At 39.2% G+C, this 66,810-nt stretch overlaps 2 protein-coding genes, 1 long non-coding RNA gene and 1 pseudogene across 3 annotated transcripts; 2 read left to right on the top strand and 2 right to left on the bottom strand.

The window, feature by feature from the left end:
• The first annotated feature begins 18,132 nt into the window (after positions 1–18,132).
• Positions 18,133–24,513, top strand: LOC127623109 (la-related protein 6-like). The gene is made up of 3 exons (XM_052097363.1): positions 18,133–18,734; positions 21,046–21,244; positions 22,662–24,513. The coding sequence occupies exons 1-3, from the start codon at positions 18,133–18,135 to the stop codon at positions 23,760–23,762; spliced, it is 1,902 nt and encodes a 633-aa protein (XP_051953323.1). The 3' UTR covers positions 23,763–24,513.
• A 3,346-nt stretch (positions 24,514–27,859) lies between these two features.
• On the bottom strand, positions 27,860–34,981 carry LOC127623177 (TM2 domain-containing protein 3-like). The gene is made up of 6 exons (XM_052097491.1): positions 34,705–34,981; positions 34,065–34,160; positions 31,141–31,301; positions 30,615–30,789; positions 30,392–30,467; positions 27,860–28,764 (listed from the first exon to the last, which is right to left on the bottom strand). The coding sequence occupies exons 1-6, from the start codon at positions 34,811–34,813 to the stop codon at positions 28,599–28,601; spliced, it is 783 nt and encodes a 260-aa protein (XP_051953451.1). The 5' UTR covers positions 34,814–34,981; the 3' UTR covers positions 27,860–28,598.
• Positions 34,982–36,371: 1,390 nt separating this feature from the next.
• Positions 36,372–45,814, bottom strand: LOC127622998 (threonine--tRNA ligase 1, cytoplasmic-like; annotated as a pseudogene).
• Positions 45,815–46,685: 871 nt separating this feature from the next.
• On the top strand, positions 46,686–47,613 carry LOC127623419 (uncharacterized). The gene is made up of 4 exons (XR_007968055.1): positions 46,686–46,718; positions 46,819–46,924; positions 47,097–47,158; positions 47,411–47,613. It is a non-coding gene; the product is annotated as an uncharacterized LOC127623419 (long non-coding RNA).
• Positions 47,614–66,810: the final 19,197 nt, after the last annotated feature.

Genomic DNA, 66,810 nt, shown 5'->3' with positions numbered 1-66,810 from the left:
ACTTTAGATCTGGCCATGATGAAGGCAAGCTGGACTTGACCTCTATCATTTTCTGTGCGCAGATACGAGACAGACCCATAAGCCTGCTCAGAGGCATCACAAAAGATGCGTATCTGTCTGGTAACCTGGAACTGGTCAGTGTCTAAAGATACAAAACAACGAGGCAGGGAAATGCTGGCTATGGTAGGAAGTTCTTCTTCCCAGTCATTCCAGGATTTCAAAAGGTCACCAGGTAGGTTGGGATCATCCCATTCCCTCTGCTTGTCCCACAACCTTTGTACCAAAACTTTAGCTCTTGTGGTAAATGGGATGACGAAACCAAGTGGGTCGTACTGAGCTGCGAGCACTCTGTAGATGTAACGAAGGGTACGTGGTCCAGGCTTCACTGGTCGGGGTTTATACCCAAGGGTGTCCAATTGGCAGTACCACTTTAAACCTAGTGTAGATTCCTGTATGTCAGTCCAATCTTGTGACAGCCACAATTCTGTACTGTTGGATCGTGCGTCTGCTGGCAGGTGCTCAACCACACTTGGAACATTACTTGCCCACTGACGAAGATCAAAACCACCACTGGCCAGGATTTGGCGGAGTTTATCCACCAGTTGTTTTGCTTCCTCAGGTGACTGTAGGCTCTGCAAGCAGTTGTCTACATAGAAATTTTTCTCTACCGTGACTCTGACATCATCATTGGGCTTGCTGTGGTCCATGATGTGCTGTTGAAGGGCGTAAATGGTACAGCACGGGCTACAAGTGGTGCCAAAGGGTAACACCTGCCACTCGTAGACATCAGGAGGTTTGGTTCCATCAAGGTCCCGCCACACAAAGCGGAGGAGATGTTTATCTTCTGGAAGAAGGCAGACCTGATGGAACATCCCTTTGATGTCACCACTTATTGCCACTCTGTGCTCACGAAAGCGTAACAGGACGCCCAATAAGGAGGGGCCTAACGCTGGTCCAGGCAGTAAGTAGTCATTCAAGCTGTAGCCTCTAAACTGGAAGGAACAGTTGAAAACCACACGATTCTTTCCATTATGATGAACCATATGGTGAGGTATGAACCATGACTCACCATCAGTGTTGACTTCTTCAGGAGGAAGTTTGCGTGCATAGCCAGAGACTTCCAGCTTCCTTATCTCTTCCTTATATGCAGCAGCTTTAATGGTGTCCCTTTCCAGACGCTTCTCTATGCTGCTTAGGTTTGGTAGTACAGCCTCTTTAGAAGCTTGAAGAAGAGCCATGTCTTTCTTGCGAAGGAGTGGGGTAGCATATCGGCTAACTCCATCAACCAGTACTCTCCTGGTCTGAGTCTGTAGAAGGGTAAGAGCTTCTTGATCTTGTTTTGACCTTGTGAGCAGCCCTTCGGATCTAATGGGGAGGACATCGGCCTGCCAGAGTCTTTCGACATTCTGGAAAAGCGCCACCATTGAAGGTTTAATGGTGATATGCAGACACTGCTGTGACTTCAATTTCTCTTCAAGAACTCGTGCTGGACCTTGCAGAGTCCAACCCAGATGTGTCTTAATGGCTGCTGGACCACCTGGTGGACCAAGGCGGACTAGTTCTATAGGGGTTATTAGGTGAGGATGGTCTGCTCCGATCAACAGCATTGGGCTGGCTTTGTGAATGGGCTGAAGTGGTAGACCTCTCAAGTGGCTGTATTTCTGCTGAAGGGCTGCAACCGGATAGGAATGTTCTGCTAGGCTCAAGGGTTCCGCTGTAAAGGCTCTCTTGATGAGATAGCTCTTATTCGGTTGAGAGGGTGTTGAGATCCTGAAGGAAACTGCTGTGCCATGGAGTGTTGTTATGTCCTGCCTTATAGTCCTCAAGGCTAAGTCCTCTGACTTCCCTGTGAGACCTAGTCTTTGAGCTGCAGATGACAGAAGGATTGTGCGCTCTGAACCGTCGTCAAGCACGGCATATGTGTCTAAGCTCTGACCCTTGTGTTGCAAGATAACTCTAATGACCTTAAGAAGGACTCGATTAGACCCTTCAGGCCTGTCCATGTACAGCGGTGTATTAGTAGAGCTCACAAGGCAGGTGCCTTCCTTCATTGGCTTAACATTCACATCATGGAGGATTTGCAAGTGCCTTCCATTGCACTTCTTCAGAGTGCAATGCGCAGCTCGATGGGAGCATCCACACTTCCAACATCTATTATTCGATTTTATCCAGTCAGTCACTTGGTCTTTGGAAAGTGCTTGGAAAGACGTACACTGGCTCAGGTAATGGTTTTTCCATCACAGTAAGGGCAGAAAGCGTTTGTGCTCTTAGCTGACTGCGGCAACACCGGTAATAATGATTGATCTGTACCATGGAGTATTGCGGTTGCTTGATATTTCACCTTGGAATCCCTACGGAAGTCTGTTCTTTGTCTGACTCTGTGAGCTTTGTCTCCATCAATGCTTTCGTGGTCTTGACACCATGACTCGAACTTGAGCCACTTAGCAAAGTCAATAAGTGTGTACACAGTACCTGGTTCGTAACTCATGTGCCTTCTAAAGGATGACCGCAACTCTGGAGGTAGTTTAGTGAGGAGTCGAGCAACATGAGATCCACATCATAATTCAACTTCTCCTTCTGCACCCAGTGTCTTCAGGAGACCTACCAGTGCCTGGATTTGTAGAGCAAAGCGTTCAAAGCCTGCAGTATCTCCAGACTGGACATCCTGGGAGCCCATAACAGTAGCTATTCTATTTAGAGCGAGTTGGTGAGGTCACCCAAACCTCTCAGTGAGTGCTGCCATAGTGTCTGAGTAGGGAGTAAAAGAATTCAAGAATGAGTCTGCTATCAGGCGGGCTTCCATTAACTTCAAGTGGTCAACTAGAACCTGGTACTTAAAGAGTTCAGTTGCGTCCTCTGGCAACAAATTATTCAAGGCTAACTTTAGGCGGGCAAATTCACCTGGGTCTCGATGGGAAAAATCAGGTATAGTTGGCTGAGGACCTCTGTAGGTTGTCTCCTGTCTATTCACATTCATCTGCCACCTCGGTGGGTTTGACGGTAACCAGTAGGACTGCATGGAATAATGCGCATCGGGCATTGAGGGAGTAGGGGCTGATCTATCCATCTCTGGCTGTTGTTGACTCAGGTAATGTCTGTAGAGGTCAGGCATACTGGAGGTAACCTGGGCTGCTACTCTACCAGTAGAAAGGGTGTCATCGTTCTGATGTTGAACTGGAGGAGTAATATGATGGACATTACTGTCTGTACTGTAAGGGTTTGTACTATTTGGAGTAGGAATTCTACGTGGTGCTAGTATTGGATGAGCACGGGTTGATGGTTTATGCACAGGTGTTTCTGACTCCCTGTAAATAGTTCTAGGTGAGGGCACTGGATTTGTTTGGGATAGATACTGTTGTTTAGCAGTGTGAGATGACCTCTGACTTGACTGGTTCCTCGTTAACATGTCTTGCATAATTTCTGTCAGTAGTCTGATCTCCTCCTTCATTGATAATTGAGATTGACGAATGACCTTTTCAATGTCATGCACTGTCTTGTGAAGATCCAGAGGTAAATAACGGGTGTGGTCGTCTTGTGCACTCCACTGGTCTCTACTGAGAAACCATGACTCTCTTTGTGGACCTGTTACCTCTAAAGAATCAGGTGATCCACTTTCGGCTCCCTCTTCTGAGCTGTAATCTCGGGTAGTTTGCAGACGAGCAATGGAGGTATTGTCCCACTGTTTATCTTCTCGCCCATGTGTCTGCTGTGCTATCTGTATGAAAGGTACCGTAACTTGAGCGTTCGGTGGATACTGAACCTCGAAGTCTTGGAGGTATGCTGGCTGACGAACTGAACGTCTAGGCCGTGCACCTTGGATCTGATATTCTATATTCTGGGGGTTTGACATCCTTAGTCTAGTGTAAACACTCTATCCGGCTCGAAGGACCAATGTAAAAAGGGCATTATACTATCATGTGCACTAGTTCAGGTGGGTGCGTGTTCGCACTAGTGTGTCGGTCAGGACATCTGAATCAGGATTCAGTTTACAGACTTGAATGGAATTATTCAAAGATGACAGCACAGTCAGACCACAGGGCATTTATTGTTCAACAGTCTCATATAGTGGACATTTATGTAGAAGTGGTGTAATTTCAATGACTCACTAAAGGGAATGTCCACTTTATGGAAAAGGTTTGCTAATGTTTCAGCCTCAGGAAACTTTTTTTTTTTTGAACTTTTCTTTTATTTTGTATTATCAAGTGCAGTCATACAGTATGTCACGAATGAACATTTGATGGTACAATAATGATGGTACAGTAAAGTGTCATGGGCAAGTCTACAAATAGAACAACAGTCCATAGATATCTTCCATCCCAACAGGAATATAGGTGAGGGGAAAGATCCTTATCTCTGCAGTACCACATATACATTTGGTAGATAGTACAGAATTTATTACAATACATATGACCATTGGTAGATAAATGATAAATAAATGAAATAGAAGAAAAATATAGTCTGCATAATAGTCATATCAAATGAAAATGTTGGGCAATTGAAGACCATTTATTTAGAAAAACCTCTGCTTTCAGTTGTAATAATGCCGTTGTATGCTCCATGTTATAAACATCCTGGATTCTTTCCCTCCATTGTGCAACCGTTGGAGGGTGTGGCTTCAGCCAGGAGGCTGTGATTACCTTATTCGCTATTAAAAGAAGGATTCTCAGCAAACATGTTTGGTTATTCTCTTCAAGGTCAGCTGGCAGTATCCCTAGCACAAAGTATGATGGTTCAAGAGGTAAATCTATACAAAGACTTTTTTTATTTCTTTTTGTACTTTTTGCCAATATTCTGATATCCTTGGGCAGTCCCAAAATATATGGGTGTGATCTCCCACCAAGCCACAACCTCTCCAACAGCCGTCTGAATTATTGCTCCATTTTGATGCTATGAATGGAGTTCTAAAATATCTCATTTTAATTTTCCATCCAAATTCCTTCCAATTAGGGCTACTGGTTACCCTGTGTCCTTGACTGCATGAAGTCTCCCACTGCTTGTCTGTAATTATTGTGTTCATTTCTAATTCCCATTTTTCTTTAATATCTAAATTGTTTCCTTTAAATTCTTCTTGTAATATTTTGTAAATATGTGAAATGAATTTTAACTTTACTTTCCTTCTGTTATTGATATGAAGAAGCGCTCTATTTTTGTTGGTAGGGAGCAGAGCTTTTCCCATTCTTGATGATTTTGGAGGTAATGTCTAATTTGTAAATACCTAAAGAAATCTTGGTTTGGTAAATCATATTTCTCTTTGAGTTGTTCAAATGATTTCAAGGCTGCTCCGTCAAACAGTTGGTCCAAAACCACTAGACCCCTTTCTGTCCATTTCAGAAAACTCTTGTCCAGCCTAGCTGGGGAAAACTCACAATTATTTGCTATCCTTATAGCTCTGGAAATAGTCATGGGGAGTTGTAGTTCCTTCCTCACAATTGACCATATTTTTAAGGTGTTTTTACTCCATACATTAGTAATCTTCTTTTTCCCCCATATGTCTTGGTTTAGGAATGGAGTTGAATCTAATGGGAAATTTGGGCATTCACTCTGCTCCATTCCGACCCAAACAGTGTCAGTATCTTGGGACATCCACGCAACCATTGATCTCAGTTGGGCTACACAATAATATGTTTTAAGGCTAGTCAAGTCCAGCCTCAGGAAACTTAATGCTCATCTCTCTTCAGCGGGCACACACTGGCTGCATGGCTGACGTCACGCAGTGGAGAGTACGCTTATTGGCTGTGTCTTCTTAACAAAAACTGTTACTGGTCTAGAAGCATTTGCTGAGTGTGTGTACAATAATTTGTTAACAATCAATTATGTATTTGCAAAAAATCATATAAATCAAATGTATGTGATGTTGTGTGTGTGTGTGTGGGCAGGATTTAGTGATTTACTCTGACTTTTTTTTAGGTTACAAACTGGTAATTACAAGGGTATTATGCTATAAATGTGGTTCATGAGGACATTTCTAGAATCCCCATAATTCAAATCACTTAAAAAACATTAAACAATGTTTTATTGAAAATGTAAAAATGCAGAAAGTTTTCTGTGAGGGATAGATTTAGGATTAAGGTTAGGGTATAGAATCTATAGTTTGTACAGTATAAAAATCCTTATGTCTATGGAGAGTCATCATAATGATAGGTAGACCAACAGTTTAGTGTGTGTGTGTGTGTGTGTGTGTGTGTGTGTGTGTGTGTGTGTGTCAGGAGAAGTCTTTAAAGGCACCCCCAAAAGGAGGAAGAAACCAGAAAAAACAGAAGTTGTGATCCCAAATCAGGTGTTTTTTTTTAAATATCTTTAATATCTGAACTAAAAGACTATTAATTGGTCAGTTAGCAGGTGAATGGTGAGCAACAGGCAAACAATTAAAACAAATTTCCAATCCAAACACATTATATTATAGAAAAATTATCATCTGGTGAGTTATAAATACTGGTAAGTAAGGAAGTGGAAGGCTGATCTGGTGACGATGATGGTAGGAAAGCTCAGTGGTAAGCGGAGATGGCCAGGTGGAGAATTGCAATCTATCTGAAAGGACATTACAATTAGAGTACTAAATATTAGTAAGAATTAAAAACAAATAACAAACACATAAAAATATCTAAGTAATAAACTGTATTTTCTGTATATACAGAAAGCACCAATCAAGAATATCAGGAGAAGACAATCCAAAATCCAGGGGCCAATCAGGAACAAGTCAAGCCCATCAGAAATAAATGCTCCTAAAAGACTATCCAGACCAACAAAAATGCATACAATGGAACAAATCCTTCACCAGGATACTGGTTGACCAGTGATACCATCGACCTGGCCAGCTACTTCATGGCAAAGGACAATATGCACATTGACGGGTTTCAGTCAGTTCTGCCATTTAGTGCTATTGCACATGGAGGGATTTTGCTATTGCTGTTGCACATGGAGGGATTGGGAGAACTCCACAAAAAAAGTTTGTTCAGATACTGAACATTTGGCAAAGCCACTGGATCACAGTTAGCAATGTCTTTAGTGATGAAAATCAGCTCTCTGTGTATGACAGCAAAAGTGCCCCTCTGGACCCAAGAACCCTTCAGACACAGTCCTGGCTGGTAAGGCCACAGTCATACCATTTTAATGTTCTGCAACCAGCTTTGCAGCAGCAAACAAATCTCAGTAATTGTGGGGTGTTTTCCAAAGCATTTGCATATACGCAAGGGTCATTCACCAGAGCTATGCATATTTAATGAAAGCAGACTAAGGGCACAACTGTACATCACTAACAAAAAACAGCATTATATTTGGAATGAAGACCCGAGAGAGTGAAGCTGAGGCGAACGTGACCAAAACTGCAATACAAGTCTACTGTATTTGCAGAACAACTCATTACAATGAGCTCATGGTCCAGTGCTCTAAATGCCAAGAGTGGTATCATCCTACATGTGTAAAAATACCCAGAAGTGTGATTGGTAACGATCAGGTCTGGCAATGTTTCAAATGCCAGTGAAGACGTAATGGATACTAGATGAGGTAGCTCAGTGTGCAATAATGTAGAAGAAAGCATGTTATTTTAGTATTATTTGATATTAGTGAAATGAGCAAACCTAAAAAAGAAAGCTTTTTATGAGTGTTTGAATATGATGAAATCATCCAAGTATGCACTTAGAATATTGGGGTGATTTTGCCTTTAATTTTCTAAACAAAACTATGCAGTTTTAATTGACCTACAGGATTTATAATTCAAAGTTTATTACAAGGTACATAACGGCAATGAGAGATCCTTGGCAGAAAAGTAAAAATTATGATATATAATATGTAAATGTGATGTTATGTTAATTCAGTTAAATTTGGTTATACATTATTTACCTGCCCTAGCCAAGAGTCTTCTAAATCTGTCATCTTTCACATAGGCTAAATTAAACATATTAATAAACACCAGCAAAACACAAACACTTAATAAATGCTTTTTCGTCAATAGAGTAAGACTCGCTATCTTCTGCACTCAACAGGAGTCAGAAAGCACATCTTTCTGTTCTTACCGCAAAGTAGGCTACCGTTTTTACTGCAATATGCGCGCACACAGATTTAAATCGCGACTAGCTTGACCGCAGTCAACAAAATAAGCAGAACGCAAGTGTCTCGAAGTGCATAGATATTAAAGCTCATTTGAACTTGACACGGTGTCTAAAATCCGTCTGTCCTGCGCGAGACTCGAAAGAAACAGCAAGTCAAAGACGTTCGTCTAGCGCGTATATGGTATATAGGCCTACTGTAAATATGCTTATTCAATACACAATGCCAGCACTATAATATGGTATACTTTTAGTAAGGGAAATACTACATGATATATCATGCATATTTGGCCTATATTCACAGCTTCTATTTAAAGTAAACTATGTATTTTTTATTTGTTGGTTGGTAGGTTACAGTTAATGTTAAACATTTAAAACATTTAAAATCAATGTTTGCCTCTGGTAAAATAATCTATAAAAAAAAATTAAGATAAAATAAATTGTTATCAGAAAAACGTGAACAATCCAGCATGAAATCCATTCCATGTATGGATCGGACGTGTGAACAGCGAGCTCTGCGAACTTTGCTATATATATAAACTGGTGAGATTCGATACTCTCTGTTTCATAACTGTTCTAGGAGGACATTGTGTCAAAGAATTCAAAATTCTCAGGCTCTGGGGACATTAAAATACACTTACATGCTCAAGCTGATACAGCTGAAAGGGCTGCGAGCCAGTGAGATGATTTGTTTGGAGAAATGCGGCGAGAGTTGCTGGGCATGTCTGCAATGCTGACGAAGGTTGTTGCTGACTTGGAGGATCTGGCTGTGATACGTCGATTGATCACCGCCATGGAGGCCAAGTTCTCTGAGATGGTTATAAGAGTGGGGGATGTCGAGAAACGGATCGAATACCTGGAGTTATCGGAGAGGGAATTATCTGCTAATCCTCTAGCAACCAAGGTGGATTTGGAGCATGTCTGGAAGAAGATGGAAGACATGGGGAACCATAGCTGGCGGAATAACATCCATATTGTCAGGATTCCTGTGGCTGCAGAGAGTTGGGATGTGGTGAAAGGCTTTCTTGGAAAAACCACAGAATTTTCTTGTTCCCACACTTTGCGAATTCGTCAAGAACAACGTGATCGATTCAAGTATTGCAAGAATCTCTTACGTCAACAGAAGGTCGCTTTTGCACTGATATTCCCGGCCAAATTGTGAATAGATGCTAAGGATGGCCGCAAAGCATTTACATGTCCCCCAGCAAGCACTGTCCTTCATAAAGTCAATGGACTGAGTAAGTCATTGTGTGATTCTCACGTTGCTACTGAGTGGGGCTGACTCACTGAACATTCACTTGTCCGTCCGAGGAAACTTGGTGCCTTTTTTGTTTCTTTCTGTGCTGGTTCCGCATAGTGGCTGGAGTTTGTTTTGTGTAGTAACACTCCTTCAAGAAACTCTTACATTAACGGAAGGTCGCTTTTGCTTTGATGTTCCCAGCCAAATTGAGAATAAATGTTAAAGATGGCCGCAAAGTATTTACAGGTCCCCAAAAATTGATGTCCGTCATAAAGTCAATGGGCCGAGTAATTCATTGTGTGATTCTCACGTTTCAGCCGAGTGGGCCTGACTGAACATTCAATTGACCGTCCGAGGAAACAGGGCACCTTTTTTATTTCTTTTTGTGCTGGTTCCGCCCTGCGGCTGGAGTTTGTTTTGTGTTTTAACACTCCTTCGGGGCAGTGTTGTGGATGAACTCTACTTGTCTTTCCAGCCCAACGACACCACAGTGACTGCTCGAATCGCTGCCTGCCTGGCAGACATCTCGGCCTGGATGAAGGAACACCACCTGCAACTCAACCCAGCCAAGACTGAACTCCTTGTCTTTCCAGCCAACCCTGCTGTTAAACACAACATCACTGTGCAGCTGGGTACAACTACGGTATCGCCTTCCAAAACGGTCAGAAATCTAGGGGTAACCATTGATAACAAGCTAAATTTCACAGACCACATCTCAAAGACTGCATCATGTAGATTTACACTCTACAATATCAGGAAGATAAGACCCTTCCTCTCTGAACATGCCACACAACTGCTTGTTCAGTCACTTGTCATAACTAGACTGGACTACTGTAACTCTCTTATTGCAGGCCTCCTGTATGTGCAATTAGACCTCTGCAAATGATCCAGAATGCAGCCGCACGTCTGGTCTTTAATGAACCAAAGAGAGCGCATGTTACACCTCTCTTTTTCTCTCTCCACTGGCTGCCTATTGATGCACGTTTTAAATTACATTTTTCACATTTTTGTGCTGGTTCTGCTAGCGGCTGAAGCTTGTTTTGTGGAGGAACACACCTTCGGGACAGTTATGTGAATGAATCTACACATTATTTGTGTTTATCCCACCTATTGGCTGGAGTTTGTTTAATAGATTTTCTTCTGTTATGCAATTCTGTCTCATAAAATTTGTATAGAAACACCAGACTTCAGCAACCCAATGGCAAATTTGTTGTGGGGGTTCTCGTAGACGTACGAGGACTGTTTGAGTTTAGAGAGATGGATGCCAGTTGGCACTGTCGTGCGAGGGGTTAGTGCACACGTTTTTCTTTTTTCTGTTTGTTTGGTTCTGGGGGAAGTTCGGGGTTTGATTGTAGCACTAATGTTGGAATGTGGTCTTTATAATTTTGTTTTTGACCCACAATCTATTTTTTCTAATATGTCAACATGTCAAATGTTAATATGAGTGGATTTTCACTCTCCACATGGAATGTGAATAGGTTGGGGCACCCCATAAAAAGAAGGAAGGTTATTTATCTTCTTAAATGTAAGAAATATGATATAGTGTTTATTCAGGAAATTAATTTGTGTAAAAATCTTTTGAACCCATCTGGTAGGGACTAGACATTCTTTTTATCAGTCCATAAGATTTATTCAAGAATAGATTCTTAGATTCTTATCCAAGTCCCTCATTTCATCTGTTGTTGATTGCTCAATTGAAAACATCTTAGTCTCAGGTCACGCCCTGGAGAGTTAAGAGATGTTGTAACATACGAAGAAAAATAAATCAAATAGTAAGCGCTTTAATGTATACCTTTTGCAAAATCCTGAGTTCCAACAAATGTTAAAGGCTGAAATCAATGTTTTTTTATGGAGACCAACTGGTCCACAGTATCCTCTGAGGGTGTGGCTTGGAAGGCACTGAAGGCAGTTCTTAGGGGTCAGATCATACAGTTCGCCTCATTCATTAAAAAATCCAAAGCACAAAACTGGTGGAGTTGGAAGGGAATATTAAAAGTGCAGAGGCAGAGCTGAAGTGCCGAATGTTGTCTGATGGCCTCAGAGAATTGACCCGATTGAAATACAGATATAATACTATTATGTTGCGGTAGGTGGAGTCATACTTTGAGTCGGGGGATAAAGCAGGGAAGCTTTTGTCTAGATATATAAAGCAGAGAGTCTTTTTCTACATTACTTGCTGGTGGGGAAATTTTTACTTTGGCCATTGACATTAATATTGCTTTTAAATAATTTTATCGTGATCTTTATAATTCCACATCTTCGCCTACTGATATACGGAAAAATGTTTCCCTTTTTCTCCCAATTTGGCATGCCCAATTCCCAAAGTGCTTTTAAGTCCTCATGGTCATGTAGTGATTTGCCTCAATCCGGGTGGTGGAAGACGAATCCCAGCTGCCTCCGCATCTGAGATTGTCAACCTGCACATCTTATCACATGGCTTGTTGAGTGCATTGCCATGGAGACATAGCATGTGTGGAGGCTTCACGCCACCCATCGCGGCATCCACGCTCAACTCGCCACGTGCCCCACCAAGAACAAACCACATTATAGCGACCATGAGGAGGTTACGTGTGACTCTACCCTCCCTAGCAACAAAATTTGTTTGCTTAGGAGACTTGGTTGGAGTCACTCAGCACACCCAGGGATTTGAACTAGCAAACTAGAGAATTCCAGGGGTGGTAGCCAGCATCTTTACCACTGAGCTACCCAGGCCCCCATTTATATGGAATCATTAAAGAATGGAAAGTTTCCTCCAACCATGACACAAGCCCGGATCAGTTTGATTCTTATAAAGGACTAAGATCCAAGCGAGTGTAAGAGTTACCATCTAATTTCCCTGATCCAGCTAGACGTTAAAATATTGACATTTTTAAATTCAATGAACATTTTGGCTAACTGATTAAGTAAAGTAATGACATCTCTTATACATATAGATCAGGTGGGATTTATTTGGGGCCATAGCTCTTCTTATAACATTAGGCGTTTCATCAATAGTGATTGTCAGTGGTGAATGATCAGACTCAGGTCGCTGCCATCGCACTTGTCGACGAAAGAACTTGTGGGTAGAATTTGATTATTTTTTTTAGATTTTGGAAATATATGGGTTCGAGAATACTTTTATTGGATGGATAAGTTACTTTATAGACACCCGGTAGCAGCGGTACAATCAAATGGATTAATTTCAGATTATTTTACTCTGGATGGGGGCACTCAGCAGGGTTGCCATCTTTCCCCATTATTGTTCTGTCTTGCCCTGGATCCTTTTGCAGCCGCTGCTTCCATCTGAGAGAGCTCCTCCCTGGTTTTGTATTGAACAGGATGTTCTTGCCCCTATTTCGCCATTGCAAACCCTTTCTATCAAACTAATCGGAGAAGTTAAGTTACACCCCATTATCTTGCATTTGCACACGGGATGGATAATAGTGTCCAGATTGTTTAATTCAGACATTTAAATGTAGCCTCGGGCATATGGCTGAAACCAAAACGATCTATTAATAAGTACTCTTTCTGCTGGACAGAGTATATTCAGAGGGAGGTTAATACGCAATGAGATTGGACTGCTGAGATCCTATGAAAATATTGTTCAACATTTTGGGATTCAGTTCTTTGGGTATTTACAGCTGTGCCACCTACTCTGAGTTATTTTTGGGATTAGCATATACCCCCCTAAAGTGGCAGATTATGGGATTGGTGATTACTGCTTTTGAAAAAGGTCATGAGGCATCAGTGTATTACTCCCTGCTAATTCAGAGTCTGGGGGACGGAGCTTCAACTTCTCTCAAGGGATTATGGGAGATAGATTTAAACTTGGTATTGGAGGAGGGAGTGTGGGCTAGGATTCTAAAAACAATGTCAAGTCTACATCTAGAGATGCAAGGGTGTGCCATATGCAATTTAAGATTTTACATAAATTCTATTGGACCCCCCTCTAGATTGTATAGGCTTGGTCTGAAAGACACACCCTTCTGCTGGCAATGCCAATCAGAAGATGGGGACACAACACATGTTTTTTGGTAGTGTGTTAGAATCCAAGAATTTTGATTGAGGGTTCAGAGTTTTAAGTTTGACGTATTTTATTTTGCCCCAGGCTCTGTATTTTAGGCGATGGTGTGGTCATAAATATAGGGGATAAACACATAAAACCTTTGGTCCTAGCCAGTGTTAAGATTGGCAGACAGATTGTTCTAAGGGGATGGAAATCGTCTGGAGCATCCTCATTTCAAGAGTGGTGCACAGATGGGGAGAGTGGCGGCATTCGAAGAAATATCATGTAGAAGGCTGGGAAATGGGACAGCTATTTGGCCTTCTTGGAGGGCTCTCGGGGAGGGGCGGTGTAGAGAGAAGTAGAGTTTTAAATACGTGTGATTTTATATATATACATATCAGTGGCGGCTGCTGGTCTTTCAAAGAGGGGAAGCTCATTTTCGGCCTAAATTATAAACTTATTTACCCTATTTTTTGCACTAAATCAATCTTAGGTGTTGATCTGCCCTGCTGTTTAATTCTAATTTTTTCCTCGTAAGGAAGACTTTCAAATGGTTTCAGCCAAAATCAGGTCGACAATATTAGCACCGTCTGCCATCATGCGCAGTTTCACCCGTCTGACGCTAACCTAGCCTACTGTATGAATGAATGAATGAGCGAACGAGCGAACGAGCGAAGCGAACGAACGCTCTAAAACAACATATATTAAACTTGGTAAAACTGAAACAAGGAATGTGGTGTATAATTGTGTGAAATGTATTATGCAAATTCACTAGCAATTTCTCCAAACAAATATAAAGAAATAGGTTGCAGCAGTTTGTCTTTCGACTACACTATATATATTTATATTTGTGTGTGTGTGTGTGTGTGTGTGTGTATACACATGTGTAAAAACTGGGATGTTTGTTGAGGGTCAGGGTGGGGTTGGGGATTGGAAGGAGGAGGGGTAATAGTGAGGGTTAAATGTTGATTTTGTGAATATATATTTTTCTTTTCTTTGTCAATTTTGTGAATCAATAAAATGTGTTAATCAGAAATCATCCGCAGTCCAGCCGTTAACACAGGGTTGTTCAGAATATGTTTAATAAATTCAACACCTGCTAGTCAACTATTTCCTTACAATCTGGTTTTGCCCACCATTTCAACTCTAAAAGGTTGACAAAAACTCTCAAATCTACACGCAACATTTCACTTCCTTAATCTTGTGAAATATTTCTCAGAAACCCACTATTTCAAAGCACCAAACTCATTCTATTTGTCCTAAATGTTTCTAAAACTTGTTTTAATTTTCATTATATATCATCATTATTATCCTTTCTAATTACCATTATTTTAATAATTTCATCTTAAATACAATTAATAAAATATTCATTCAAATTTGCAACCAAAGCAAATGTTGATGTTAGTCATCATTTTCAGCCTTTCTTCTGGGACCAATTAAAGTCTAAACGTGGGTTCACTATTAAATGTCTGTCTGTGCAACCCTCAACATTTCATTCAACATAACTTTGTCTCCAATTAATTAAAACATTATACATAACTAGACAGTGTATGGTCATGGTCCTGTCACTCTGTCAGTTTGGATTTTGGTCTGACGGGACCGTGGCATCATCTGCACATGTCTGTCTATATGTGAGTGCGTGCTCTTCTGTCTGTTGTTTTTCATGTCTGGAGTAAGGTGTCTGGGTCCTGACTTCCTGTCTAGCTTGGTTCGACATTCATACTCCTTGTCTGTCTTTGTGTCTGTCTCTCACGTCCATGGACATGCGTTGTGCCGCACACCCGGGTCACAAGCTGTCTTCATGTTTGTGCTGAGGTTCGGTCACTTCAGTAAGGTGTCGGGTTTGTGTGGCCAAACTCTCACACAAGTGTCTTCTCTCGTCTCATTTGTCGATTGGCATGAGTGTAGATCACCTGATTGACTTGGTGATGTGCGCTAATGTAAGTTGGATGTTTTGCCTTCTTGTGTGAACACACAGCTTTTTGATTGTTTCTGTATCACTGCATGCTTCTCTGTCTTATGTCACACCCTGCCTCCTTATTTGCTCATCGTATCATTAGTAACACCTGTCCTTTATTAACCTCCTTGATTTTTTCTCCCTATTTTAGTCTTCTTGTGTGTGTTGTCAAGTGCAAGTTGCTCTTGTTCTCTAGTTGGTCCTGTATTTGTTCTCTGTTTTCCAGTCGGTCCTGAATCCCTGTTCCCGTAGCCTGGTCCGGTTGGTCCTGGTTCCGTGTCTTCCTCTGATCCAGTTCCTGGAATACTTTTTCCCCTACGGGGTGGTTTATGTTTTTACCCCTCGTGGGAGTTTGTTTATTAAAGTATTTTTGGTTTTGAACTCTGTGCTTGGGCCACTTATCTTTGCATCGAACGTGACAGTGAATAACCAGTCGGTCGGTGGGTAGATTTCATGAGAGTTTTATGTGACAGAGATGTAGCATATGGGGTCAGCGTGAGTGTGATTTCCTCTGCATCTGTTTATCGTTGTGGGCGTGAGAGTTCTGAACCCTTTTCTGATGGTTTATTACCTTAAAAAAGCATCTCATGCAGCCAATATAATGCATTTAATCCAAACCATTATTAATTAAGGGTCATTATTGGCCGTTTCTGAAATAAATACACAAATAACATTTGCACCTTCCCTTGGTGCATTATGAAGAGTAATTGTATCCACGGACATAAAACACCGTTATGAATAATGACAAAAGCATTGCACATGATTTTTCTATCACTTAGGATGAATTTATGCTGGCCTGAGCAGGCAGTTCCCCAGGGTTTAGTATCTATAAATACTCTGGCTCAATAAGAATTGGGGGAAGGAGAGAAAATGCTGCGTTTTCCACCATCTACACCAATGCAGGGAGAATTCAGACACAATCACCTCTTAGCCACTGAACAGATCAGAAAAAAAAAAAAACCTGATTATGGACCATGGGTCATACAGACCAGAACCACATTCACTGCCAGACAAAAACAGCTGCATCTGTGCTTTTTGCATGAATGCAGTAAATACGTTACACACATGCCATAAATCTATGAATTAATGATCTTATGTGCCTGAACAGCTCCATTTAGACTTGGATATAGTGCTTTCCATAATGCACAGCTCATAGTTTAGCAATGAAAGTACTATAAAAATGAACAGAAAGATGTGAACTGTATCTTGATGCTAGTGCAGGCAAGACTGCAGTGTCAGTATTTGTGAATGGTGCTCTTATCATCGTCTGTATGTGGGTCACGGCTGTGACATCTCGAAGCAGCATTACATCACTCACCACAGAGCGCACTCTGCAGACGGAAGATCAATCACAGCGGCACTGAATTAGATAGAACACAATTGTGAAATGCTTTCACCTTAACACAACAACACTAGATACCTTAACACAAGAACTCAGTGAACTAAGTGAAGATAGATACACACACAAGGAGCTTGGTCATGGTGACAGACTTCCATGCTTCCAGTTCAAATGCAACTGTATATATATATATATATATATATATATATATATATATATATATATATATATATATACATACATACATACAAACATATACATTTAAACATATATATATAGTGACAAAAATAAGATATAACATATGAAAAAAAGATTAATATACAATAGAGCAATAATATTGTTTGAATATTTTATATACAGATATACAGTTATGTCCATGTGATGCAATGTATTGAAGAAGAGGTAGGATATCTTAAAGAATATAAATGAAATATGTATGTAGGAACGGATGGATTGAATATTGCACATGGTTGTATTGACAAAACAAAATTATTTACATTTACATTTATGAATTTGGCAGACGCTTTTATCCAAAGCAAATTACAGAGCCCTTATTACAGGGACAATCCCCCCTGAGCAACCTGGGGCTAAGTGCCTTGCTCAAGGACACAATGGTGGTGGATGTGGGGATCGAACTAACAACCTTCTGCTTTTGGGGGCAGTTTTAACTGTTCAGGAGGTAGATGGCCTGAGGGAAAACAAAAACTGTTCCTGTGCCTGACTGTTCTGGTGCTCAGTGCTCTGTAGCACAGGCCAGAGGGCAAAGGAAGTGTGAAAAGTAAGTGTGCGTGTTGAGTAGGGTCAAGAGTGATTTTACCAGCCCTTTTCCTTACTCTGGATTTGAACAGTTCTAGCAGGGTGGGTAGGGGAGCGCTAATAACCCTCTCAGCAGTCCGAAATATCATTTGAAGTATTCTGATGTCTGAATTGGTAGCTGAACCAAACCAGACAGTTATTGAAGTGCAGAGGACAGACTCAATGACTGCTGTGTAGAACTGTTTCAGCAGCACCTGTGGCAGGTTGAACTTCCTCAGCTGGCAAAGGAAGTACAAACTCTACTAGGTATTTTTCAAAATGGAGTCAATGTGGGTCTCCCACTTTAGGTCCTGTGAGATGGTAGTGCCCAGGAACCTGAATGACTCCACTGCTGCCACAGTGCTGTTTAGAATGGTGAGGGGGGACAATGATGGGGTGTTCCTCCTAAAGGCCACAATCATCTCCACAGTTTTGAGACAGACAGATAGATCAAAAAGACCGATAGATAGATAAGAGTGACAGACAGACACTCTACATTTTTATTAATACTAAATAAATAAAATAAGAAAACTATATTTGATCACAGAACGTTTCGTTCGTCCTTCCCAAACAGTAAATCCGCGCGTCTCTGCTGCTCTTAAGCCTATTATCCTCTTTACGCATCTAGAGTGCATCTCACGCCTTGGATTGATAGCCGCTTTGTTCTTTCATTAATTGCCCTCACGTGAAACGATTATTGTTTGCCCATATAAATGTAATGACGAAATGCTCCCGCTTCTCTAACGAGTCATGAGAAAGAGAAGCTTAGAAATGTCCGCCGTGCTGAACGCGTTCCTGCGGTGCGTCGCGTTCCTGCTACCGCCCTCTTGGCTTCAGTTTTGCTGGTGGGTTGGGGAGGCGTCATGGCCCAATCACCGAGCTCGATTCAAACACACAAAGCCTCTTACATATGAGGAAGTAGCAGCTGAAGAACGCAAACCCTTCCCCTCTTCCTTCTCTGACACTCCTACTACGCCGCCTGAACACTTTCCGTGGCGCCGATTCTGGACGTTCTGGTCCGCCGCGGAGGGCATCCTGACGGCTCCGTTTGCTCTTCACAAGCGCTTAGGAACTTTGTATCCGTCTTACAGCCTCGCACTCGGTTCCCCATCAAGCGCAGAGTCTAGCGGAGCCGCGGAAGAGGACTCGTTCACGGCGGAGATCATGAGCGCCACCGTCGAGCAGCAGCAGCGGCTGTCAGACGCGCCGGACTCGGACAAACACCTGCGGGAAATGAATGCTCCGGTGACCATCATTGTCGCGATCCAGGTGGCGGAAGACGAGGAACCAGACGAGGAGGCTTCATCCAACACAATCGAGCTCCACACGGGCAGCGGCAGTGAAGACGAGATCGGAAGACACGATAAATCCAGGTATAAAGACGAATTGTGATATTACCTCATTGAAATGTCAATAAGATTTGTTTAGTCACTAAACAAAATTGTCATTGATTCCCCTCCCCTACACACCCACACGTTCACACACACGCAACAGCACTTCCAGGGTTATAAATGGTTATGTTGACAATGCTTGACCCCTTCAAAGAACCTTTCTAATTGTGAATGAGATGTGATGTATGTATGGTGACGCCTGTCGCAGGTGGACGCGCAACTCCTGGAATGGAACCAGACCTGTTGCTCGACTAGTTCAACCAGGTTCATGGAGCAGTCCACTCTAGTGGTCGTTTGGGGTTCTGTGGGCTTTCTTAAATGGTTTTTCAATGGCCGATAACAATAATGATGCCAAATATAACAAATGTATTCAGTAGGTTACTGATATGGAATGGGAGACATTTTTACAGCTTATATTTTGCTTGTGTTTTAATTTAATATAAAAAAAAATGATTACAAATTATCAGCATACAAATTTGAGTGAAAAAGTTGACCCATGTTAAAGGATTGAAGTTAATAAATATTCCAGGTTCAATGCAAGTTGAGCTCAAAATCAACAGCATTTGTGGCATAATGTTGATTAGCACAAAAATACATTTGTACTCTTTCCTCTTTAAAAAAATAAATAAACATAATAATAAAAAAAATATATATATATCTATCTATCTATCTCTATCTCTGGGTAGCAGTGAAGCACTTGCAATAGAAGTGAATGGGGACAATTTTTGGAGGGTTGTGAGGCAGAAATGTGATTCTTATTTAATAAGAGCATTTACATGAATTGTTGAAATTTGTGTTTTTATTTTTTTAGCTGTAAAGATGTTGTATAATTTTACAGTTTTTTTTTTTTTTTTTTTTAGCGTTTATGGCAAAATGGCATGTTGTAAATTGGATTTAACTTTACACAAATGGTTAGCAAGTGATTTTGTCACACAAAGCATGTGAAAATGCACATTTACATGTAATTGTTAAAATGTGGTTTCAGAAGTATAGCAACAACAAGTGCCTCACTTTAACCCAGATATTTGCATTTTGTTTTTTTAATAAAATGAGTCAAATGTTGGTGATAATAAACATTATGCCACAGCTGCTGCTGATTGAGCTGCACTTGTATTGAACCCGGAGTATTTTAATTTGGTCACCGTCACCAATTTGCTCATTTAATTGGGGACCTAAAACATTTAGCAAAATCATTAGTTTATTCCCAGTTATATTTGGAATCCCAGATTTTCAATGTGGTGTCTGATCATATTAGCCTGTTGCGCTCACTGTCTGCAGCAAACGGTGACCAAGACTGTTCCTGAGCACCTTGGACTCTGCCCACTGGCTTATTTGCACTGTTGACAAACTGTAACATTTTCCCTAGATGACCTGTTGAACGGCATTCTCACTCGTGTCAGAATGCGCTACTGAGCATTATGGACTTCATTTGCATCTCTTTGAGTAGTTGTGAAGCTGCAGCCCATGGGCGTTTTTGCTTTAATTGTTCTAAAGCTCTAATATGTCTTGTTGATTCTGCCATTGTGCACCAGCTCTGGTGGGCGGATCATGACAGGCTTCTTTTTGTGCCTGATGGGGTTCCCTGCCTTGTTCAAATGTCTGTCTCTTTAGGAGTAGTACACATGCCCGAGTGGACACACATTTTTATAGGGTGGAGGAGGTTGGAAGGTGATGAGTCATCAATCTAATTTGATTTCTGAAGGTTATTTCCAACAGACCAGTAGGTACTGCAAGCAGCGAGATCTCATTGAAGCGTTGTCTATTTGGCTGGTACAGATTTTTTTTTCTTACAGAAGCATGGTTGCTTTTCCCTATTTTCTCTTTCTCTCGCTTTCTCTCTCTCGCTCTCTCTCGCTCTCTTTATGTGTAATGAGAGGTTTGCGATGTGAGTGGGGGGTTACATTTTTAATACATTTATCAAATGTTCATTCCTTAGTTGTGGTTGTCCCTCAGGAGATGGCTGGTTGCTACAAGTCTGTCTCTCTCTCTCTGGAGAACAGCAGGCAGCTGTAGCTCACCATGCATTCAGCCATCATTTGTGTTGGTCAGATGGAGAGGTCTTTGCTTCTGCTCTGCTCATGGAGAGGTGGCGTGTGTTGGTGTTGTGAGCTGTGATGCTCATGTTTTGCACAGGCTGTTGGATTATGGGGGAATCTGAGATTTTAGGGTGGATGAGGGGAAACAGACGGGCTCCCTGCTGCTTTAACATGCTGCCAAACACTTATTTTCCAACCTGATGCTGAATTGATTTTGAGTTGCAAATGTAGAAAGTCATGCGTGTGTTCTCTCTCAGTGGTGCTGGTACCAGCGGTGGAGAACTCGAGGAGGAGAGCTGGCAACCTCCTGATCCAGAGCTCATCCAGAAACTGGTAGCACAGATTGAATATTATCTGTCTGATGAGAACCTGGAGCACGATGCATTCCTGCTGAAACATGTTCGCCGCAATAAGCTTGGCTTCGTCAGCGTCAAGCTGCTCACATCCTTTAAAAAGGTAACAATCTCTGAAATCTACCATTTGTTGGAGACCCCATTAAATCTTAATTAGGGTTTTGTGGCTTTTAGTTCATGTTTGTTTCGATATGCTAGTGTTCTCCATAAAACTTTCAGCAGATGTAAACATTCTAATTGACTCTTAGTCTTTTACAGGAAAATGGACCTAAAATATTGATGACTCTAAAATGAGGATATCCCTCCCCCTAAATCAAAAATGCCTCCTGCCACAGACTAACAATAGCAAGTAGCAGACTACAGGCTGTCAATAAATTTTTTTGTACTCCTCCTCCTTACATGGGGAAAAACATTAAAATGCATTCAAAGCAATGCATGATAATTTAAAGCTCATTTAAACTTAATTTATCAAATATTTATAGTTCTAAACATTACATTTTCACACTGTCCTATTCGCTTTTAACTGAAATTGGTTAGTTGAAAATAAATAGTCTTGTCCTTCTCTGCCATTTCAGTACTTTTGTCGTTATCTTGATATCAAATTCATTTATGATTTAATGTCCAGTTTGAAATAACACTGGAACATGAAACATCTGTGACGATGTGGCATTTCAGCCTCTCTGACCATAACCAAATGCTGTTAAAGATATAGTTCATCCAAAAATGAAAATCATTCATGCTCATGTCTTTTCAAACCTATATGACTGTGGTACACAAGGAGATGTTTAATACTATGCATCATTCACTTTCATTGTATCGTTTTATTTGTAGCTGTTCAGGTAAAATGAGGTCTGAGGTTAAAGTCAACTGAAGAGACTTAATTTGTTGAACAAAACGTTAGAAAATTGCTTGAGATTTTTTTTCTTGTGTGAAATATACCTTTTTAAAAATGGTGACCAGCAGTGACATGGCTTTGCTTTTGACATAAAGTGGCTAGTCTTGTTTGAATTTGGAGTTTTTTTACATGACTAAGCCCACAAATACATTTGTTGTACTGTACTAAGTTTTAAAACTGTACTTGTAAGTCTTTAAGGTGTAGTTCACCCAAAAATAATTAATTTTCTCACCATGCCATCTCAAACTTGCATGGCTTTATTTTTTCTACGGAACGCAAATGGTTTCTAAAGCATCTCTGCTACTTTTGTCCATAAAATGTTAGTCAATGGGGTCTAAAACTTTCACGTTCAGATGAGGGCATAAAGGCAGCATAAAGTGATCCATGTAACTCAAGTGGTTTAATTCATATCTTATGTAGCAATAGAATAGCTTCAGGTGAAACAAAGCTAAAGTTCAGTCCTTAACCAAAAAATTATCTTGAGCTTGGTAGAAGTAACGCTTTATTGTTAATGAGGACTACATTTTTGGCAGAAAAGTTGTACTTTCATTCTCATATGAAAACATGTCTTGAGAGTTGATTGTCAAACCCAAAGAAGGTTAAATGGTTTCTGTCTCTCCCTCAGGTAAAGCATTTGACGCGGGACTGGAGAACCACTGCGTATGCCTTGCGGCACTCAAACCTGCTTGAACTGAATGATGAGGGCCGTAAAGTGCGTCGCAGGTCAACTGTACCAGTGTTTGCCAGCGAGTCTTTGCCAAGTCGCATGCTGCTGCTCAGTGAATTGAAGCGCTGGCCGGAGCTGGGCATGGCACTTGGCGGCGAGGGGAATGGAGGCAGTGGAGCTGGACCGACCCAGCAGGAGTGTCTAATGGAGCTTCTACTGAAGGCATTTGGAAACTATGGCCCAATATCCTCAGTGCGGGTTTTAAAACCTGGCAAAGACTTGCCAGCTGACCTGAAGAAACTTAGTGGCCGGTATTCGCAGCTGGGTACAGAGGAGTGTGCCATTGTTGAGTTTGAAGAGGTGGAGGCAGCCGTGAAGGCCCATGAGGCAGTTGGGGGAGAAGGAGACAGTAGAGGCCCGTTGGGTCTGAAAGCCGTTCTAATCGGCACCAAACCACCCAAGAAAAAGGTCTTGAAAGACAGACCGCGAGAGGACGGCGTCAGTGGCATGCGGAAGAGTCGCTCGCTGAACAGTCGTGTTCGGGAGTTGCAGTATCATGGTGATGACTCTGCCGCAAGCTCTTCAGAAACTGAGAGCAACCCCACATCCCCGCGGTTGGCCCGCAAGTCCCGTTCCTGCAACAAGCTCAGTCCCACTAGCGCAGGTCCCAACCACCTTAGTCCAGTGGTATCCCCGCGCTCAAGCCCCTGGAGCAGCCCGCGGGCCAGTCCCTGCACCCAACGCAAAACGCACCACTCTGGCAAATCTCTTTTGGTTAACGAGGGCAGGTTGAGCCCTGAACCAGGTCGGCGCTGGGCGGACTATTCCTCTGACAGCAGCCTGACGCCCTCAGGCAGCCCCTGGGTCCAGCGCAGGAAACAAGTGGCTAGTCAGGAGAGCAGCCCAGTAGGAAGTCCCATGCTCGGCAGAAAGATCCAGAATGCAGACGGTCTTCCCCCAGGTGTGGTGCGGCTCCCTAGGGGACCTGATGGCACACGCGGGTTTCACTTAGCTCCCTCTGGTGGTGACTGGGGCAAGACTGCATCCACCCAAACCTGACTTCAGCTCTAAACCACCCACCCCATCACTCGCCCTACTGTTGCCCATTGGACCCTCAAACTCTGTTGCACTGTTGGAATGATCATTTTTCACCATCTCTGTAGGACTGGCCTGTCTTTTGAAATACCTTTTCTATATGCAGTATTTTTGTTATCCTTTTATATATCTTAATTTGTCTAATTTCAGATTTGATAGTATTACAACAAGGGAAGCTGTTTTGAAAGTATTTAAGTTTTAAATCACCCTAATATATTTTCTGTTAATGTTGCTATAAGGAATGTGAAGGGATTATCCTGGTACCTTTTTGTGTCATTTATAACGTACGTGTCTGACTCCCATGTAAAATGTGGTAAATGTATTACTGGTGTGTGTGTGGGTCATAGTTTGGGCATTTGGTTTTCAGTAACCATCTACCTGTCTGATTAATTGAGCAAGTGTGGCCATAATCTCTGGAACCCCCTGCACTGGACCAAATGATGATCTCTGATGCAATATTTTCTTTTATTTGTCTCAAGCTCGTTTTTTCTTTTCTGAATTTAAATGTGCTTCTCATTTTAGTGATTACTTATTAGCTGGGATCTATATTTTGTCTATTCTTTGGGTCGAGTCCTCTTCTGCTTCCTCTGAGTGTAGCATACAGTGGACAAATGTTTGAGGTTTCTGTCCTAAGCACATATTGTCCCATGTTTGCCCTGAGTGGAGTTCAGGCACTGCACAGTCTGCTTCCTATTGTACAAATAAATCACTACAATCGCATTAATCTGGGGTATTGCTTATTTGTTTAGATCCAGTATCCTCTCCCCTTTTTAGCAGTTTTGTATTTTAATATGCTGTCAAATTTATACTTAATGTAAATCAAAGGTTCTAAACTAGTTTTGTTTCGGGACACAATGGACATCAATTGGCGACCCAACATGGTACCAAACGAAGTCTAGTACCAAAATAAATTAAATTTGTTACAAAATGTTCTTAAACTAAAACCTTGAAATGTATATTAGCATGGAGCTTGTGGGCCCAACAATACACAAGAATATTGACATGACAGGCTGACAATTTACAGATTCATACAGTAAATGCACAAATGACTGAAGTGTGATTTAACAAACATTAGGTCAAAAATAATTATATTAGCGAATTGTTGCATGGCACTGGAACTTTTTTCTTCCACTCATCTTGACCTGGAGAAATGCTGGAATACACTCAGTCTCCGACAGCGCTCACCCTTTCAGTCATTGTGCTCGTTCAAATAGGGAGCAGTACTTTCCTGAGGTAATGACAAAGGCAGCATTTCACACTAAGTAAAGACAAGCTTAAACATGATTTATTATAATGGGCTTGTTTAAATTCAGAGTTAATACATTGAATATCTGAAATCCTTGTTAATGAATAATCCCCTCATGAAAACTACCCATGGATTTAATGTAGTAATATTGTATTAACCATGACTAATAACCATTTTTTACAATAACCAAGGTTTTGATACAATTAACCATGGATTTGCTACATCATTACAGTTGTATACACATTGTAACTTGGTTTTAGTAATAGTAGCCATATAACAATATCTATGGTTAATTTGTGGTTTTATATGAGGCTTATACTTACTACTATTTAAAGGGTAAAAAAGCAGCCAAATACATTTCAGTTTAGGCATATAAATATATAAAGTAATTTAAGATAACAATTTTATCCAAAGAATTCATAAAAATTAAATTAGAGGTAGAGATATCGATATCGGCGATACTGGCCAAAAGTACTTGGTATCTAAGCCAAAAGAAAAAAGTGGTATCGCCCATCCCTACGGATTATATCTGAAGTGTTTTTTCTGTGGTAAAGGTGATCATATGGCTCCATTGCCACCAAGATGTTTTTTTTTTTTTTATGCACCGCATGATGTGGCAATGTTTCTTGGCAACTGTCCAATCTCTGCAGGAAAGTGCCAGTTACAGAGACCACTGAGAGCAAAAAAACCATTCAAGTTCAGAGGTGGGAAATTTTTACCTGAAAGGTACAATTGCACCACTACGGCCAAATTAGTTCAGTCCTGAGCTCAATTATATCAAAGCAGTCTTATCAAAATGCTTTTTGGTCTTGGATGGGGCTCAATTTGCATCTACGAAACTGACCTTCAGTCTAGCAGTAGTATTCAACAATAATTGGCTTTAATATTACTAAATGAGGGTGCTTTTATCTGAAGTTTCATCTGAATCACAGTAAGCTCAAGCAGTTTTTCAAACAATAATTTCAGTTCATTTTCTCATAGAAAGAGATACATCTGCATTTTCTTCCAATTATATTGCCAACGTCTTCCATTTGCCAGATTGCTCATGTAGCAGAAAACCTGATGAATCTGTCTCTTAGTTTCCGTCTCACAAATAAATCCAAGTCTGACTAATATGTCTCAATGGGAGTTCTGTATAATTTGAGTCTAGTTTCATTATTGCTTTCCCAATTATATGCTCTACATATGGTCATCAGGTTTATACAGAGATTAAGTTGATTTCAAATAATTCTCTGAATTCTGTGGGTCTTAACCAATACCAAATCTCAGATAGCACACCTACATCTCAGAGATGTGTGTTTTAGATCTTTTCATTTGAAAAGCAAAACATTCTAATTAACTAGTGAATAGGCATCTAAAGTCAGATTGTCAGATTCATCAGACAATCAGATTGATTTATTTGTTCTTGGTGGGTGTGATCTTTAGGATATGTCCCGGTCCAGGACTTCTAGCTGGCCTTGAGTGATGCAATCACGCTTTAAGTGATGTAATTAGAAAGCGAAGAGCGCGAGATCTTGCTGACGTGTGGGCTGTCATCACTGCTGGTATTGCCGTTGAGAAAGAGATCCACCAAGAACAAATAAATCAATCTGACTTTAGATTCCTATTCACTACAGTGTTGACGGATTCTGTGGAAATTCTAAAGGCCTGACTTTAGAAGAGCTACTTCGGGCATGTGATTTGTGAAACAGTTGTCATACTTTGCTTGTAAGCATCAAGGAATAAATTCTGATCGGATACTTTTTTTTTTTTTGCTATTTAAAATATTTATTAGGCATGTTATGCCAGCAGAGGCTTTGCTGGGCCTGAGGAATCGCCACTGTTCTGAACATAACCAAAGGCTGTGCTGTATTTAAAGATAACACATCAACTCTGTGAACAAACAGAAGAAAAATACTTGAGTGTTGAAAATTTAACACACAGAACAGTTTTCAAAATAGTTATGAAATTTAAAGTGATGTCATGCCAAACACATTTTGGGGAAGACATCCAATTCTGCTAGCATTTTGTTTCTTTATTAAAATGTGTGAAATTGATTATTTTAATCTGTAGGGAATATTTAAATTTCACATTTTCATATTACCATACTGTACATTACCTCTTCTTCTGTATAATATCAGTATAGCAAGAGCTGTGACAGGATCGAGTGCACTCGGCCATCTTGAACTCCAGGAAGTGCAACTCTGGGTGAGATGTAATCGACGTATACTGATTTGCAATGAATGCCAAAGCATGACTATCAGTGTGTGGGTGCTGGAGGAGTAGGAGTGCGTTTGTGTGGCTGAAGATGAAACTAACAATACAATGATTCTGTGCTACAGCACTGCCCAAACTGGAGGCCATCAAACAGATCATTACCAGAGACCTAAGCCCTTCTCTTGTTCCAGGATTACCTTTTACATTTGCCAATGTGCAGTATACAGCATAGCACCCCCCACAATACTTTCCAGTCTGGTTATATGAATAGTGATTTTGAAACATCAGCTTTTTTAAAACTCATTTGTCAGACTGACAAATGTTAAGATATTTTTACACAAAATAGAATAAAATCCTTACAATGCAAAGTGATGAGGTCATGTGACAACAATGTAGCATACTACAGTTTCTGCATAATACACACTTTCACATGCTACTTAAAAAAATGTTGGCTGAATAGAAGTAGTACACATATAGTAGTAGTATTCCAGTATTTGCACTTCAAAAAGAGGAACTTGAAAATAGGAACAGTGTGTACTGTTATGTGGTCAGGATGTACCTACTGCATGTACCTTGATGTGAAGACACACGTGTGTGAAAATACCAAACACACAGAATGGCAGAGACGCACGGACCTTTATTCTGTTCCAGACACAGTGGCAGTGACTGGGAGCTTCAAATACACAAACTGCTCCTGGAACCATTGAGCACAAGTAACATTTGTACAGGCTAGAACACAAATGTGCCTGATAGAGATTGTTCTGTGCTCTATGAACTTTTTAGATATTTAAATTGTATCTCCTGAATTTAGCTTCTCTTTAAAAAAATATTTTTCTTCAATTGATTTTATAAAACAAATGTTTTCAACTTAAGTGCAATAGTGAAACGGTACTTGAGAATGATCCACTCAACAAAAACAGTTTTAATTAAAAAGACAAAATCAAAAAATGGCATTGTCGAGAACACATTTAGCACAGCTCATCACTATTATATATACACATTTAAAACAAACACTTATATACACACACACACACGCACACACACGCACACACAATTCTTCAGATACATATTGTACAAATTTGCCTCTTTAGACTCCCACCTACTTCTGACGAAACCCTGATGGAAATAAAACCTGCTGTCTTCTATCATCATCTTCCTCAAACCAGAGTATGAGCATGTGTGCATGTGTGAGAGAGAAGCTTTAGGTGGAAGATGATGCTGTGTTTCTCAGGCATGCTGTTGAAGGCATGAGCTCACATTCAAGGCAGATGGGAATCTGCTGTAGTGGGAGTTTGGACGGCAACACGTACTAATGGGGTTTGAAATCTGGAATGAGAGTAACTGGCCCGCTACAACCCTCAGATATACAGAGATCCATCAGCAGGCCCCACGTAGCCCACCGCGATCAGAAGAACATCGATGAGGGTCCAGATCCCCAGACCACCGAAGCTGAAGAGCTTCCCCAAACCTTCTCTCCACTGACCCAAATAGAATCGATCTGCTCCAAACCCACCCAGAGTGATGCTGTGAAAATACAGAGATAGAAACAACACATGACAATAAAACAACAGACATCTGTGCAAAGTACACAGTGATAGAGTAATCAATCGGCTGACATTTGCCCATATTGAGATTATCAGCCAATAACTGTGCCCGTTTGTTGATCTGTTGATGAACAGATCTATCGCCGACAGCCATGGCAAAATATAATGCACAATACTGTTTTTAAATATTAATATACTGTAAATATTCTCAATACAAACATTTTAATATTGCCAGATTGAGATTGTTGGCATTAGCTAATAACTGGGCAACCTTTGCTGATCATTTCATTGTTACTTATTTAAAAGAGTTTTCCAAACAGATTATTAGTTTTCACATATTTGAGGAAACATCATATACAATTCTTTTCATTTAATTACAGGAATTGTATGTATTTTTCATTTGCATTCATTATATTAAATTTCAGGCTGTCGAGTTAACATGTTAATTTATTGTGATTTAAAAACAAAAAAGAAAAAAAAAAAAGCATAAAACATTTAAAGGGTAACTAAACCCTAAACCAACTTTTTTTAGTTAATGATCTGTAAGAATGGTGCTTTATTAGTACTGGTCATTGATTCAAGTAATTTGTTTGACATTTGTGTATAAAGTGTTTTAGTTCTACAATATATGGTGTAAAAACGTCTGAGTGCTTCCCTCTTCAGGTTGAACGGTGGCTACTGCAGTTGAATTTTCCTATTGGCTGTTGCGGTACTTCGTGACGTAAGCAGGTTCCAGCTCACCACGCCAGATTCATGTACATGTCGTCTTGCGACCGTGTGAGGAATAATAATAACAGAGTCTGACAGCAGCTGTCAATTAATCCGTCACTACGAGTCTCAGGTGCACCCCCCGCTCAGCTCCCCACTCGGTTCGTTCTCTCTATCCCCGCCGGGGTCTGCCCACTTTTCCTGCATTTTCAAATATTTTTAGTGGGTGGAGTCAGACTCTGAGCAGGTGTTTAGTTACTCCCCCTGACTGTATGTAAATTCTGTAATAAGCCGGCAGGGGGCAGTCAGTAAACTCCAGCTGTACAGGCAATAAACCGACAGCTGTTCAAAGACAGCGGGACAAAGCACAGTACAGGGTTGTTGTTTTGTTTTAAGTTTCAAACTATATTTCACTTCACAGAGGGCCCTGTGGTTAGAGACGTTGAAAACCAGAAAAATGTGACAGAACCACAATGAAATGCTCCAAAAGCATCTGTCTGATGCATGTGTACACTTTTTGTATTGTCTAATCAATGCTTTACTAATCTGCCACAATAATGAAATATATTTATATTATATATACAATTGTTTTGATTATTACATACTGAATTATCTTTATTTGGCCTATTTTGGCAAATATTGATATATACGATTGATTTGAATAATGATTCTGTATATGATTAAATGAATTCAATAAAAAATAAATTATTGGTCTACAGCCTTTGTATTTTATAAATATATACTGTATGCATGCGTTTTATATCAGCATTTTTTCAGCCGCTCTTCTTTCCAAACAACAGAACTGGCCAAACTCATATTGGTCAACCATACAACTGACACTACTCTCATTTAAGATAACTTCCTTTTTAGTTTACACAAACAAGTCTAAAACGAGTCACCTTAGAGCAAGAGCTGTGGACCATTTATATCCTCCTGTCCAGTTACAAAACAGACGCTTCTGGAACTTTCTTTTACCTGTGGAGACAACAGCACAGAGAACACGCCTCTCATAATAATCATACAATTCACACACGGTATCAGAAATTACACTGTTGCAAAAAGGATCTTCTAGGCAGTTAAAACATTAAAAGTTATGGAGCATCAGGCAAATGTAGCACATACCCAGACAGTGCACATGCTCCAGTACTTCACAGGTGGCATTATAGCGTTTGCGAGGACACGATACTGTCATACAGCTGTTAAAATTTGAGCAGCGATATTGAGATGGATCCATCTGCCAACAGAACCGACAGTCCACCGTCAGGGTGAAATTCTGCTGTGGCTGATCCAATGCATTCTAAACAGGAGAAACGGGATGGAGAGTATTACAGAAGCCTCAAGAGGAATGAGGTAAAGAAACCAAATGATTTAGATTTTTTTGACTACTGCAAAATTTACATTTCAGGTCTTTATTTTTATTGTGAATATATTCTAACATTAAGCAACATAAAATTGAAAAATAATTTTCCAATAATTTACTTGGAAATAAAACAATTAACTAAAATGAAAAGTAGGACATGTGAGGACCGAAACAGGTCTGTACTTTATAAATGCAGGGTGCGCGCACATAAATAACATGTGAAAAGTAAAACTCGGCACGTTATAATTATCTCAACCCACATAATAAATGTCTCAACTGAACCCTCACCACACAGTGAACAGCTGCTCTGGTTCTGCAGGTTAGATTTGCTGGTTGGCCATAGCTACAGTTGTGGTGATACGTGCAGCTGATGCATTCTGCAGGAAGTTTGGTGCAGAGCCCGCCACTCGGACACTTTGACGTGTAGTTATTGGTGACCACTGATGAAGCTAAACAGACAAACAGCACACATTGTCATGCAAAAAAAATTATATTAAAAAACCTAACCATAAACAGACTAATCTTCTAATGCTGATGTTGACTAGATTCAGATGCATTGAATTGCGAGAATACTCCATATAACACCCTGACTTTGTATTTGACAAAGTCAAATAGGTTCTCCTGAAGTCCACTATCATCTCCACTATTTGGAGCATGTTGTTATAACCGCACCAGACAGCCAGCTGTTCAACGTCCCGTCTGTAGGCAGACTCATCACCTTTGTGGATCAGGCAGATGACCATGGTGTCATCTGCAAACTTCACGAGTTTGACAGTGGAGTCCTTTGCAATGCAGTCATTGGTGTACAGGGAGAAGAGCAGTGGAGAGAGAAAGCATCACTGAGGAGCACCAGTGCTAATAGTGAGGGTTCCGGATGTGAGTTTCCCCAGTCTCAGTCAGTTAGCTGCAGCCTATCTGTCAGAAAGCTGGTGATCCATTGACAGATTGGGGTGGCATGGAGAGCTGGGTCAGTTTGGTTGAGAAAAGATCAGGCATGAGGGTATTGAAGGCTGAACTGAAGTCCACAAATAGGATCCTTATATAAGTCCCAGGTCTGTCGAGGTGTTGCAGGATATAATGCAGTCCCATTTTGTCAGCATCATCCACAGACCAGTGTGCTCAGGAAGCACACTGAAGAGGGTCTAGCAGGGGTCCAGTGATGTACTTCAGGTAGGCCAAAACCAGTCTCTCAAAAGACTTCATGACCATAGACATGAGAACGACAGGTCTATAGTCATTAAGTGCTGTGATTTTTTTTAATGATGGTGGAGCGTTTAAGGCAGCAGGGAAATTCACACTACTCCAGTGATCTATTGAAGATCTGTGTGAAGATGGAGGCCAGTTTGTCAGTTCAGACTTTCAGATAGGCAGGTGAAACACCATCTGGGCCTGAAGCTTTCCTAGTCTTCTGTTTCTTGAATACCCGGCACACATCCTCCTCACAGACCATAAGTGTAGGTTGAGTAGAAGGAGGAGGAGTTGTAAGTGGGTGTGTGAAGTGAAGATCAGAGCAGGGGAGGGGTGTGAGAGTGGGCTTTTCAAACCTGCAGTAAAACACATTCAGGTTATCAGCCATTTGTTGATTCTCTACAGAGTGAGGGGGTGGTGTCTTGTACTTAGTGATGTCCTTCAGGCCTCTCCACACTGTTGCAGGATTGTTGGATGACATTTTTTTTTTCAGCTGTTCAGCATAGCTTTTTTTAGCCACTCTAATGTGAGTGTGTTTCTGGCCTAGTTTTTAGGGCTGCTTGATTATGGCAAAAATTAAAATCATGATTATTTTGGTCAATACTGAGGCTCCATTGCCACCATTTACAGCAGGAGTGCTCACACATCGATGGAATGAAATCTACTTTTCCATCATGTTATTGCAGCAAGATCTACCATTTACAACTAAGGCATTACAACATCATCACAATACCAAAATTTCAGTAGTCAGTAGTGAAATTTGTTGATTCTCAATACCAGCTTCAAAACCACTAACAATAATTACAATAACTAATTTGTTAACTACGGAAGAATGGTTTCAAGTTCTTGAGTAATTATTCAAGACTAGTAAACAGACAGTAATAAAATATCAAAAATAGCAATGAATAGAAAAAGATAATAATCGAACATAATAGAACACAAAATAGGCTGAATATGCAGAAAATGCATTTTTTTTAACCACTTTAAAAGTTTTTAACAGCAGTAGGATATCAAGTATTCAAGTAAACATTCAGAATGAAATGCAACAAAACTACTACTGGGGTTCACTGTTTGATTATAATACATTAATACTTTTTAAAGCTACCAAAGTTACTGCCAAGAACAGTGAGTGTTTTCTAATTTTCTTATTATGATTGTTTGATTATTATAATGACAGACAGTAGCAGGTCTATTAACTTCTATTTCCACATACAAGTCTGCTATTTTAATACAAATCTGCTTTTTTCTCTGCTGTTTACATTTACTTTAGAAACAACTCATCGTGTTTACATGAATACTTCACAGAGACAGGCCTTTTGGCGGAAATTTGAAACATATTTGACCGTTCAGGTGCGCATTAGTGCAAGCATTATCGGAACACACGCACATATTCGATCCATCTTTAACTCACAACATACAAACGTTCTCTTCTTAATAGAGCTGTGCATCACCAATTTTCTTCATGATAAGATACACACAATGAACATAACACATATATTATGATTCAATACGTCGCGGGCCATCACGTTATAATCTAGCTGCAGCAAAAGCGCGAGAGATGAGTATCCCCACACCAGAGTGTGCATCAGCTGGGAAACGATTCAATCTCTTCCCCAGTCACTTCATGCAACTCACAGACGTGACGCTGACTGCACAGAGAAATGCCAGTTTCAGAGTTTATTTTCTTAACACACTTCCTTATTATCTGAATTTGAATAAAGGATGCTTTAAAGATATAACACCGGGGTGTTTCATTGCAAAACGAAATGTGGCACAATAATAGTTTTATCTCGATTATCTTGTTTTAATAATTTTTGGAAGCCAAAATCATATTTGAAATTAAATTTGATTAATCACCCAGCCCTACTGGTTGTACAATATTTTATCCCCACTTCTGTAAGCATCCTCTTTGTCCTAGTTGGTGAGAGTGTGAAATAATGTTTAAATGAGACTTTATTTTTAAATCCAAAGTGCTAAAAGTGCCCAAAGTTGAAGAAACACCCATATGAGGGTTTGAGTGTCACCTGATGCTGCTGTCAGGGCTATTGGACTGCTCATCACAGGGTTCTGCTGGGCTGTGTACATTGGTTCCTCACCCACATGGGGAGAACTCATATATCCTGAGAAAAAGAGAATCTTTAGATTGTTTAATTGATCTTTAAGTGAAGTCTTACTGTATCATACATTCAAAAGCTGTTTGATGTACTGGTGTGGTGGTACCAGTGTACAGTGATGATACTAGACGTCAATTGTGTTTTATGATATCATGGTACTAAGTGTTACAATACTTACAAAAGGTACCACGTAAATACCATGGGATTAGCATCTGGTACCATTAATGTTCTATGATAACACCACAGTAATTCTTTGAAGAGGTATTCACACTGGTACATTACAGGGTAATATAGAATTTTTGATAGTGTCTGTGGTCATATAGAGAAGATTTTGGTTGCATTACTGAGTCTCAGTTTAAAATTAAATAACATATACAGCAATACTGAATGACTACCATATTAATTTATCATTGTATATTTATATTCTACTTCAAATAAAACGACTTAGGCACCAACAAACATGGACAAATATAAATGTACGTGTGCAAAAAAACATGTTTTTACTATAGTACAAGCATCACGACATGAGAAGTGAGTCTGCAAGTCTTACCGATCACACATTTAAAGTAAATATCCAACAGCAGCAGAACTGTGAAGAGACACGAGCTCATGATGTTCCGACCGCGTTCAAAACCCCATTTCAATCCGCTCGCCACCATCCCGAACAACCGAACCAAATCTCTGAACCTCCAAACACTGATTCCGAATACAATGCTGATAGCCTGAACCGTTTACGTAAAAGTCAGTTTTTCAAAGTAAAAGTCTGACACTTCAGTAGAGCTGAGACGGTACAATTCACCAAGGGTGTCTAGCAAGTCAGTCCACTGTCGGCCATCTTTGGAACGCTCTCAGGAGACTATTTCGTCATGCCAGTGCAGCTCCTATCTACTTGAATGAAGAAATACCAAAATCTCAAAAACGGTTGGTCAAGATTAATATCAAAGAACATATTTCAAATCAGCAATAAAATGTGACAATACTGGAAGCATGAATTGTTATTCTTTTAGCATATTACGCAAAAAACTAAATTTTCCCGGCTTGCGTAGCTAGCGCGCATGCGCATTCTAGAGTTGATTGACAGGTGATGTCTGCATCTATAAGGTGATTGGCTCTTTTAACTGTAAGGCGGGACTTTCTTTCTATAGCGCTTCCTGGTTGAGCGTTCCAATTTCTCACATTAATTTTAATAGAAGTGACCCATCTCTGCTAAATAATCTCTGAATTCACTCTTCACACGAATTCACCATGACAACCGGTTTTCGAAAAATACCAGAATGTTTCTATGGGACTACTGTGGTAAGATTATTGTTGAGCAACAGAGAACAAAAACAAAAACAAAACAAAAAACAAAAAACTGAACACAACAAAAAAAGTACCATTATATGACGCTTTTTTTTAAAACACGGTACAAAGGTAGTACCATGATATTCTTTAAAATACCTTGTAGTAAATGAATGTGCTTTGAATAATTTAATAGTATGGCAGGAACAGTAGCATGGTACTGACCACTTAGGATTGTCAAAGAGGGCCAGGCCTGGGTAATTGATACTGGTTCACTAAAATTATCTCCTAAAAACGTTCTACTATGACCCAACTTGGTATTACGTTAACAAAACGGGTTCTACTCTGTTTTATTTGGCCATGGTAGCCATGGGTATCACGGTAAATGAAGGGTACTGTCTAATAAATCTCATCAGCCAAATAACAGGACACTGCATATAGACTGCATATATCAGCTGTCAATTCAGCATGGACTTCAAAGACAATTTATCTTACAGTTCAATCAATATACTTTAGTTTTAAACATTGCCCATCAACATCTACTCAGTTTACTCAAATAATACAGGACTTACACATAGATAACTAATATTGTTATATTCATGCTGTTTAGCCAGAGGGCCTGGTTTTCCCATAGTATATTTTCTCTCCATTAACTAGTATCTTATAAAGTTTTTGGGTTCATTGACAGAGTCACCTTTGGCTTGCTCACTGGGGGCCTAAAGACTAATTTTTAAGGCATACATTTTCAACAAAATTTTTCATTCAGACTGCTCAATGAGGACTTTAAGACGTTACAACATAATTTTCAGGTAAAACTGCTTTGAAACAATGTGTGTTGTAAAAAGCGCTATACAAATAAAATTACTTGACTAATGAGAGTCAAAAGTTTCTATGATAAAGGGAAAAATAAAAGACAGTAGCTAAAACATTCAGGCGATTCAATGTCTTTATTGCAAACAGTCAGTACATACAGTCAACAAGATACTATTGCTTTCTTAAACATAAAAACATCCCATAATTTAACAGCCATTTCAAAAAGCCTTTCTATTACGGAACATTCTCAAACATCACTACTTCTCAGTATTTCTCCTTCCTATTATACTTTATGCTTAATATCACATCTTCAACTTATTAAACTTCATCTAATTTTCTCTCAGAACAATAAAGACTCTCTGTCGGTGGTTCAGAACATCTCTGCATTCTTGCACCTGGATTGTTTCAGGAGGGTCAGTCTGGCCATCACATCATGCACTGTCAGCTCTCCGTGAACCTTGTTGTCTCATGTGCGCACATTCACACTGTTTGTCAATCGCTCCTTCTCACCCACCACTGCAAACCAAAACAGAGACAAACACATTTGACTGGATGAGACAAACAGCAGCTGCTCCATCAGCAAATTACAGAGCAGTGTCAGTAAACTCAATAACTCATTGTGAACACTGATCATTTTCCAGCAGTAACTCTCAACTGGTTTTGCTTCAGGACCCAGATTTTACACTGGACATTGTGTGACAAACCAACACAGTACAAAACATGTTACCCATTTTGTTGATAGTTTTGAGGGCATGTAACAACCTGTACATCTGTCTGATTTTGGCTACCTTCTACCATGTAGCAGATTAATTTGTGCAAAGTGCCTTAGAGTTTGATTCTATTTATTTTGACATCCTAAATATGCATGATTATTGAGTGATGATACTTTATTGTGGCTATATGGTTCATTGCATTTTATTATTTGCATTTAGCATTGTTTTTGTCCCTGCTCTCCGCAACCCTATCAAAACAGTCATTTTTGGGTTACGATGCTCCAGTTGAGAACCCCTGACACCATCTTACCCAAGATAAAGTTGTACTGCGTCAGCTGCGCATTACGAATTTACTCGTTCAGAAGGCAACCAGAATCCAGATCAGCATCGGCCATAAAGCCAGCTTCAACAAACCGCTTTCACACCTGCCGGAGGAAAACAAAAACCATCTTACCCTTCTCTTTGATAACTGATGATACAGTGGACCACAGTACTGTATGCTGTACCTGTCTGGTGTATTATTCTAGAGATGGATTCACAGGCACCAACATCACCTGGCGTGGAGATAACCACAGCGGCCTGAGAAGATATATAGAAACAGACTCAGTTTCCATTATTCCATATATTTAAAGTTCGATTTCAGTCGGTCTAAAACAATAATTAGTCTTTTTAAAATGTCAAGTAAACGCTTTAGTCCTGATACAGGAAGCTAATCACATTAAAAGGATAGTTCACCCAAAGATTATAATTTACTCACCCTCATACCATCCCAGATGTGTATTTCTTTCTTTTCCACAACACAAACAAATGTTTTTAGAAGAATATCTCAGCTCTGTAGATCCTCACAATGCAAGTGAATGGTGACCAAGACTTTGAAGCTCAGAATCCACATAAAGGCAGCATTACAGTAATCCATAAGAATCCAGTGTTTAATCCATGTCCTCAGAAGCAATCCAATCGGTTTTGGGAGAGAACACACCAAAACTCTTTTCAGCATAAATCTTGACACCAGCAGTCTCCTTGGCTATCATGATTTCAAGCTCGATTACACTTTATATTGCACCATCTAGTGTTCTGCGCATGCATGATGTGTAATCAAGCTTGAAATAATGATCGTGCTTAGAGACTGCAATGGCAAGATGTACAGTGAAAAAGGAGTTAATTCTGGTCTTTCATTGATTAAACCACTGGATTCATATGGATTGCATTTATGCGGCATTAATGTGCTTTTTGGAGCTTAAGTTTTGGTCATCATTCACTTGCAATGTATGAGCCTACAGAGCTGAAATATCCTTCTAAAAATCTTTGTGTTCTGCAGAAGAAAATCAGTCATACACATCTGGGATGGCATGAGGGAGAGTAAATGATGAGAGAATTTGATCCCTTTAAACAGGTAACCAATCACATAGTCTCTCTTAGTGTTGAGTGCATCAATAACTTCGGAAAGAGAGACTTTGGCATCTCATTCACACCATTTCCCACCATAGTTCTCCATGAGGATTGCGATCATTCTCTCCACCGATCCTAGAATAGCACGATGAATGATCACCGGTCTGGCTTTATCATCGGCATCTTTCCTGCAATAGATATAACAGTTGAAAAACCGAAAGCAAAACAGTCTCTTCGGTTGCACAGTTATCTAAGCTGAACTCACCCCACGTATGTGAGATTGAAACAGATGGGCAGCTGGAAGTCCAGCTGAATAGTGGCACACTGGTGATATTGACCAATAGCATCTTTAATCTTAATGTCAATCTAAGATGGAAGAATTCAGAGAGAAGACATAGACAAGAAAATGTTTTGTTCTTTTAACTGGAAATGTAACAAATGGAAAACAGTTTTCCATGTCAACAATCTAATGGAGGTCTCGCCTTTGGTCCATAAAAAGCCCTGTCACCTAGATTGAGCTTCCATGGCTCTCCAAACTCATTCAGACTGTTTTCAAGTTGCTATGGAACCCAAAAGAAATACAAATACTGTTAATGCTGTACACGGCATAAACCAGACACCACTGCCATTTCAAACACAGCAGGAGTGTGATACAAACCTTCTCAGCCTGGTTCCACACTGTAATATCTCCAAGGAACTTCTCTGGGCATGTGGACAGATGCAACTGGAAGGAGAATCCAAACACATCCTAGATGCAGTGCAAGAAATACAGACAGCCCTTCATCTCTGATTCGATCTGAGATAAAGTGAGAGAATAATAAGGTTTTGACTTTTAAATAACGCCTCTATCTGGTTAGTCGTTAATCAATATATACTTTAAATCCAAAGCCAATCACTGTGAACTCTCTCAAAAACGTTTCTACAAATTACAGGCAAAAAACTCAGAAGACATTTGCTGTGAGGTAAAGACAAGCAAAGGCTGCAACATATATTTATTTACATTTATGCATTTGGCAGACACTTTTATCCAAAGTGACTTACAGAGCCCTTATTACAGGGACAATTCCCCCGGAGCAACCTGGAGTTAAGTGCCTTGCTCAAGGACGCAATGGTGGTGGCTGTGAGGATCGAACCAACGACCTTCTGATTACCAGTTTACCAGTGGTTTAGACCACTACACCACCACCATGGCAGGCCATACAGCCAAAGTACAGCCCAAAGGTTTTGCACTAGTAGACGCATACTGTAACGCACCAGTGCCAAGATTTGAGCCATCAAACTTTGGATTACAAGCCCTGATTCTTCACCACATCAAGCATGTTTTCATCACAAGAAGGATGTAATGTTTTCCAGATCACCTGATCCATAGTGCAGAATATATTAGCATCATCCTGCTGAAAGCGGCGTACTCTAGTGAGACCCGTCAGCATTCCCGACAGCTCGTTACGACACAGAACGCCAAAGTCAGCCAGTCTGAGAGGAAGTTCACACCAGGAGCGTGGTCGAAGACAGAACATCAGACTAATGGAGAAACAGAAGATAAGTAAATAATGACAGAATTCCAATGTTTGGGTAAACCACCCTAATATGTGTCACATGTGTGCATTTACCAGCGTCCAGGGCATTTCATGGGTTTCAAAGCAAACACATCCTGCTCTACAGGGAAGGAGATCATGTTTTCTCTGTAGTGCTGCCAGTGACCTGATGTCTCCCACAGTTTACTGTTATAGATATTTGGAGAAGCAACTTCCTGAAAGCCACGTCTGCAGTATTCCTCCTGTACAGCAATACACACATATAAACATTGCTGTGTGAATCTCACATAAACATGCCCAGGTCACATTTCCCCTCAGTAATCATAAGAAAAACCTATTTTGCATAAAGAAAATGGAGCCTATAAAAGACTATTAATATTTTTTGCATTATTTCATGACAATTTTCATTATTGTAAAAAAAAAATAAAAAAAATACATTGATTTTCAAATTAAATATAAACCAGAGGTTTTCTTGACAGGTTTTATGAGATTCACTCTATTATTGTGTTTAGTCTTGAATATTAGCGTGAGCTCATGTTTTGACATTACCCTGATGAACTCTGTCAGGGTGTTGTAGATGTACTCTCCTCGTGGTAGAAAGAAGCAACTTCCTGGACAGAGATGGTGAAAGAAGAACAGTTCTTGATCCTTGAAATCACACCGTCACACAGACAGACAGACAGAGAGAGAGAGAGCGAGAGAGAGAGAAAGTGATATATGTCACTCCACAGGGAGGTGATGTGACACATAATCTGATACACTGCCCACTTCAGAAGTGTAGCAGGAGTATACAAAAAATCATATGGTACAGCCATTATATTCAGTACAGAGCTTTTTAATGAGGTAAGAGCATCAAAGTAACAAGGGTTAAAATCCTTAGTTTCATGTCTAATTAGGTGGTTTCAGCCGCATATCCTACTGAGACGGAACAGAATGGGACAGCCGCCACCAACTGCTCCTTACAGGAGCGAGAGAAAGATCAGTTCACTGTCATTAAAGCTGTGTTACACTGCAGATACAGTCACAGGAATAATTTACATATTATATTATAACATATTATAAATTAAGCCAATTATAAAATCAGTTGAATTATTGAAAAAAACCTATTGCAACCTATTTTAGTTGATAAACAGCACAAATCAGCATAATTGTACTGTATTGCGGTCAACAATCCTGAAAATCCTGGAACAACTTCATAGCCATGCAGAAATTCCAAAATGATGTGTTTTTTTACAGTAATGACTTTGATGCTCTCAATAGTTTCTATTAAGTGAATTGTGCAGCAGTTGAGATCCTGTCCGTTCATCTGACAACAATAAGCCAGCTTGAATAACATCACCCAGCATTGACTCTTTCAAGTACCTTCCCAATTTTTTGGCCTCCTCTTGGAAGCGCTCCCACTCCATCATTTACTGTCCAGAAAAGAGATTCCATAGATCTGCTGGAGAGTTTCCATGTCAGAACGACCTTCCCAGTATGTAGATGAATTCTGAAAAACAACCAGACAATTTCTCTTAAAATTAATGGAATCATATTTCTTTCCCCTTGAGGTTAATTTATAATGTTAGTAATTCAGTTTTCTATGACCATTTTCCAACATTTGTCTTCTTACAATTAAACAAATAAGAATGAAAGATTATCCATCCTAGTTTCTCTTTATTACCTCACCATGACTAGATGGGTCAAGTATCTGAACAAAAACTTCATAAAGCAAGTTTTGAATTTGTAGTATTACGGTATGTTTTCATAGTATAATGCAGTTTTTTTCAAACTGATGCCTTGCACCCCCAAATATAGTGCTCCCTATTTTGTAATAAGTTTATAGTGTTTTTCCCCTCTGTTGTTACTGCTCTGTCTTATTTTCACTATTAATGTTTGTACTGTATATGAATACAATATATATTCCAAAGCTGTTTTACTCAGAATATGACCTCACAACACCTAGTGACAGATAAAGGTTCAAAAAAAGTTTTTATAACAAATCTATATGCAGATTTTTTATTATTATTTCTTACTAGGGATGTAAATAGTATAAAATAATCATGATTAATCTCATGTTTTCCAAACAGTCTTTAGAAAGCAGATCAAAACAGTAATTGTTTGGTTCAGATTATCAATTTATTTTTTACACCAACCAATCGATTTGCTTCAGAAACATTAATTGATTGACTGGAGTTGTGTGGATTACTTTTATGCTGCCTAAAAATGCCTTTTGGACCGTCAAACAGCCAGCAGAATAATGGCACTCGTTTACTTGCATTGTATAGACATACAGAAGAAGGAAATTCATAAACATCCATAATGGCTTGAAGGTAAGTAAATCATGAGAGGATTTTCAGTTTTGGGTAAACCAAATCTATAAGCCATGAATATTTTCCATAAAGCACAGAATGTTTTTAATATTTTATAGTGATATAAGAAGAACCAGTGCTTCGGTTAAATTGACACAAAGTGCTTAATACTGGGAGCAGGAATATGTTCTGGTTACCTTATAGATCAATCAAATCAAATCAAATCACTTTATTGTCACAGGTTAACTTATAGTGTGTCCTACATGTGGCCCTCGGCAGAGGTCAATCAATGGGCCACACCTACCAGAGGAAGAGTGGATTCATGAGGAAAGAAGTTTAACAGCAGCTGCTTCAGCTTTATCTGCATCCCAGTGTGCTACCTGTACATAGTAGTGGTGGCCGTGGAAACCTTCTCATTCAGGATGCGACACTTGAACTTGTTGTACTACAATAAACAAAAGCAATGAAATGATGTTTAACTATAACTGTCCTTACTAAAGGGTAAAGTCATATCAGATATAATGCAATGGTAAACTGATATATACCATGGTAATGTAAGACACACCATAGTCCTGAATGGTACAACCATGGTACATGTCTAAAATAACCACCATGGTACTTCATGATATATACAATATGCATTTGTTTGTTTTTTTGTGAACCAAAGGATGAACTAACTGTTAAGATAAATTACATCATTTAAATCTCTGGATGGACGATTTATCACCTTAAACATCTCCAGCAGAGTTTCTTTACTGATCTCTAGTCTCTCAAAATGGCTGTTTGTCCTTCATGATTCCTTTATCCTTTCCAGATCAGTAAACTCAGCGCTCGACACTCCTCTGTGAAGAAAAACACAGGCACACCACTGAACAATATATTATATTATTTATTTTATTTATATTATTTTGAAGGAACCATGTACAATATTAAACAAAACATAAGTGTTTCCATTTGATGCATTGTACCAGATTTAGCCCAAGGCTAAATTTCATCTACAGTACCCATCTTCTTAACTTCAACTTACTTCTGTCCATCCAGGAACATGTCGTAGTAAAAGCCGTTTTCGATGGATGGCCCGTAGCAGAGGCATCTGCCATAGAAATGCTCCATAGCCTCTCCCAGTACATGAGCGCTGGAATGCCAGTACACCTGAGAAGGATAATAAGATCTGTTCAGACTGATCCATCCATCTCCAAATGTATTTGTCCATCCATCTGACAGACATCACTCTATGTGTGGATGCAGCATCAGATGTCATTCTATACTACATATACTACATTCACAGGTGTTTTTGATAGGTGGAAATCTCGGGGATTCCCCCCCCCCCCATCTGAGGGTTGTCCCCCACTAAAATATCATTAAAATATGTGTATTGTAAATAATATAATGATATATTCTTAAAATAATTGTTTAAGAAATAAAATAATACACATGCAAACAGGGCAACAACAAAAACACCCTTTGTTGTCCCCTTCAAAAATTGCTCTTGAGAATTGTTATGTTTATTGTCCCCCCCAACATTTTTGATGAAATTTTCACCCCTGTTTGTCACCCATGATTCATTTATTCCACACCTAAAAGAATACCTATATGTACAATATAAAAGCTTTGGAGTGTCTCTCATTATTATAAACTGATTTGACAAAAAAAAAAAAAAAAAATCTCTTTAGATGTAAGACTTTAAAGATTTACTGCCCCTTTAAAAGCTAAAACTTACGGCCTGTGCATCCTCATAATCGAATCGCACAGCAGCAGTTCACATAAATGACAATATCCATATAAAACTGTTCATGTTTTACACTTGCTATAGTTTACTTCCACATTGCTTCTTCATCAAATGTAAGTCAAGTCAATCACTGGAACAACAGTGCCACCTTAAGTAAGAAATAGGTATAACATGTATGTATACATGTATATGAGTGATTTACTGATAAATTACCACTGTCAAACAGAAAATCAACTTGATATAGTAGTCATTTGTTTGAATATAGAACTCATTTATCTTGTCATAAACAAATAAATAGATATCCTGTGACCATAAATTAATTGAGATATGAAATAATCATAAAAATATGATTTATGGTATCACAAAAAAGTGACACTATTACATATTGCACATCTTTAATGACCCTCTACACTTCTTGTAATCAAGCAGTTGTATGGGTGTGTGTGTGTGTGCAATTTGTACTTTTTTTTTTACTCTATTCAGAAGAGAAAGAGGAATGCTAAAAAGGTGTAAACTTTTGTTCTTTATCAACCAATGGTAAGTTAAAGGAGGTGCTTAACCTCCAAATGGGGTCAAATTAAATATTGTGTGAGCTGTATTATTTTACAATCATATTTTATGAAGTTTTAAATTTTGGTAGTCATGTACACAAAAAGTAATGTTGAACATGCTTAGATTTGTATAGGTAAAATACAGGAAAATGTTTAACCAATAAAAACCACACAATCAGGAATGGGTTGCAGACATTGTAAAGGGACAAAGCAGGGTGACATCTCACCTAATGTTACATGCCAGCTGGTATGGGCTGCTCACCCAGGCTTTGTCCTGCACCGTCTGTCCATCACGGAGCTGGACAGTAATAGGCTGACTGCTCGTCACCTGCTTGGCCGGGAGAGCATCATTCTCTTTCTTCAGCTGTTCATAAAGCTCCAGGCACTCTGAGATAAAACCAGGCCAGTGGTTCAACTGATGGAGAGCATAAGAGAGTGAAAATTTACAAAACTTCCCATGCATGCAGATCTGAGTGATTTGATCTAATATAGACTACCTTAGTCTGGATAGACACAATATAGAATTTTTCAAGATTGAAAATAAGGCTGCAAGGGATGGACGTACAGTTAAATGGGTTTAGTTAAACAGAGACTGTTCATCTGTACTTTACAGCCTCATTTTCAATATTGAAAAAAATTATAAATGGCATTTAATCCCCCTGACAAAGGTCATTTACTGCATTGAGAATTCTGCTGATACAACCACACAGCAATCTATAACACAGACCACAAACATAGAGTGTGTCTAGAGTGCAGTATGACACAGAATCATGTGTTGCATTCATTTCCCTCTCCTATTGTCTCTGTCTTTACTTTCTTTTTTGCTCTTCTCTTGATTTTCAGTCATGGTGGGTCTTGGTGGCATTGCATTCTGCTTTACAGAATGAAAGAAACATCTGAATACACTGTAATAATGCTTTTTTTTAATTATTAATAAGCACATTCATTCACAAATTCCCCTGAGTAAATGAAAAGTCAAAGGAAATTCAGAGGACTGTCCATCATACAATATTAGACAGACAGATAGATAGATAGTCTGTCCTGGGATCAGTTGTTTTTATAATAACTGAATGTCACTGTCATAAATAAATGGCACGATCACTTGACAGTTGCAGTTCACAAACCTTTGGACGGATCTTCTATTTTTGCTTCTTCAGTCTTGTTCTGGCTTGTGTTCTGTGTTCTTTTCGGGCTCTGTTTCTGCTCCTGCTCCTCCAGCTCCTGCTCGGTTTGAAGGCTCCGGCGGAGGTGTGCAGCGCGTCAAGGTTCGGGCCGCTGTCCAGCGTGCCGCAAAGGCGGCTGATCTCACGAATAAACACCGCGATCTGCTCCTCCTGAGCAGACAAACCTGCAGCCATCTTTAAACCCCAGAGCTGACCGATTCTGATCCATTTAGTGCTAAATATCTGTTTACTATAAGGCATAAATGTTCTTCCTACAGGGGACGCTCGGTGGCCAAATCCCTAAAATAAACAATTTAGATACATTTATACCTCATGACTTTTGTATTAATGGAAACATTTGAGGGCTGGACAGTATCGTTTATATGCACTTATTACAATGATTATTACCTGACATACAAAGAAAAAGAAAAGAAAAGAAAAAGGTTCACCACTGGTAAACATCTGTAAAATGTTTAAATAAAAATGATTCTCCAGTCATCACAAACCACTGTGATTGGTCCGTCCTCACCAGTGCCGAGGAAAGGAACGGGTGTCATGTGACTGTGGCGTCTACGTGCTGCTTCAGTAGCTGTCTGGAACTAAACTGCATCGGATACAAATATGATACATGAAAGTGTATGCTATACATGCAGAAAAACGTTGAAATTATTGGGAAAACGAGGGAGAACTATATAGAGAGAACTATAACGTGCATTAAAATACACAATGAAAAATTAAACGGGATAATTATAATTTACACCCATCGCACCCGACCAATTAGGGCTGCTATATCTTAGGATAACTTTTAATAATGATGATGGCCTATCATCAAGTGTTTTATTTTGTGAATACTTTACATTATGTCTAATAACAGCAGTGAATATGGACAGATTTCTTGTTTCCTGACTAAAGTAATAGTGTATTTATGCGAATAGGCATTTATGCGAAACAAGGGATGCAATGTCTCAAGGTGGACATGTGACACAGTCCCACATCCCAAACAGTCGGACAGTACCTCGTGTGGAGTCTTTGCCTTGAAAGTATGTTTACTATTCAGAGCAGTGCCCTCACCCTCACATTATAATATGACCATTGTTCAGTTAGGACTGTTACCCTAAAACTATAAAGTTATTCACTGACAGCAGATTTATGTCTCTGTAACATGATTTTTTAATGTAATCATAAAATTTCCTTTTCAGTTTGCAGAAGAACTTTTGAAACATGAGACGGTAGATTTTCCTGCTACGAAAGAGGCTGTCATCATGCACAGGCTGCAAATCGCTGTCACTCTTCTCCTAGAGACTGGTAAGTAATAAGCTATCAGGGGATGTTTTGGCAATCCAAATAATTGTCCTTATAATTGCTGTTAAACATCTTATCCAGCTATCAGAATTATTCCATACTTACCTAAAAAGTATTTGTGTGAAAAATGAAGAATTATAGATGCATGCTCTGTGTTTTTTGTTTTGTTTCTAAGATGACCTGACTGACATATGTCACTTCTGTGGATCAGAAGGGCCTGAGGCAGATTTGAGTTGGGTAAATCAAACTTAAGAAATGTGAAATAAAATATGTTTTGTTAAAAAGTTTTTAAGAATTTTCTTTTATTTTCTTGTATTGTTATTGTTATGGATATTTCTATTCTATTTTACCCAGGACTAACAAACATTTCATTACTCTTTTATCTCCACATGAATTACTGTATATTAAAAATATAACATCAATTACACAGGAATGAAAATTTGCTGCCTCTTACTGAAGACCCAAAAATCCAAATAATTTGTTTTCCAGATTCAGTGTGACATTTGTTTGCGGTGGTTCCACCATATGTGCGTTCAAGGCCCACCAACGGAGGAGGCCTTCCTGTGTACTGCTTGTACTACTTAGTTTTGTGTACATTATTGTTCTGGAGGAATTTATGCATTAAATCTTGTGGTATTACATTACACCGTCCAAGTTTGTGTCTTCTTATCTTAAAATTATTATTTTTTGCTTGAAAAATGGCTTACAATATATTAATTAATAAAATATTTGCAGATTAACTTTCTTTCGATTGATTAATAAACTAATACCTGGTATGTATACAGCATGTCAAAAACAGTCAGCCAAAGTTATTGTCTTACTGTATATTTTGTACATTCAAGTGATGAAGAAAGTGGACACTGGATCTACTGTGTGTATCCTATTATACATTAAAACTGAAAGTGTACTGGAGACTCACTTCAAGTTCAGGCCTAAACTTTAAGAATTCCTAGATGCAAAAGGGGAGTATAAGTGTTCTGGTGTGTGGAAGTGTTCGATGTTCATCTTGCAGGAGCTTTGGTGTTTGTTGAGGAGAAACTGAAACTGTTTCATAGTCTGGTGGTGGCAGCGCGGATGCTCTGGTACCTCCTGCCAGAGGGTAGAATGGTGAAGTGTGTGTGTGGAGTCCTTCATGATGCTGACGGCCCTCCAAATACACTGAGCATTGCAGATGTCATAGATTGGTGGGAGTGCAGTTCCTATGATCTTACTAGCTGTCTTCACTATCGGCTGCGGTCGGAGGCCCTACAATTCCCATGCTAGAAAGTGATGCAACTGACTGAAACACTCTCTATAGTATCTCTGTAGAATGTGGTGAGGATGGGTGGTGGGGGGCTTTCCTTGCTTTCTTGGCGCCACAGGAATTGGAGACGTTGATAGGCCATCTTCTGTGCAATATGGAGAGGGGGTACTTTTTATAGCAGGTTGAAATACGGTCTGAAAAAATCTGTATCCCACTATTACTTTTGTCAGGAAACAAGAAATGTGTCCATATTCACTGCTGTTATTAGACATGATGTAAAGTATTCAAAAAAATAAAACACTTGATGATAGGCCATCATCTGTAGATTTTGGAGGGGGGGATACATATTTTGGCAGGTCGAAAATACGGTCTGAAAAAATCTGTATCCCACTATAACTTTTGTCAGGAAACAAGAAAATTGTCCATATTCACTGCTGTTATTACACATGATGTAAAGTATTCACAAAATAAACACTTGATGATAGTCCATCATCTGTACAATCGCTTTTTGTGTATGACATTGACCAGCCTACTATTTAAGTGCAATGCATTATTAAATAATTTTGATAATAATTCACCATGGAAGGAGGAGTGGGGATTCAGAACAATTTAATATCCACAGGCTGTTTGCTTTATGAGTGAAATTCGTCTTGGTTTTTCAGTAACTTTAGACATTATCGTGAGAATCGATCAATTCAGTTCAATGAAGTTCGATCGTTAGCCTACAGATAATAATTAATTTTGATAGATGGGCCACGTGATAGCGGTCTATGCTAAACCTCGTTGATAAAACAACAATAGTAAAACTATAACTTAAACAATTCATGTGTTATAGTTTCATTTACCTTGGTCAAACCAATGACCCACCTTCTGCTGAACGCGAGCGCGCTCCCGCGACCGGGGATACACTTCCTTTAAGGGGTAAGTACCTTGGCACGACACCTGTCCTACCCTCTTATTCTATTTCTATGATCTGAACGCCACCTGCCGACCAGCTGCGACAAAACGCTATTTCTATTCCCAGCATAAACTGTCATTTCATTGAAGTAATTTCAAACCATTTGACAAATTAACATTAACTGCAAAGAATATGCGCATATGTGCATTTATAGAAATATACAATGTTTATTAATGCTTTGACAGAGTACTTTTGACATTTGTTTTTTCTGAGAGATGGGTACATAGCTCGTTCCAAAAGGATTTAACACAAAGACATTCATTAAAAAGATGAACAATCGTCCCTTCTATGTCACATTAAGTGCATTTCTTCTCAATATTTTGAATATACTTATGGAGTCTGATATTACAAGGGTAGCATCTATTTAATATTTTAAACGTGACTTCTTTTTATCTTATTTCTTAATAGATATTTATGGGGAAGAGACCAGACCAAATTCCAGTTAACACGTCTAGCATCATCCATTGAAAGGAAGATGCTGGAATAGATTTTCTGCTGATATGATTGCGAACAAAATGGTTATTGAATTTGTCATCAGTAATAAGAATTCCTTCTATTGAAACAGAGAACTGGGATTGGTTCTTTCTCCTTTCAGAAGAATTTTTATGCGTCTTATTCTGACGTGTAGCTAGTGTAATTTGCGCTGACGTCATCGTCATGAATTAAACAAATCGCAGCCATTCATATGTAAACACATTTTATGTGATAATATCACCTACATAATTATATCTATTTAATTATTCGAGTAAATCTTAAATAATTTGTAACCTTTGTAAAGTCAACAGTCTGCGGCTGAATCGGACGCATTAATGAGATCAGGCCCGAACAACCCTCGCTGTGCACTTGACAATGCAGTAAAGAATACTGATTACATTCATTATTGATTGACTGATTGATTGATGTTGTTTCGCTACGGTTCGGTTCGGGATGGCTGGTTCGGGTTTCGCTGCCGGAGCTCAAGGATTTTATTCTCAGCGAGAAACTGGGAAGCGGCACATATGAGACAGTTTATTAAACTTTCAGAAAAGTGTGTGAATTTACAGATTATATTTATGAACTTTAATAAAGCATGAGTGTTTGAGATGTTGCAGCAATATTGATTGTTTGATTACTTGTTTTGATTGATTTATTATTTGCTAGTTTGTTTGTTTGACTGATTGATAGTTTGTTTATACTGTAGACTGCAGTAAAGTTAGTTTTACATTTGACATTCGTTTGACATTTTCGACAATACTCATTAAACTCTCCGTGCCTTTAACATTTTCAAGTCAAACCAACTTGGACATGTATGAATAGGTTTTCTTTGCCTAGCACAAAGCTGAATTTTAAAAGATACATATATTTTTTCATATACATATTATTTGCCCTAAATCAATTAAACAATTTAACCATTTAATATTATGACATCACAAAAAATATGAAATGTTCTTAAAAATATCCCTTTCGTGACACACGACTCTGTTTGTGGAATTTACATTCTATATATGTGTTCAATTAAACATAGTGTGTAAATGTTTGTAATATTCTAACTCCATTAAACTCAATGACCATTTGACTTATAGACATAAAGCCAACTGTTAAACTCTCAGAATATTATTCTTTATATTGCACATGACATATTTTGGGGGATACACCATCAGTACTTTTTATACAGATTCAATTATCCCTATACATCTATTAAACAGTGTGAACTACAGACATGAAACCAACTGCAAAACAATCGTATATTATTCTTTATATAGCACAAGACTTGTTTTTGGGAGTAAATGTTCATAATTTTGAGATACAAAAGTCATAGATAATTACATCATAATAATGATATTAAAGTCAAAATTATGAAATAAAAATTCCTAAATATAAGATTCAAAGTCATAATATTGAGATTGAAAGTCATACTACTTTTGAGATAAAAAGTAAAAAATTATGAGATTAGTCAAAGTAATGAGATAAAAGTCATATATATAAGCTTCAAAGTTATAAGATTGAGGATGAAAATCTAAATTATGATAAAACTAATTCATAATTATGAGACAAAAAGTAAAAATTAAGAGATAAAAACTCATAAATATAAGATTCAAAGTAATACAATCGAGACTGAAAGTCAAAATTATGAGATAGAAATGTAATAAATATGAGATAATAAGTAAAAAATGATGATAGGCCTATATAAAGTCATAATTGTGAGGCGGATCAGTAATCAGACTGGCTGATTAATAGACCTATCACTTTATTTGGCCGGGCTCCATTTGCCTCTCGCTCCATTTGCTGAACTGGAGGTGTAAATATGCAGTGAGAAACCAGTCGAGGTGAGATTGTAATCCTGCAACAACCATAAATAAAAATTCTGTCATCAATGTAATTCTACACTGTAAATTCCTCCACTGTCACTAGATGGTGCTGTTGTAGTTGTTGTACTACTGCTGTAAGCAGAAGAAACTCTTAGATTGAGACATTGATTTACTGTAACACTACTGTGGTGTGTGTGTGTATGCCCAGATCACATTAAGTCACATTAACAGTTTCATGTGTTTATTTTAGTCTAAAGTGCCAAACTGCTGCTGTTCTCAAGTGTCAGATGCAACAAATGTGAGCAAATGTGTCACACAGCTGCCCGTCTACACACAAACACTCAAACGCTCTTTCAGTGAAGAATTACAATTAGAATGGTCTGTTTGTGCATTTAGTTTGTGTGTGCTTTGCTCCATTTCTGAGCATATTTTAGCATGTTATGCAACTCTAACAGTCCGCAGGAGTGCGATATAGACATCAGATATTTAATTCCTATCTGTTTTTCTTCTAGAAAGTGCTGGTATTGCAGGCATTTCAGAAGGATCAGGATGGAGAGCGACCTGCTTCGTTATCTCTGTACTTGTATCGCACTCGAACACTTTGTTCCTGCTATTCACTGTAAGACACAAACTCACTGTCTATCTCTCTTTGTTCTCTCACTCTTCAGTGCTCAGATTCACTCATTGATCTTTATTTTATTTTTTTGATGAAATTGATCGACAGAGGAAGGAAGCACTGAGACAAAGATAATTCTCATTCATTAAAGGAGTAGTTCACATAGTAGTGACAATTCTGTTATAATTTACGTACCCTCATGTTGCTCCAGTTCACATTGCTCTTTTTCAGTCTACTTTGAATTGGAACAGTCAAGCTCCAAAAATGCAAAATAAGCACCATAGTATATAGTCCATATGACTCTGTAGAAGTATTTCTCAACCTTTTTTTTGGTTTGTTTTGCCAAAAATACCTCCATAGAGCCAACAGTAAGGCTGAAGGACCCCTTCAGTGACACAAAACCAAAGATTACCAAAGACTATATCATTTAACCTTGTCATTAAATTGATGATTATTAATGACAATAAATTATATTTCAGCTGCATTTTACATTATAATATCCATTTTGCTTACATAGGAAAGAAATGATCTTTTAGCTAATGCTGTTAATTATACAGGGGAGCTTCTATTACGAAATAATAATTTGACTTTATCATTAGATTTCATATATGTCATAAAAGTATTTATTCGAAAATCAATATTTTTACCCATCCCTAATTTTATAATTTTATTTTAAGACATACTGTACATGTGAGGTTAGGTTCAACATAGCAAAATCCAATTATTTTTGCATACTCCCTGAAACCTGCTTACGTACCTCCTGGAGTACATGTACCACCGGATAGGAATCACTGCTCTATTGGACAATATGTGCCAAGGCTTCTGAAGACATACGATAGCTTTGTGTGACAAACAGACCTAAATTTAAGTATTCACTGAAAATCTTCCCCTCCGCTGTAGCTCTCAAATCTTTCACGTTCTCAATTATAGTGGATAAAGATGATGCCAAATGCTGTTGGTTTGCAAGTGCCTTGTAACCAAATGTGACTGCAAAATTTGAATATAACAGCTACTGTGAAGGGCAAGATTTTAAACAAAAACACCATGCATTAAATCTGGGGACATTTTTAAATCACCATAAATCATGAGAAACAACAAATGTGATTTTTGTGATTGAAGAGGTTTGAAGAGATAATGTTTCCCTCTCTGGTGAATAAGTATGTTTCTCGTGCTGAGGAACTCGCTCTGGTCAAATCAGACCACAAGATCAGTTTCGGGCAGGCAAAATCAACCAGGAATATATTAATATGTAACGTGTTCTTCATTGGTAATAAGCGATACACAAAACCAGCAGATTAAACTGAAACTCTTGTTTTAATTGTCAAATCTTTTCTCTTTCACATAAATGTCTAGAGATCAGCCTCGTTTTCTAGCTGCCCTAGAGTTAGCATCTATCACTGTTGCCTGGGCAACTGTTTTTGATCATTTGTCTTATCTGAGCTGCAGTGTTGCATTATTGGTGCTGGAGTTCTGATGTGTTTGCAGGAGGAGAGCAGTGTGGAGGACTATGACATTTTAGGGTAAGAGTCATGTTAGTTTGCTACTTCCTGTTCTTTACTTTTATGATTTCTATCTTATTTTTATGTTATTGTAAGAAATCAACAATTCTTATAAAACCAAATAAAGAAATAAAACAGTTTTTTATTTTGAGACAAACCAGGAGAGGCTGTGCATTACAGTGATTTTACTACAGGTTAGGGAATTTGTTAGACAGGTTGTCAAGTAATTGTTCAAGTAATGGATTTTTCGGAATTTATGTGGCTATTTTTTTCTCATCATCTGAAAGGTCCTGCGACTTATATACATAATTTATAAGTATTTGATGTTGGCCGTTCAAACCAAGTGTATCTGTCTGCATCCCGCAAGACTACAAAGAACACTCACTACACGTAATGCCCCCATTGGATCATCAAGCGATTCTATTGGCTACAAGAACTTTTAAAATCCTATGCAATCGCTGTATGATTTATTTTCTCTTTAAATATGTAAAATTCGAACATTTAAAAATATGCCACATATCATCAGAAGATAAATGATAAACTGAACTTAATAAAGTTGTTCGTACAATTTCTGCTTGTTCAAAAAAATATATAAATAGTAAAAAACATTTATTTGTTCTGTTTTCTCCAGTTTGCTTACAATCTTATCGTTTTGCCTATTAGCTTAGCATGCCGCTAGCTGCTTCTCCTCTTCATTTTCATTACATTTCTCCTCACTGTCGCCAGTGGTATGGGGGTATGACTGAATACCAACTTTTCATATTTAAATCTTTGTGGTTATGGTTAGGTTTACATTTATGGATAGGTGTAAGTTTAGGGTTGCTGTGGGACAAATAAACACAAACACAGTGAATGAATGTGGTATTCAACTGTTCCAAGAGACCTCAGGATTTGGCTGGTTATTTGGAGGGGGCGTAACTTGTAGTGGGCGTGTCTTGTATTGGGCGTGATTTGTAGTAATCTTGCAGGATGCAGACAGACCCCTCTTGTTCAAACGCACGGACACCAAAACACATATGCTTACAAACAGATGAAAACATCAGTCATTATGACGGTAGAAGCGTTTTAAAGTTTTGATCAAAGTACTTAATGCAACCAGTTTAAATATTCTGTCCTATCATAATATTACTGTTCTAACAAACTCTACGTTTTATCACACGTGTAGTAAAAACATCCAGTCAGGGAACTGGGTGATTAATACATAGTAAAGAGGGTTGTCAGAATTATACATAGAGAGAAAGTCGCTAACATTCAAGAATATATAGAATACAAAAGGCATACTTTTTTACTTTTGTATTTTTTTTATGTTTGTATATACAGTAGAGTATAAAGTAGCAAAGGATAGAGCGGCATATATCCTGAGGTAATCTTCAAGTAGCGCAGCTGGCATGTTGAGCAAAGACAAGTCGAGACTCGGTGCAACTCATATTCAGGTGCGACTATATTTCCAGAAAATACTGTAATCTATTTTGTAAGATCAATCGTAGGTTACAACAGTGTTTCCCAACCTTTTTGCCGAAAGTACCCCCACAGCACCATCAGTAAGGCTCAATTACCCCCTTCAACAACACAAAACAGATGTGTACCAAAGGCTAAATATGATTTATATATAAATATAATTTATTTACATTTATTAATTTGGCAGACTCTTTTATTCAAAGCCGTGAGATGTGAAATATGCAATTAGAAAAGACTAATATTGTTAATAATACAGGCCAGGGGATCTTCTAACTTGATATTTTGGGAAATAATGTATTTTATTTAATTAGTTTTTGTAGGTATGTGTATATATATATATATATATGTGTGTGTGTGTGTATACAACAATTAGTTCCTGTCCTCGAATCTGATTGGACATTTACATTTATGCATTTGGATGCATTTGGCAGACACTTTTATCCAAAGCAACTTACAGTGCACTTATTACAGGGACAATCCCCCTGGAGCAACCTGGAGTAAAGTGCCTTGCTCAAGGACACAATGGTGGTGGCTGTGGGGATTGAACCATCAACCTTCTGATTACCAGTTTTGTGCTTTAGCCCACTACGCCACCACCAATCTCGATTGGACAAGAAACATTCCATGAGCACTGATGATCTGATACCATCAGCACTCGGACGCTTCACTGTGTGTATCACTCCGCTTGTGTTTGTGGCGTTCTAAACTAAAGTGTAAGAGCAGCGAAGATGTATTAAGAGCTATGATTTGTCTTTTTTACATCTATTTGTTTTTTTTTTTTCATTTTACATGTTAGCCAGCAGGCAAAAGATAATTTTTATGTGTAATATGAGCCAGTTAGGTGACGTGAAGTGAATCCGCATCAGCCAGTGTTTAAATACAGCATTTTGTGATCACTTGTATTACTACTTCTAAAGCTAGGAAATAGCTTTAAATGGCTTTAAATGAACAACTTAAGCATTACAGCTCATCACAGCTGAGAGACACAACAGACTAATTAAACAAACTGAATGCGCTTACCTTGTACCGGACTTTTCACATTGGTGTGTACACACTATTTAAAATGGCGGAGGAAATTAAGGTTTCTATAGTGAAAGACTCCTGCACACCGGCATTTAAAAAAATGTACTTGTTCATTGAACTGTTGTATATAAGCAATATATATAAGCAATATCTCACAAGCAAGAGTGCAATATGGCCCTACATCAGCACTGCTGTGATTCGGCTGCAGGCACAAGGCCACAGGCCGAGTGCCGTAGGTAATCACAGCAGTGCTGATAGGGCCATATCGCACTCTTGCTCGTGAGATATTGCTTATATATATATATATATATATATATATATATATATATATATATATATATTGTTAGGCCTGAATGTTTATTGTTTACATGCACAATATGTACTATTTACAACTTTTTACACTGATATGTAGAACAAATGCTAAAACGGTACTGTCACTTTAAGAAAAGCAGCAGTTCCCACTGACCTATATCTTTGGAAGTTTGATGTTTTGTTTTGGTTGAGCAAATATTAATGAGAGTGGAGTGGCACAGTTTCTTTATTATACATAAATGTTTAATTTGGTTGTTTTTGATCAACAACTGACTGTATAGAACAGAAAGGATATTAAAAGAGACATTATCAAGGACAGATGGATTGCTTGGATCTCGTCTTTGGACACATTACATGGAATGAGTCAAACCAAACTCAGCACGCAGTGAAATTATCTCTCTTAACTTTGCATATTAAAAGATCTATTTGGGGATTTTAAGAATGGATATCAAGATCAAATGAAAATAGATATTAATTAGAAAATCTAAATTTTTACCCAACCCTAATCCCTGTTATTTTTATTTTTATTCATAATTTATTTTATTAGCTCAATATAGCACAATCCAATTATTTTCACATACCCCCGGAACCTGATTACAGTACGCACCCCCAGTTGGGTTAGTCTTGCCATATAAATATATAATTTAAGTTATGTGTGCATACAGTGCATCCAGAAAGTATTCACAGCATTTCACTTTTTCCACATTTTATTATGTTACAGCCTTATTCCAAAATTGATTAAATTTCTTATTTTCCTCAAAATTCTACAAAAAATACCCCATAATGACAACATGAAAGAAGTTTGTTTGAAATCTTTGCAAATGTATAAAAATAAAAAATAAAAATCACATGTACATAAGTACTCACAGCCTTTGCTCAATACTTTGTTGAAGCACCTTTGGCACCAATTACAGACTCAAGTCTTTTTGTGTATGATGCTTCAAGCGTGGCACACCTATTTTTGGGCAGTTTCTACCATTCTTATTTGCAGGACCTCTCAAGCTCCATCAGGTTTGATGGGGAGCGTCGGTGCATAGCCATTTTCAGATCTCTCCAGAAATGTTCAATCGGGTTCAAGTCTGGGCTCTGGCTGGGCCACTCAAGAACATTCACAGAGTTGTCCCGTAGCCACTCCTTTGTTATCTTGGCTGTGTGCTTAGGGTCGTTGTCCTGTTGGATGATGAACCTTCACCCCAGTCTGAGGTCCAGAGCGCTCTAGAGCAGGTTTTCATCAAGGATGTCTCTCTACACTGAAAAACATCCCCACAGCATGATGCTGCCACCACCATGCTTCACTGTAGGGATGGTATTGGCCAGGTGATAGCAGTGCCTGGTTTCCTCCAGACATGACGCTTGCCATTCAGGCCAAATAGTTCAATCTTTGTTTCATCAGACCAGAGAATTTTGTTTCTCATGGTCTGAGAGTCCTTCGGGTGCCTTTTGGCGGGCTGTCATGTGCCTTTTACTGAGGAGTGGCTTCCGTCTGGCCACTCTACCATACAGGCCTGATTGGTGGAGTGCTGCAGAGATGGTTGTTCTTCTGGAAGGTTCTCCTCTCTCCACAGAGAAAGGCTGGAGCTCTGTCAGAGTGACCATCGGGTTCTTGGTCACCTCCCTGACTACATTTACATTTATGCATTTGGCAGACGCTTTTATCCAAAGCGACTTACAGTGCACTTATTACAGGGACAATCCCCCCCGGAGCAACCTGGAGTTAAGTGCCTTACTCAAGACACAATGGTGGTGGCTGTGGGGATAGAACCAGCGACCTTCTGATTACCAGTTATGTGCTTTAGTCCACTACACCATCACCACTCCACTAAGGCCCTTCTCCCCTGATCGCTCAGTTTGGCCAGACGGCCAGCTCTTGGAAGAGTCCTGGTGGTTCCAAACTTCTTCCATTTACGGAATACGGAGGCCACTGTGCTCATTGGTACCTTCAATTTTTCTGTACCCTTCCCCAGATCTGTGCCTCAATACAATCCTGTCTCGGAGGTCTACAGACAATTAATTGGACTTCATGGCTCGGTTTGTGCTCTGACGTGCACTGTTAACTGTGGGACCTTTTATAGACAGGTGTGTGCCTTTCCAAATCATGTCCAGTCAACTGAATTTACAACAGGTGGACTCCAATCAAGTTGTAGAATGATCTCAAGGATGATCAGTGGAAACAGGATGCACCTGAGCTCAATTTTGAGTGTCATGGCAAAGGCTGTGAAAAGACTTATGTACATGTAATTTTTTTTGTTTTTTTATTATTTATAAATTTGCAAAGATTTCAAACAAACTTCTTTCACGTTGTCATTATGGGGTATTGTTGCATAGGGCTGTAACATAACAAAATGTGGAAAAAGTGGAACGCTGTGAATACTTTCCGGATGCACCGTATATTAGCTATTTAACAGCTTTGAATGCAGCACATACAATTTGATTTTTAAAGCTGGAAATATCAGTTTTATAAAATGTATTTAAAATGTCTCCCTTCTTCTGTAAATAGCTGCTGTTTTCACAAGCAAAAAGTACCATGGAACCACCACAACTTTTTTCTGTAAGGTTCAGAGGTTGGATATTGAAAATGTTGAGAATCAGGCACTCTGGGAGGAAAAAAGATCTCCTTGTGTTGATTTTACAGCAAATGCAGCTCCTGAGATGTGCAGCAGGCGTGTTTGTTCTCTCAGGCCTGTCAGACATACAGACAGTTCATACTGTCGCCAATCAATGACCTCATACTGGAGAAACTGTGATTTATTAATGAGTGAAATACAAGAGTGAGTAATGGAAAAGAGAAAAAAATCAGAAAGTATGTGAAGATTGGAGAGAGAGTTATACGAAAATAAATAAGGAATGGAAAGACAGAGTTTGAAAGGAAGATGAATGTAAGAGAGCATGAAAGACTTGATACAGTGAATGAAAGAGAGCGGGTGGACGACAGTCAGGCATACAAACGTCCAAAAAACCTCACAGCATCTACCAGCCAACTTGAATGCCCTCGCAACCATTCCAAACACCCTAGCAACCACCAAAATACTCTAGGAATGATTCAAAATGCCCTAGCAACCACCAAGTATATGCTAGCAACCATCCTGAATGCCCTAGCAACCATTCCAAACACCATAGCAACCACCCAAAATACTCTAGAAACCATTCAATATGCATAGCAACCACCTAAATAATCTAGCAACCATTCCAAACACCATAGCAACCACACAGAGCAACCACATAGCAACACATACTCAGAACACCCTAGCAACAACATACCAATGCCCTGGCAAATACCCACAACACCCTAGCAACCGCTTAGCTACATGCTAAAGAACACCCAAAACCCTAGCAACCACGTAGAAAAACTCTGGCAACCATGATACCAACATGCAGTCAGAAACCTTGAGCAGGTTAGCAACAAGCAGTGCAATGCCATGACACTAACATTTTCTTCAGAGAATGTATAAATCTAGTTCTTAATAATCTAATCATAGTAAAAAAAAAAAAAAGAAAGGAGAGAGCAAAATTAAAGAAGTAAAGTGAGGTGTCCAGATGTGGCATTGAGATGGCGCCAGCGCAGTGTGTGTGTGGTACGATCTCGCTACATCTGGATTTCATTGAGAGCAGCGCTCTTTATTTCTCAACATCACGGCGGGAAGTGGGGGTATTGCAGCACCCCCTGTTGGCGATGCAGCTCCCCCTGTGAAGTGCTGTTAAACATATAAAAATAAAGAAAAGTAATGATGTTCATGTTATTTAAATGAGTGATTAAATCAATACACAAATAGTATTTTTAGGATTATATCTTTCTTATCTAGTAACTTACTCCACGTGACTCATCCCAGCTAGTCCAACGTCATTGACTGGACAATCCATGCACCACTCTGATGGTTTTCCACTCAGAATGGTAAAATGCAAAAAGGCACAGAAACAAATTTCTGATTTATTTTCAAAACTGCAACAAAATAAAAAGTGTTGCAGCAGCAAAGTGGCACACACTTGCCTTAGTCTGACTCCGAGGACCTGAGTACTGCACTGTCATCAGAGTTTAATGAAGAGAGCTTGAACAGCAGGTTAGAATGTCAGGAAGAGGATAACACCACAGGTGCAAATGCTGATTTCACAATGGCTAGCCCAGCCTTAACTTTATCAGAGAGAGCACATCAACCAACCAGCTATAATTTTCTGGGAAGGCAGTTTGACAAAGAAACTTTTTGTTGTTCAATCAATGCAAGCTGGTTAAAAAAATGGAGGTGGCTGCATTTCATCGAGAATAATGATCGCATTGTTTGTTTTAGCTGTGCCAAAGCAGTGCAGAACTGCCTAATTCATGAGGATAGTGTATGGCTAGACAACTGTTTCATTAAGGGAGGCATTAACAACTGGCAGAAGGCCACAGAAAAATTCAATGAGCGTGAAAAGTCGAAGTTTTATAGCAATGCTATTCAGAAGATTTCAGCTCATATTTAATACTATTCTGTCTGCTGCTACCAGCTGAACTCAGATGACAGCATGGCATATACTTGAATTGATGTTCAGGTCAGTGCTCTTTCTCTTGAAGAAGGGAGTAGCTTTTCGGAGTGATTGTAGCCGTGATGGCATTTTGTTTGAACTTACCTCCCAATGAAAGAGAATTTATTTTTTGAAGATATAACTGGTTCTCAGACACAATTCAGAATTAAATCATTCAACAATATGCCTGTGCCATTCAGAGCTAGATTGTATCTCGTGCAATAAATAGTCCATATTATGGACTAGTAGAGGATAGAACGACAGACGCAAGCACAATGGAACAATTTTCATTAATGCTGCAGTACGTGAACGAGAACATGAAGACTCATTCTGATTTCCTCTGATTTTATAACGCTCCTGACAGTAATGGTAAAACACTTCAAATGGGGGGGCCTTCTGTGTTGTGAAGCACATTTCGAGCCCTGTGAGTCGGTAGCCAGGAATGTACAGAATATTAAAGCCAGTGCACTGGGTGTCTTGGAATCTACTGAATTGCTTAGGAGGTGCATTGAAGAACTTCGAAATTATGCAGTAGTCGAGAACATACTACATAGGGTCTCTACTGCAGGATTGAAAATGCCAGATTATGGTAAATCGCACCAGATGAGTAAAACCTAGTCCGTTACAGACATTCAGCAGAACCAGAGGCACCAGCACAACACTCATGAAGACATGAGATTTATGAAGCTATGGATTTGGATACCGAGGAACTAAAGAGGAGATTCGACCAAGATGGTACTAAGGTAGCTGCTCTTAGAGAGAAGGCAGATATTAAGGCAGCCAACAAGGAACACAAAGTACAAGTGGAGTCCCTTCACCTTCCTTCGCAACTACACTGTTATAGAGGCCGACTTGAACTCCAGCTGAAAATGCTTGGAGATGTCATGGGTGAGTCTCCCCCTAACACTAGACAAGATGTAGCCACACGCTTGTCCAAACTCCATCCGCAAACATGGGGTCTTTTCAAAGAAGCTGAAAGTCTCATAAAAGTTTGTCTGAGTCTTCCCATCTCAGCAGCCTCATCTGAAAGAACCTTCTCCACCCTGCACCGTTTGATGACGTGGTTATGCTCTACAATGACTCAAAAAGACTGACATTCCTTTCTTATGCATGTTCATGGTGATATTTTGAACAGTCTGGACATTGATGTCTTAATGAGTACCATTATAATTGCCAACGCTGAGAGAAAGGCCACTTTTGGGGTTCTTTAGTACATGTACGATAAGGTAAGACATTTTTTAAGATATTTTTTTTCGGGCTGTCCCTGCACAGTTTGGATCATTGCTGTTAAATGCAGGGTTTAATTGTTAAAGTCTATATTTATGTCTACATATACCTATAAACTTATTTAAAATTCTTGCAGTTATTTCCTCCTTGACTACACCCCCCACGCACCCAAAGCTCCCCCTGCTTCCCCTGCTCAAAATCCAAAAAATATGTTTCTCAATGTTATTAAATATTGAAACAAAAACAAAAACACTGAAAATTGTTATCTTGTAAACTAAGATAAGCTTGAGTTAATCACCCCGGGATGAATGGGGATCTGAGGCCACCCCTCTCACCGGAGACCACCCCTCTCATAACGCACAGCCAAAACTCTGCTGGATTCCAGTTTTACTGGGTTTTTTTGGCCATTCTGCTCCCGCTGTCTATCTGTCATGCCACGAATGACAGCGCAGGCATAATTAAAACAGAGCCATTACACCGCTGAAGGACTCAATGTGGAAATGTAGCAGAGGCATTGTTGAGAAATCACAAAGTTTGTTGTGAAATATTTCTCAAATACTCCCTTTTTAGTGGTGCTTTCTAGGACAGAACATCTCTATTACTGTTGTTAATTTTTAAGGTTAGTGATTTGAACAAACCCCTAATCATAAAAATTACGCCATTTGTGGTGTGGACCAGAATTCGTTTGATGACAGAGTTCTGTTTATTTGGTTGGTGCCCTGGCAACCATCCTAATCACTCTAGCAACCGCATAGTAACACTAGCAACCAGGGGTGTAGGAATGATCTGATTTAAATATAATCAGCCACTCTTCACAATACCACAGTTTTAAAGAATTTAGAGATTTAAACTTAACTTAATTTTTTTATTTTTTAGAATTTGTGATATCATTTGAAAGCATATCAACTGAACTTTTAAGAAACACCAGCCAATCTAGCATTTTATATGATTTAATTATTTAATTTAATTAAATAATAATTCTTTAATTATTAGAACTAAAACGTAGCAGCCATGTATGAATGACATTTTCCCTATTAAACTTAATTTAATATAAAATTATCATATAATGCAATGACTGCTGTTAAACATTTCAAACATTGGTCCAGTCAGCCAGAAGCAAAGAAACAAAGCATAAAATATTCCTTAAGTTAAATATGATCTTACTGGAACAATTTCAGAAGCTTGTTTTGCTGAATCATGTTGTGGATAGTGACACATGAATGCTAGCCAATGGGATTACAGCTTTTGCGTAATTAACCAACCTGCTGAAGCAACCAGCTTAAAGGCTTCTTTTTAAAGGCTTCGCTTTATGCAAATGTTTTATTGTATTTATTTTGTTGCCTTGCACTGTGATTAAGCAAAGTAAATTAGTTAAAATTGAATGATTATTTCTGAAAATGTGTGTGTGTGGGTGGTGGGGATTTAGTTATTTCTAAAAGTGAGGGGACATGTCCCCCCAGTTATAAAGATGCTACGCCCCTGCTAAAAACACTGTAAAACCAGTGCCGATTTAAAGTTAAAAACATTATAATTAGCGATTTGTTTTTTGCACAAATGTATCGATTATCTTCAGAAGACTTAATGTAATCGACTGGAGTCATGTGGATAACTTTGATGCTGCTTTTTGGGCCATCAAAAATGGGTGTCCATTCACTTGCATTGGATGCAGCTAAAAACCTGGGATACTTTCCTAAAAATCTTAAATCCTGCTCTAATAAAGAATGAAGGCCATACAGATCTTGGATGGCCTGAGGGTGATTAAATTATAAGCAAATGTTCATTTTTGTGTGAACTATTCCTTTAAGAATTGTGTAGAAACACCCTCACAGCATCGCTCACAAATCTAGTTCCTAATGATCTCATCAAAGTTTTAAAACAAGATACAGTGTTTCCCATTAATTGACTAGACTCTGGTGGCTCGTCACAGTCTAATTTGCCCTGCCACGGTCTCATAATGAACCGGACATTTTTTTACACTTCTCATCTAAAATGTTTTTGCACTTCTCAGTATTATAATAACATAAAATAAAAGGTTGTGTTTTGCACTCTCTCTCATGTGGCAGTCAGCTCGAGTCAGTTCAGTCAGCTCCTTACCTGCTGCTGTAAACTCACATTTTAAGCTCACATAACTCGCACATATATGCACTGGAGTAACTAGATCCGTCTAATGTTATTTGGTTGAGGAGGACGACAAATCTTTGAGGTAAGTAAAGTTAACTAACATTAAATGTATCCACTGCATTTATACACTACTCGACACACAATTTATCATCATCAGTGTACAAGAGCAAACAGATAATATTACTGCCAAAGATTCTCTATGGGGTTCAGGTCAGGCGAGTTTGCTGGCCAATCAAGCACAGTAATACCATGGTCATTGAACCAAGTTTTGGTACTTTTAGCAGTGTGGGCAGGTGCCAAGTCCTGCTGGAAAATGAAGTCAGCATCTCCATAAAGCTTGTCTGCTGAAGGAAGCATGAAGTGCTCTAAAATGTCCCGGTAGAAGGCTGCGTTGACTCTGGACTTAATAAAGCACAGTGGACCAACACCAGCCGATGACATGGCTCCCCAAACCAACACAGACTGTGGAAACTTCACACTGGACTTCAAGCATCTTGGATTGTGTGCCTCTCCATTCTTCCGCCAGACTCTGGGACCTTGGTTTCCAAATGAGATGCAAAATTTGCTCTCATCAGAAAAGAGGACTTTGGACCACTGAGCAACAGACCAGTTCTTTTTATCTTTAGCCCAGGTAAGATGTTTGACATTTGAAGCCCATGTCCAGGACCCGTCTGTGTGTGGTGGCTCTTGATGCAGTAACTCCAGCCTCAGTCCACTCCTTGTGAAGCTCCCCACACATTTGAATGGCCTTTTCCTGACAATCCTCTCCAGGCTACGGTCATCCCTGCTGCTTGTGCACCTTTTTCTTCCACACTTTTCCCTTCCACTTAACTTTCTATTAACGTGCTTTGATACAGCACTTTGAGAACATCCAACTTCTTTTGCAATTACCTTTTGAGGCTTTCCCTCCTTGTGGAGGGTGTCAATGATGGTTTTCTGCACAACTGTCAGGTCAGCAGTCTTCCCCATGATTGTGAATTCAACTGAACCAGACTGAGAGACCATTTAAAGGCTCAGGAACCCTTTGCAGGTGTTTAGCTGATTAGAGTGTGACACTTTGAGACTACAATACTGAACCTTTTCACAATATTCTAATTTTCTGAGATTCTGAATTTGGGGTTTTCATAAGCTGTAAGCCATAATCATCAAAATTATATCAAATAAAGGCTTGAAATATCTTACTTTGCTTGTAATGAGTCTATATAACATATTAGTTTCACCTTTTAAGTTGAATTACTGAAATTAATGAACTTTTGCACGATATTCTAATTTTTCGAGTTTCACCTGTATTGGTGTTTAGGATATGCCATAAGCTGTCACAGATACAGAAATTAGAGTAATGTTTTTCTCTCTCTCCTGTCAGCTGAATCTCAAGGCTGTCGGCACAAGCTGCTCCACATTGAGGTGAGAAAATCTGCATTTATGTGCGTATATTATGTGTGTTTATTTTGGACTTTTTAAGCCCTGAGCTCAGCATGCTGTTTCTGCAGCATCGTTGCTTACATCTCTCTGACATGCAGAATTATTAAGTCATCACTGCCTCCATCACATACTCTGCCTTTAGGACACACATACATCAGACATGCTCCATACAGAAATTGCATAACCCTCTGACACGTCCCTTGAATACTCCCCCAACATCTTAAAGAGACAATGACTCTTGCTTTCGTAAAAATGTCTTAAATTTGGATCTGTTTCTCACCCACACCTATCATATCTCTTCAGAAGACATGGACTGAACCACTGGAGTCATATGGATTACTTTTATGCTCCCTCTATGTGGATTTTGGAGCTTCACAATTTTTGCACCCATTCACTTGCATTGTATGGGCCTCCAGAGCTGAAATTGTATTCTAAATATCTTAATTTGTGTTCTGCTGAAGAAAGTCATACACATCTGTGTGAGTAAATCATGAGAGAATTTTCATTTTTGGGTGATCTATCCCTTTAAGGCTTGGACATACTTAATTTTTTGCATGTCAGATCGTCTTGCACATGGTTGAGCCCTCAGCCTTTTAAAGAATGTTTTTTTGATCACGAGTGAATACGAACGTTATCGATGTTTGTGCATTACGACTGCTTTGTTATACTCTTTAGTACAGTCAACAGCAGGCGCATGCGCTTACGATGTGCACAGATGAAGATTGTCGCGTGTCGAGAAAATGAAATTTGCTTCACGTATACTGTGCACGACCCGGGAAAAACCAAAGTATACTTTTGCCTTAAGTGTCTTTAACAACTCATTAAAAAGTTTTGATGCCACTCAAATCTAGTGATTAGTTTTTTCTCAGTTTTCACTGCAGCTTTAATTTTGTAAAGGGCAGGTGTCAGGGTATTTTTTTATTACATTCTGATGGTTACATTTAAAATATTTTTTTCTAGTATTTTATCCACTTTTCTCCCAATTTGGAATGCCCAATTCCCACTACTCAGTAAGTCCTCGTGGTGGCGTGGTTACTCACTTCAGTCCGGGTGGTGGAGGACAAGTCTCAGTTGCCTTTGCTTCTGAGACAGTCAATCCGTGCATCTTATCACATGGCTCGCTGTGCATGACATCACAGAGACTCACAGCATGTGGAGCCTCATGCTACACTCAGCGAACTACGCACAAATTACCTCGCGCCCGGTGAGAGCGAGAACCCCTAATCGT

Source organism: Xyrauchen texanus, chromosome 29 (assembly GCF_025860055.1).
Source record: "Xyrauchen texanus isolate HMW12.3.18 chromosome 29, RBS_HiC_50CHRs, whole genome shotgun sequence".
Taxonomy (NCBI): domain Eukaryota; kingdom Metazoa; phylum Chordata; class Actinopteri; order Cypriniformes; family Catostomidae; genus Xyrauchen; species Xyrauchen texanus.
The sequence above is the reverse complement of the archived record's forward strand: the minus strand, read 5'-3'. Positions and strand labels throughout refer to the sequence as shown.

Coding starts and splice junctions, on each gene's coding strand:
- LOC127623177 (XM_052097491.1), bottom strand. CDS start 34,813: ATGGTGGCGAGCGGATTGAAATGGGGTTTTGAACGCGGTCGGAACATC. Junction 31,302..34,064: donor AGCCCTGACAGCAGCATCAG/GTGACACTCAAA, acceptor TTGTCTGTTTAG/CTTCATCAGTGGTCACCAAT. Junction 30,790..31,140: donor GAGCAGCTGTTCACTGTGTG/GTGAGGGTTCAG, acceptor TCTCCTGTTTAG/AATGCATTGGATCAGCCACA.
- LOC127623109 (XM_052097363.1), top strand. CDS start 18,133: ATGTCCGCCGTGCTGAACGCGTTCCTGCGGTGCGTCGCGTTCCTGCTA. Junction 18,735..21,045: donor GGAAGACACGATAAATCCAG/GTATAAAGACGA, acceptor GTTCTCTCTCAG/TGGTGCTGGTACCAGCGGTG. Junction 21,245..22,661: donor TGCTCACATCCTTTAAAAAG/GTAACAATCTCT, acceptor TCTCTCCCTCAG/GTAAAGCATTTGACGCGGGA.